The 60948-nt window shown below is 36.1% G+C and overlaps 1 protein-coding gene across 3 annotated transcripts; it reads left to right on the top strand.

Annotated features, from left to right (window-relative positions):
• Positions 1-28901: 28901 nt before the first annotated feature.
• eif4ba (eukaryotic translation initiation factor 4Ba) lies at positions 28902-57860 on the top strand. 3 transcript variants are annotated; one of them, XM_051880057.1, is made up of 15 exons: positions 28902-29066; positions 31044-31184; positions 34796-35001; positions 36499-36615; positions 36888-36942; positions 37034-37177; positions 37482-37607; positions 39897-40061; positions 40164-40404; positions 42823-42911; positions 43086-43329; positions 46959-46993; positions 47339-47468; positions 49835-49907; positions 56928-57860. In XM_051880057.1, exons 1-15 carry the CDS (start codon positions 29054-29056, stop codon positions 57003-57005), a joined length of 1857 nt encoding a protein of 618 aa, XP_051736017.1. In that variant the 5' UTR covers positions 28902-29053; the 3' UTR covers positions 57006-57860. The 3 variants fall into 3 exon arrangements, with proteins under 3 accessions (XP_051736017.1, XP_051736018.1, XP_051736019.1); XM_051880058.1 differs by lacking the exon at positions 49835-49907; XM_051880059.1 differs by lacking the exons at positions 47339-47468; positions 49835-49907.
• The last annotated feature ends 3088 nt before the right edge of the window (positions 57861-60948 follow it).

Raw genomic sequence — 60948 nt, forward strand, 5'->3', positions numbered from 1 at the left:
AGGTTTGGAACAACTTGAGAGTGAGTAAATGATGACAAAAGTTATTTTTGGGTGAACTGCCCCTTTAAGTGTGTAATAATCATCTGTGTCTTGACACTTGGTACTAACTCTGTACAGTCACAAGACTTAGTTTAAACTGGTGCGTTTTTCCTTTTGCATTAGTCAAACATTTTAATTGAATATCCTCTGTTTACCCATAATTCTGGGAAGGTCCCGCATTCCTACTGAACAGTGACTCACTACTGAACATCAATATTTGTTTTTTTTATGCTTCCCAGGGCGCTCAGAATGCACGTAAGTACCCTTGTATGGGTATTTTCTATTTCCTTTACGCCCCCTTAATTTCTCAGTGTGGTCAGTGCATAAATTAGCTTTTGTAGACTTGTAAATGCTACACATTAACTTTACCTGGATATTTTACATTTTATGAAGAATTTGAATGGTGCTTGGTCATGCAAAGCTTACTGCCACAGTGCCAAGTCGCTGTGGTATGTCCTTTGTGGTTGCTTCATGGTAATTGTGTTCAAAGTGATTTTAGCGTGTTACTAAAACATTTAGTTGCAGGATAGGGAAAGAGTTTATAGCAGAAACAATAGAGAGAGAGAGAGAGAGAGAGAGAGAGAGAGAGAGATGTGATCCTTTGAATCCCACATAACTCCCATTCCTCATGTCTGTTCTTCCTGGACAGGAGATTACCTCCAGATATCCCTCACAGGTGCGGCTTTCATAAAACCTGCGCCAAACTCCCCCTTCCTTCTCTTGCTCTGCACATACACTTGTTTTTGTATAATCAGGCTGGGCATTACCCCGTTCTACTTTTAAACCAGACTTTGATGATATAGCAATGTTTAAGCTATTCTTAGTTTAAGTACAGATATGCAATGATACACAACGGGATACTTTCTGTTTGTCTAAATTGTCTAAAACTCACAATAGTGTTGAATTAACAGTATAAAGGGCAGTTATTTAGAAATTTTGGTCTGAAAAAAAATTTTGGTCTGAAAGCACCAGTGATCAACTGCATCCCAAACACATAGTATTCACAGTAGTATTTTTGGTGTCAATGACAACTGAGCAAAACCTACAATCTTCCAGAAACTTCTCTTGGCCTGAGTCGTACGGTGAGCAACAGGACTGGGCAACTCGAAATCTCTAAAAGGTATTTGAGAAAAAACATAGTAGGGTAAGAAAAAATAGCTGTTGAAAGACCGCAAGGAGGCCGTTAGATTTTCCCATGCGTGTTTAGAGTGTAATGTGGCACACAGCATACAGCCAACCATTTTGGCTACCTCCGTTTTTAATTTAGGGGGGAAACCCAACGGAATTTTAACCAGTATAACTATGGCAACCAATAACAAATCAAAACCAGACTGTGGTGACACCATGGAAACTAAACTCTGGCCAACGTATATAGAGGAATAAGAGTCAGCATAAAGCATGTTGGCTTAGAAAGACTGAGCTTATTCACTGAGCTATATATAAAATAGTAGTGGGAGGAGCCCTTCAGCCAAAATTACACATCATTCAAATTACACTTCATTTACTTGAGATTATTATACAGCATTATAGTAACCACACTCTTGAGGGAGTTTACAACTTCTAACGATAAATTCAAATTTTCTTGTTGCCAGTTGCTAAACAAAATCATTGGGATAAACAGATGTTGGCTCGTGATTTGTATTTTAAGCTAAAGTATCACCAAAACACAAACTATACTTTTCTCATTTGGCTTACAAAGAAAATAAATGGAAAGAGAAAGACATACACTAATACACTGAATAAAAAAAAACTGGTGTAAGATGTACATTAAAAAAACAGTAAATTTTACAAATAAGAAACACACTGAATTAAATGTAAGATTTTAAAAAGCATGAAAGATTGAAATAGTATTCTCTTATATTCAAAGCATCTGTGGTTGAATGCACTGTTACCTATGGAAGCCCGTTTCTGCCACTAAATAAAAAAATAAAAACAGTAATTGCGACTTTTTATCTCAGAATTCTAACTTTTTATCTCGCAATTGCGAGTTTATATCTCACAATTCTGACTTTTTTCCCCCTCACAATTCTGACTTTTTTCTAACAATTGCGAGTTATAAAGTCAGAATTCTAAGATATAAACTTGCAATTGCGAGAAAAAAAAAGTCAGAATATCTTGCAGTTTTGACTTACTCGCGGGCACCATAGAAACGCAAGCAAAGAAAGAACTGCGAGAAATAAAGTTTCACACAATTGTGAGTTTATATCTCACAATTCTGACTTTATAACTTGCAATTGTGAGAAAAAAAGTCGCAATTACCATCTTTATTTTTTTATTTAGTGGCAGAAACGGGCTTCTATAGTTACCTCTGATAAATCAGTGTTGTAACTTTATAGTTTGTTTGACCATTGCTTCTAACAATGGGGGAAAGTGCTGAGATGGGTCTTTTTACTTTAAAAGACCACAGAAGACTTGCTTTGAATGGGTGTGGGGGAGATCCAGGTGCATCAATGAAAGGGCTTCAGAAAAACAGGGTTAATGAGAGGTCACTGTGAAATCACGGTCTCAAGTGACAAGTTTGCAGTTTAAATAGCAGCTTCCTGTCAACATTTATAGCTTCATAATTTTAAACTCACTTAGAAGAGTGCTGAACAAATAATGCTTAGCTGAGCAGAACTGAATAGACCATTCACATGCACACACCCTAAACAAAAATTAAGCTCTTTCTTAACGTTTTGTACAGCCCTTGAAATAACACTGTGATTGCTAAGGGACTTGAACAAACATAACTTGTCTTGCACTATCTGTATCATTATTTGATATATTAGATATGTATGCTCAAATCATATTTAGGGGCCAGAATATCATAGAAACTTTGGATGGACTCTTTTTTAGCACTAAAGCACTCACATTTACTTTAGATAGTATGTCAATACTGCTAATTTGTCAAAAATAGTTTTGTTCATCTTTAAACAAATTATTTATATATATTTATAGTTTTAAAACAAAGCAAAATTACGAAGCTTTACGAATCTTTTGTTTCGAATCAGTGGTTCGAAGCACTAAAATCACACGATTTCAGTAAACGAGGCTTCGTTACGTCATAAGTGTTTCGAAATTTTAATGGTTCACCACTGGGGGGCGTGACTTTGGCAGTTTGATACACGCTCCGATCCACTGATTCGAAACAAAAGATTCGTAAAGCTTCAAAGCTTCATGAAGCAGTGTTTTGAAATCGCCCATCACTAGATATTGTTGAATAAAGTCGTTATTTTGTTTTTTTGGTGCACAAAAAGTATTCTTGTCACTTCATAACATTAAGGTTGAACCACTGTAGTCACATAAACTGTTTTAAAGGAACACTCCACTTTTTTGAAAATAGGCTAATTTTCCAACTCCCCTAGAGTTAAACAGTTGAGTTTTACCGTTTTCGAATCCATTCAGCCGATCTCCGGGTCTGGTGGTACCACTTTTAGCATAGCTCAGCATAGTTCATTGAATCTGATTAGACCGTTAGCATCTCGCTCAAAAATGACCAAAGAGTTTCGATATTTTTCCTATTTAAAACTTGACTCTTCTGTAGTTACATCGTGTACTAAGACTGACAGAAAATGAAAAGTTGCGATTTTCTAGACCGATATGGCTAGGAACTATACTCTCATTCCGGCGTAATAATCAAGGAACTTTGCTGCCATACCATGGGTGCAGCAGGCGCAATGATATTACACAGCGCCTGCTTGCACAGGGAGCGTGCCTTGCAACCATGGAGACATTTGTGAGAGACGCTGCGTAATATCATTGCGCCTGCTGCACCCATGGTACGGCAGCAAAGTTCCTTGATTATTACGCCGGAATGAGAGTATAGTTCCTAGCCATATCGGCCTAGAAAATCACAACTTTTCATTTTCCGTCGGTCTTAGTACACGATGTAACTACAGAAGAGTCAAGTTTTAAATAGGAAAAATATCGAAACTCTTCGGTCATTTTTGAGCGAGATGCTAACGGTCTAATCAGATTCAATGAACTATGCTAAGCTATGCTAAAAGTGGTACCACCAGACCCGGAGATCGGCTGAATGGATTCGAAAACAGTAAAACTCAACTGTTTTACTCTAGGGGAGTTGGAAAACTAGCCTATTTTCAAAAAAAAGTGGAGTGTTCCTTTAAATATGTCTTTAGTAGCTTTCTGGGTATTGAAAAAGGAAATGATCTTGCTGGCAATGGAGGCCTCACTAAGCCATCAGATTTGATCAAAAGTATCTTAATTTGTGTTCTGAAGATGAACGAAGGTCTTATGGGTGTGAAACGACATGAGGGTGAGTAATTAATGACAGAATTTTCGTTTTTGGGTGAACTAACCCTTTAATATGACCCTCAAATTCTTATTATGAACATCTGAGAGTAAGAAAGGAGGAGGATATTTTTCCAGTTTGGCCACAGAGTCAACAATGAGGGAGGGTTAAGAAATTTTAGTAAAATTAACACATAGTCATATTTCCGTAATATTCAGTCACATTTCTGATCATGCCTTCTTCCTAATCTTGTGATGTGTCTTCTTGTGACATAATACACCATCATGTAATATTACTTATGTCTTTCAATTTAAAGTGTTAAAAAACTTAAGATTATACAATCACATTATGCTATTTACACTAAATATGGTGCTGAATAAAAATGACAATACTAATTTAGCTGCCCATATTTTTGTCAAGGCAACGATTGTTTAGAGTGAACTACTGACTCTGTTTACCTTACATCAGTCACTCATCACTCATCTTTAAAAGCCTCTTGCTTTGAATGGCTATGGAAATTACCTTGTGAGCTTATAGTCACCTATAGAAACCTATGACATAACTAGCATTCAGATTAGTGGTTGATCATGTTTCAATGGTTGATTCATGACTGATTTTTTTTTTATGCTAATTTTAAGGTTTTTTGCGGACACACACACACACAAAACTTATATCTGCTAAAAAGTGATTATTTTCAACCCTCATTCTGACCCTCTGGCTGAATGATCTGTTTTTAATGGTGGCTCCTTTAAGGTTTGTCATCCTGTTAATGTCATTACACTGGAAAAATGCCCATTTGCTATTGCACATTTGCTATTGCACATATTGCACATTATCCATATATAACCATCATTTACAGACAAAGCATTATGAAATTGTTTATTTACAGTTTTCGATGTAGCTGCTGTCAGATCCAATACAGTTGGCTGCTTCAACAAAAGCCCATTAGTGATGGGCGCTTTTGAAACGCTTTGTGAAGCTTTGAAACATTTCCGAAACATTTGTTCGAACCAGTGATTTGGAGTGCGTATCAAACTGCCAATGTCACGTGATTTCAATAAACAAGGCTTCGTTACGTCATTACTGTTTAGAAAATCTCGAAATTTCAATGGTTCACTGCTATAGATGGTGATGATCTCTGTGAACACACGGACCAGTGTCTTTAAAAAATTTTTTAAATTTTTAATGACACATTTGTATAATAAAATGAAGCATTTTTGTTAGTCTCTTACTGAACTGATTAACAAAACTCTCTATAAAACAAACCCTACAATTTAAATAACATAATATACAGACCCTTCATATTTAATAGTATTAGATAATTTGTTAATTGCAATTAATGAATTGCACTTTCAATAAAACATTTGCATTTGGTTTATAAAAGGTATTTTTATGCATGTTTGAGATGAGTTTTCGCCAGTTAAGGCCAGATATACTTAAAGCAAAATCGAAGAACTAACTGGTGTGATGTCATTTCGAACAAAATCAGGCTTTGTTTTGTGTTCGTTTCGGGAGTTTGAAACAGCTTGCTGGAAAAGTTTGCTCTAGCTGGTAAACACCTTTAAACTACTATTGGTCCGTGGCGAATACATCATAAGATGTGGCTACCATACATTGTAGGTGTGGCTCTGAGGCTCCGCCTTCTTTGATGTAAATGGAAATCTTCTCCGGTTCATTTCTTCTGTTCAGTCTGTTGAGGTCAGACGTCCATGAGTAAAAACATGAATATAATGGGTGAATGAATACACTGCTTTATAGTAGAAAATGTAATTGTAATTCTAATTGAAAGAGACATTGACATTGTTTTTCATGTTTAATAAAGTAAAGCTGCTTGCTTTTAAACAATCTATTATATAAAGTGGTATATAAGTAAATGTGAAGTAATCTGACTGCTCACAAAAGCAGACAGGTGAACGCCAGTGGGTGGGGCTTATCTGCAATGACGTAGAACTATAGACCCCTTTTCAGTTAGTGAACATTGTGACTTATGTGGAGGCAAAACAATTCCCCTGACCACTTCACTAACACTGGCTAGCCAATTTTGTTAGCTTGTTTTTTTTTAACAATGACTGGAGAAAATCTGATTTTATCTGAATATGTAAGAGATGTAAGTTAACTTTAACGGACGGAACCAGATGGATGGATGATCTGACAGGATTACCTCCACTGCACTTATGGCAACTGTAGAAAGGGATACAACACAAGCAGTTTCCTTTATGTTTAGTCTCTGGTCATTAGCTAGCAGTTTCTAGTTGTACAACTAACAAAGATAGCTAACTTATGCGAAAAAAGTTTGCTATCGTGAGAAATCACTTAACTTGTTCCCCAATTTCTGATTAGATGGGCATGCATGAGAAATCTTTAGACACGTAAGTGTGCGCTGCAAACGCAAGCATTTTTGATGATTGTTTCTGTCCAATCCGCTTGTTTTATTGCGTTTAACCACAGCTTTTTTTGTCTGGCAAAATGTGATAAAATTTCAAATTGGAGCCTGTACATCATCGATTCTGGCACCCAACAACACAAGATGATGTTTTAAGCTCCTTATGTAGCAAACTATAAATATTAATCGCTGACAAACTAGCTGGTTTGTATTGGCTGTCTCCAGTTTTCTCTTTGTTTTGCCTCCAGCTAACACTGTGATGTAATTGTGACGTCGGCACTAAAAGGGTCTATTCGTTGATGGCTTGCACTTGAAGCAGTCATATGCAAATGAATTTGCTTGTGTGACATCACAGATCCAACAATATCCAAGCAAGCCATTTTTGGAACTTGCTTGGATATTGCTTTGTTTATAATGCTAAAGCTATGACATTTGAAGGATGTTTTAATGGTACAAAGACCTCTTATATGTCAAAAGATCAAAGAACAAACTGATTCTTCAGAATTTCTTCATTTGTATTCCACAAACTGAAATTATAGCCTGAGATGACATGAGGATGAGTAAATAATGACAGAAATATCATTACTGGGTGAACTATTTCAATAACATTCCAAATACGTTTGGTCCCCTTTCATTCTTGTTAATAAGTAGCTATCGTTTGAAGTTTCTCACATTTCTCCAAGTGTGTTTATGTCTCACAAGTGTCCATTACCCCACAGTGACCTCCATTATAAATACTTGACCCACAACAGTGGTGTTGAAACAGCCCTGATAAGCTGTCAGCACATCTTCACTTCCATGCATTTCAAGCTATTACCAGTTCCTATTGTAAATATATATATATATATCTGAGTTTTTTTCTCTTTCTCATTGGCTGCCTGTGATACCCTTTGGAAAATTTCTACGTACATCATCAGTTTTTGACAAGTAAAAAAGATATTGTGTTATCTTTACAGAGCTGATCAGTGTCATCAAGATAAGCTAGAGTTACATTATGGAAGCAAAAATGCCAATTCTGCCTTTTTTTGTGCTGCGTTGTAGTTTTAGTAAAGGTTTAATTAAAATCAGCTCTTTCCGAGGGGTTATAAAAAACGTTCTGTAATAAGACTACACTTTAATTTGAAAACAACCTCTGGAAACCCTTACAGCAGCCTCATGACACAAAAAATAAACGGATGTAACAAGCAGAAGCTTTGTAGGAGGCTTGTTTCAGTAGTCTGCTTGGCACAGATCTAAAATTCCAGCCATACGGCGGCACTAGCCAAATTACACTGCACAAGGTCAGAGTTCAAACTGTTATAATGATTCGATGTGGACAGCTTCAAATTCTTCACTGGCCTCTGATCTCGACTAGCACAGATATGACCAAAAAAGGGATTTTGGCGCTACTGCAAATCCCTCTGCTCCTCCCACAGTACTCTGAGGCAAAATGAAATAACTTACTCCTTATGGGGTACAGGGGAAGAATGCTGCAAATCAGATTGGTATTATTACAAATACTGAAGAGAGCACAAATTCTTGGAGAAAGACCATCTAAGTCCTGAAGAAGAGAGAGGAGAGTTGCTCCCTGTTCGGCCTGGCATGAACACAGACAGACTCCCTCGCTCTTATCTGCATATCCCAGAATGCCTATGACTGAGAGGATCATTATTAAAGCAGAGATATCAGCAAGTCTCCCAGGTTTCATTACCAACATTTAAACAGTGGGTGAAATACTGAGTGATTGCAGCACATTCGACTATTATATGTGAATATATGGCCATTTCAAATCAGTGGTTCGGAGCGTGAAAGTCATGAGATTTCAGTAAATGAGACTTCGTTACATCATAAGTGTTTCGAAATTTCAATGGTTCACGTGACTTTGGCAGTTTGATACATGCTCCGAACCACTGATTCGAAACAAAAGATTCGTAAAGCTTCGAAGCTTCATGAAGCAGTGTTTTGAAATCGCTCATCACTAGATATTGTTGAATAAAGTCATTATTTTGTTTTTTTGGCGCACAAAGAGTATTCTTGTCGCTTCATAACATTAAGGTTGAACAACTGTAGTCACATGAACTGTTTGAAAGTGTAAATTATCTTGCTGTCAATGGAGGCCTCTCTGAGCCATCAACTTTCATCAAAAATATCTTAATTTGTGTTCTGAAGATGAACGAAGGTCTTATGGGTGTGGAACAACATGAGGGTGAGTAATTAATGACAGAATTTTCATTTTTGGGTGAACCCTTTAATATATTATTTAATGGAATTTAAGGGACAAAAATGTTTGTCCCTTTAAGAAGTAAACTATCCGAGATTACCATTGTGCAAGACATCCAACCTAGGTTGCTTAAGGAAGACTGCCCCTATAATATGTGTACTGCATATTGTTTTGAGCAATGTGTCTGCTAAATATTTACTTACTACTTACTGAATATTATAACCATGATGACACTCTTCTGTAAGTACAGTGTGCCTGTTTACGAAACGTCTAGCCAAATGACATAGCTGTGCTGGTATGTCTCAGACGAAATACTATCAACCCTAAGAGATACTCATTACATTCATTCACACTGAGCTATACTTTCAGCCGGCAGTGTTTTTTGTTGGCGGGTGGAGGCTCGGATGTGTCTGTTAACATTAAGGACTTCTATTCAAATCTCAGTGTGATTGCGTATATGTGTTTGCGCCAAACTCAGATTTCAAAATCAGATGCAGAGGCAAGAAACTCACGGTCAGTGGGCTCTGGATTCCTATTGAAAGTATGTGTCGAGGTTAATGTGTGTCTCATTTGTGGGACACACATTAACCTCAACTTTTCAGGAGAAAGAGGCGTCTGTGCTGATGTTTACAGTTGTGTAAAAATCCATCAAACCATCAGCAGTAATTTGGTAAACATATGAGCACTGGAGTTGGCAAATACATGTCTCATTAACCAAATAATGCTTGACATTTCTCTTTCATGTGGTGATGTGTTGCATAACAGGACTAAGAGAGTGTTTCCCATGAAGTAATAATGTGGGCTGAAGAAGCAGAATTCATGTGAAAAATAAATCTGAACACAAAAATGTGACAGAGATAACTGATAAAGAATAGAAAATATATCTTTCAGTCATTAAAAAGTTTAGTTTACGGTAACCTAAAAGCATTTTTCTTTTTCGTGCTTTATCTCAGTTTTTGTCAGTCTGTTGGCCGGTTGTCAGTGTTAGGGTGAAGGTTGGGAAAGAAAAAATGGTGTGCCAATTTCACTGCACTGCAAAGTAGCGGATCGCATGAAAGAATTTGTAAACAGGTCGTGACATTTTATCTTAAACATCTGTTAATGATAAACAAACCATTTCAGGTCACAGTCCTGGTTAATATATCATTTGAAGTTTAGTGCTAAACTACGCCTTCTTATCAGGGTGCCACAGTTTCAGCAGAAATAGCTCTAAATGCAAGGACCATTGAAAAAATTACAATAAAACATTTGCTGATCGTAAAGTTCAATGAAACATTCAAGATCGTAAAATGACTACATATTCTTCACACAATGGCACTCAATCATTCATAATTTACTGATTTTCTCAACATTACATATTTAATCAAAAAAATAACGACTAAATAACGACTTTATTCAACAATATCTAGTGATGGGCGATTTCAAAACACCGCTTCTTGAAGCTTCGAAGCTTTACGAATCTTTTGTTTCGATTCAGTGGTTCAGAGCGTATATCAAACTGCCAAAGTCACACCCCCCAGTGGTGAACCACTGAAATTTCGAAACACTTATCACTTAACGAAGCCTCGTTTACTGAAATCACATGACTTTGGCAGTTTGATACTCGCTCCGAACCAATGATTCGAAACAAAACATTAGTAAAGCTTCGAAGCTTCATGAAGCAGTGTTTTGAAATCGCCCATCAGATATTGTTGAATAAAGTTGTTATTTTGGTTTTTTTGGCGCACAAAAAGTATTCTCGTCGCTTTGTAATATTAAGGTTGAACCACTGTAGTCTCATGAACTGTTTTAAATACGTCTTTAGTAGCTTTCTGGGCATTTGAAAGTGTTAATTGTCTTGCTGGTAATGCAGGCCTCACTGAGCCATCAGATTAAATGAAAAATATCTTAATTTGTGTTTCGAAGATGAACAAAGGTCTTACGGGTGTGGAACGGCATGAGGGTGAGTAATTAATGACAGAATTTTCATTTTTGGGTGAACCAACCCTTTAATTATTAATTTTTCATTAAACTCATGAACCCCCTGCAGATCCTTCATGAACCCCAGTTTAGGAAATCCTGATATAATATTTAATGCACTTCATGTTGTTGATAACAAAGAATGGAATATATTTTCTTTCTCTTTGTATTTTTATATCAAAATGGTACAAGATTATCCTATTCAAATCAATGTGATAAACAAGTTGGGTCAAAAGTAATCAAAAAGTAGTCTGATTATATTACCTTATTATTATATTATAATTTGGAATACAATTTTGTAAGTATAATTATATATAATTTTGTCATTATGAATGTCAAATTTCACAAAAAGCTTTTAAATGAATTCTTCAGTTAAAACGTATGTTTTATTTGAGCTGCAAAGTCTTTTTCATCATTTGTACAGCTGATTTATGGTTTTAACAAAGTTGTAAAATTGGATACAATTTTACTCCGAAAATGTTAGCATAAGTGTTTTTTTCCCTTTAAAATCATATCCATGAGTGAGTATGTTATGGTTTATAGACCGGCCCCATTGTGAGTGCCTCACTGTAACCCAAATTTCATCTTTCAAAGTAGTCAAAATTTTTGTGGTATTTAATATGCCGCAAATGCTATTGATTGAGTTTACTTGTTCTGAACCCAGAATATTCCTTTAAGCAGATGTTCGTTGCTGCATTTAAACTCATTCACTGTGTGGTTTTCAGCTGTCAGACGAGATGCCAACTCAATACATATAACTGTTTCCGTTTGTATTCAGTAAACACCCATTAACCAAACATAAATCATTCAAATTGATATCCTGTGCTGGATTAAAAAGTAAGACTCTTGAGTTTGACATCTTTCTTGCAAACAAAAGATTTTTCATGTTTTTCAATGAGATCATGCAAGTAGTATTTTGAAGCATGCTATGTCAACATCCGATATCATGACATCATTGGTTTGCTCAAATCTATTGGGCGGTAGACATGATTCATTCACTATTGAGACACAATTACGTAATGTGTTGCTATAGGAAGATCCTTAGTTTAACGGTTTTTTAGAGAGCTACAGTTGTCCTACTGTCATGAATAAGGGTGTGAAGTGTGATCTCACTGAATCCATCCATGCCTGTGTCATGACATGGTGTCGGTGGCAAGTCGAAATTTGTCCTGCAGTGCTGGGAAAGAAGCTTACATTTTATTGCAAGAATTATGATGAGGAGTGAATGCTGTCATGGTGTGGCACGCAATAAAGAGAAGATGAGGATCTAATTGCAGCTGTAGAACTGTAATAAAAGAAACAAAATATTCAGGATTGCAGGAAAACCGCTGGAGAACCCGCAACCACACATTGATGCAACTACAACATACAAAACACAACTCAAACTGAAGCAAAGAAACTACAGGCCAGTGGTTCCCAAACCTGTCCTGGAGGACCCCCAGCACTGCACATTTTGTATGTCGCCCTTATCTGACACACCTATTTCAGGTCTTGCAGTCTCTACTAATGAGCTGATGAGCTGAGTCAGGTGTGTTAGATCCAAAATGTGCAGTGCTGGGGGTCCTCCTGGACAGGTTTGGGAACCACTGCTATAGGCTATACAAAGGATCAAACTGAGGGGCTGTTTACACAACACCGTTTTTTAACATTTTGGGGGCCTGAAAGCGTAAACTTTTGAAAATGGGTTTCAAAGTGCAAGCTTTTGAAAATTATAGCGTTAAAGGATTAGTTCACCCAAAACTGAAAATTCTGTCATTAATTACTCACCCTCATGTCGTTACAAACCAGTAAGATTTTCGTTCATCTTCGGAACACAATTTAAGATATTTTTGATGAAATCTGAGAGATTTCTGTTCCTGAATTGAGCGGTTTAGTCCAAATTTTCTGAAGAGATACAATTGCTTTATATGATGAACAGATTTAATTTAGGCTTTTATTCACATATAAACATTCATCAACGCAAACATCAGTTATGGTAAACAGAAGCTCAAGCATGTTCGTTTGACATGCGAGAACCAATGAGGTTCACTCTCGCGTGTTACGCAGCACGTTTGAGCTTCTGCAAGAACCAATGAGGTTCATTCTCGTGTTACGCAGCACGTTTGAGCTTCCGCAAGAACCAATGAGGTTCATTCTCGTGTTACGCAGCAGGTTTGAGCTTCAGCAAGAACCAATAAGGTTCATTCTCGTGTGTTACGCAGCACATTTGAGCTTCTGCAAGAACCAATGAGGTTCATTCTCGTGTTACGCAGCAGGTTTGAGCTTCAGCAAGAACAAATAAGGTTCATTCTCGTGTGTTACGCAGCACGTTTGAGCTTCAGCAAGAACCAATGAGGTTCATTCTCGTATTACGCAGCAGGTTTGAGCTTCAGCAAGAACCAATGAGGTTCATTCTCGTGTGTTACGCAGCACGTTTGAGTTTCAGCAAGAACCAATGAGGTTCATTCTCATATTACGCTGCAGGTTTGAGCTTCAGCAAGAACCAATAAGGTTCATTCTCGTGTGTTACGCAGCACGTTTGAGCTTCAGCAAGAACCAATGAGGTTCATTCTCGTGTTACGCAGCACGTTTGAGCTTCAGCAAGAACCAATGAGGTTCATTCTCGTGTTACGCAGCAGGTTTGAGCTTCCGCAAGAACCAATGAGGTTCATTCTCGTGTTACACAGCAGGTTTGAGCTTCAGCAAGAACCAATAAGGTTCATTCTCGTGTGTTACGCAGCACATTTGAGCTTCTGCAAGAACCAATGAGGTTCATTCTCGTGTTACGCAGCAGGTTTGAGCTTCAGCAAGAACAAATAAGGTTCATTCTCGTGTGTTACGCAGCACGTTTGAGCTTCAGCAAGAACCAATGAGGTTCATTCTCGTATTACGCAGCAGGTTTGAGCTTCAGCAAGAACCAATAAGGTTCATTCTCGTGTGTTACGCAGCACGTTTGAGCTTCAGCAAGAACCAGTGAGGTTCATTCTTGTGTTACGCAGCAGGTTTGAGCTTCTGCAAGAACCAGTGAGGTTCATTCTCGTGTTACGCAGCAGGTTTGAGCTTCAGCAAGAACCAATAAGGTTCATTCTCGTGTGTTACGCAGCACGTTTGAGCTTCAGCAAGAACCAATGAGGTTCATTCTCCTGTTACGCAGCATGTTTGAGCTTCCGCAAGAACCAGTGAGGTTCATTCTCGTGTTACTCAGCAGGTTTGAGCTTCAGCAAGAACCAATAAATTTCATTCTTGTGTGTTACGCAGCACATTTGAGCTTCAGCAAGAACTAATGAGGTTCATTCTCGTGTTACGCAGCACGTTGGAGCTTCTGCAAGGACCAAGCACATATGCTTGAGCTTCTGTTTATGTTCCCTGATCAATGTTTATATGAAGAAGAAATTAACCAGAAAAGATTTCCATATCAGAGAAGGTGGAGCCTCAGAGCCACACCTACCTATTATGTAATCACCACAGAACAATGGTAGTTTAAAGGTGGTAAATAACTTTTCCGGGAAGTTCACTTTGGCATGCTGTTTTGAACTCCCAAAATGAACACAAAACAAACTTCGTTTTGGCTGGATTTTGTTTGAAATATCATCACACTAGTTCGTTCTTCGATTTTGCTTGAAGTATATTGGGGCCATTATCGTCAAAATTCGTGTTCAGTCTATAGGTGCGTAGTGTTTCTTTACAAAGTGGGTTACATCGACAACTACTGGCCTGGCAGCCTAATACAGTGTTTTTAGTTGTTTTTGCTGATCTGTGTGAATGGGGATCATTTTGACAACGTTGTCGTCTGTATGCAAAAAAAAAAAAAAAAAAAGGCAAAGTAAAAACTTCAGTTTTTAGTACATTGTTCTCGTGTAAACGTACTACCAAGTGTTGCTCACTGTAGAGCTAAATGACATCCAGCTCCACCTCTCTAGACGTAATAGGTGGAGCCTGACCTAATTATGTTCAGTGATAGGGTTATGGATAGGGTTAAGCCCGGAACACACCAAGCCGACGCCGATGAACTAGTGGCGACGAAAGCAGACTGCGGGGTTGGCTCACGTCGGCAGTGTCTGGGTCCAAAGTTGCCCTGACACACCAAACCGACGCTCGACACCCAACAGGCAAGTAGCATGTTCGTTCTGCGCCTGCGTAAGAAGAAATGCCTTTCCATACCAGCAGGTGGCAGTAGCTGAACAGCCAATCAGAATGATGAGATGGCCCGACTGACCGACGAGCTCCGACGCCGATTCAACATGTCGAATCGGCTGAAAAAAAGCCGACGAGGACCAACTTCAGCCGACGGTGCGGAACACACTGAGAAAACTTAGTCGGCTGATGAACAAAAACTGCCCGACGGCTGACCGTTGGCTTGGTGTGTTCCAGGCTTTAGGGTGTAGTTGGACCTTTAAGCTCCACCCATTACATCTAGAGGGGGAGCTGGACGTCTAGCTCCACCCACTGGTTGAGTGAGTAGTTTCTCAACTAAACAGAACATAAACATGACATAGCTGATATATAATGATATGTCTATGAGCATTTCTTTAAAATCATCAAGTTAAAATTTATTTTAATGTATAAACAAAAGTCTATATTGTAGGTCCTGGTCACCGTGTCTTTTGAGTTTTTCACCATTTTAAGTACCTCTTTGCCTTCAGTAGTCAATTTTAAATGGTACTGTAGTATGATGTTTTAAAGTACAAATATTCCACACTCTCTCCAACTTAACCTAACTTGTATAATAAATATATATATATATATATATATATATATATAAAATAAATATAGAAAATATAAAAAATAAATAAGGAAATAAAATGTCAATTTTCCTGTCACATCAACCTCAATATATTTTCACAAAGCATTTCTGAAAAGAAAAATAAGAAGAAAAAAAAACTAAACACCACATGTAGCCTTGAAAGCAGTTCCTATCATTTATCTCTACCAAAACTTCAATTGAGTGATGCTTATCTTTGTTCCAGGAAGAATCCAAGTATGACTCAAAGATCGGAAATACACTCCTCCTGAGAGCGAAAGCAGAACGAGGAGGACCGTCTTTAAACCTTACTACTAACAGTCAGCAATCATACTGTATTCACAGTGAGGCCGTACACTGTGCCTTATGTTTGCAGAGTTAGATAGGAGATGTTTGGTGAGAGAAATGTCTGTCTAATTGAGTTGACTTTTATCTTTTACAATGTTAACACAATATTACGAGCAAAAGCAAATAGCAAAGCATGGGAAAAGGCCTTGACAGAACATAAAGCATTATCTGGAGGTGAAAGATTAAGACGTTTTTAAAAACCTAAAAGCTTAGATTATTTTACATCTACATCAGAAACTCAGAATAAAGCAAATATAAAACAGTTATTCACAATTTCAAATGATTGATGTGCACTACCATTGGGGTTGATACTTTTTTTGTAATGATTTTGAAAGAAGTCTCACCAAGGCTGCATTTATTTGATGCAGTAAAAATACAGTAAAAAAATACAGTAAAAACAGTAATATTGTGAACTATTATTACAATGCAAAATAGCTGTTTTCTATTTGAGTATATTTTAAAATGTAATTTATTCTGTTTGAAAGCAACATTGATGTGAAGAGCGTCATTGATGTCTATTTACAACATGTTTTTGAAGCGTTGATCATTGTAGCCAATCACAGATGTATCTGTTGAGCTCGTGAACACAATGGCCAATCAGAGGTGTTTAAGAATGCGCTCAAAAAGTGATTTATAAGAGGGCTTAGGTGGTCACAAAAGCTAAACTGTCATGTTGACAGATGAGTTCATCGCATATTTTCAGGGGGTCTAAGAGACAGGGGACTGAATTATTGCCTTGTCTTATCTTTGTCTTTCAATCTAAATCCTCAACGATCGAAGATACTGCTCTATTCGTTGCTTCATAAACGGGAAATCTGGCCAAGAAAGCACATATATGTCTATATGTGTAGTTGAGATGTAAACTGTTATGCAACTGGCAGCTATGGAGATCCCATTTCACTTTCAAGGTTTAGACTTCATCAGATAAAAGATAAGGCCATGGTAATGTCACTTCCGCATGGGAACTATCAGTAAACACAACACACACTCATACCAGGGTTGCTATAGCTAACTAAAGTTAAAACTAAAACCATTTCAAGTAACAAGTAACACTTTCGTTACTTGAAATAAAATAAACGTTAAATATGAAATAAAGTAAAAACTTAAAGGGTTAGTTCACCCAAAAATGAAAATTCTGTCATTAATTACTCACCCCCATGTCGTTACATACCCGTAAGACCTTCGTTCATCTTCAGAACACAAATTAAGATATTTTTTTTAAAAATCCAATGGCTCAGTGAGGCCTGCATTGCCAGCAAGATAATTAACACTTTCACTGCCCAGAAAGCTGCTAAAGACATATTTTAAACAGTTCATGAGACTACAGTGGTTTAACCTTAATGTTATGAAACGAAGAGAATACTTTTTGTGCCAAAAAAACAAATTACAACTATATTCAACAATATCTAGTGATGGGCGATTTCAAAACACTGCTTCATTAAGCTTTGAAGCTTTACGAATCCTTTTTTTCGATTCAGTGGTTCAGAGCGTGTATCAAACTGCCAAAGTCACGTGATTTCAGTAACAAAAGAAACAAAAGATTTGTAAAGCTTCGCCGCATAATAACATTAAGGGTGAACCACTGTAGTCACATGACCTGTTTTAAATATGTCTTTAGTACCTTTCTGGGCATTGAAAGTGTTAATTGTCTTGCTGGCTATGCAGGCCTCACTGAACCATCAGATTTTATCAAAAATATCTTAATTTGTGTTCCGAAGATGAACGAAGGTCTTACGGGTGTGAAACGACATGAGGGTTAGTAATTAATGACAGAATTTTCATTTCTGGGTGAACTAACCCTTTAAACTTACTGTATTTCAGCCACATTTCTTTTCTAGTTTAACATGATTTACTAAAATGACTAAAAATAAAAATAAAATAAAAAACTATAGACAAAAAATTAAATAAAAATGTTTTTAAAAATAATATTAATAACAAAAACACAACAAAATTACTAAAATTAAAAAAACAAAATATAAAAATAAAAACAATATAACTCAATAGTAACTCAATGATACTAACATAACATTGACTTGCAGTTTCAGCAACCACAAATCACGTACCAACTATCACTTTCACTGAAAGAATCATGACGTTTCTCCAAAACCACAGTTTGGGGTTGTGTTGGAGTCATTAATGTTTGTGTCATTCTGCTACTGTAAAAAAAAAAAAAAAGAAAAAAAAAAAGATGCAAGTAAAAAAGGATCCGTTGATATAACTTGCTTTTCCTCACAGAAGCCAAACAGTCAGACTCACAGCTGTTTATACACAACGAGGTCACAAACCAGGTGAGACACACCTCTCTCTTGTCCTCTCAAAAGCTTCCGTTTATTCATCCTCCACAGCAAAACGTGTGTGTTTATGACGAGGCTGTGATAGACAAGACTTTTATTCTCTGTTCTGAAGAAAGCTTGTCAACTGTTCTAAAAGATCCGGTCTATAGATCCCATCATCAGTGCTGATAAAGCACTCAGGTGGGCAAACAAACCCTAGAGAGTAAACAGTCGGACTGACTCACCAGAACACAACCTGGCAACCAAACATCCAACACAGCAGGTTGTGTTTTAATAAGAACAAGTTTGCACTTTCTTTTCAAACTTTCCATGGCTCAGCAACTCTACACTCACTAGGCTTGTTCTTTCTAATTAGGCCTGTATTATGCCTTATGCACAACACTAATTAATTTTTTTTTTTTTTTTTGCTGAAATAGATGTGCTTCTCCAATGATGCTGTTTGACTATTGTATAGTGTCAGTAATCTATTTAGTGCACACAATGTGGAAAAGCTACTACAAGTAAACATGTCAGGATGTACCATGATCAAAAATGATGTAGCAATATGTAAAATGTGTTCGGCTGAAATATCGAGATGCGGCTACGACTGGTTTAATGCATCACCTAAGAACACAACACACACAAAACAGCATAAATGGTTCAAATTTAAATACCAAAACTTATTTTCGGGTTTAGCCTGAAAATGTTAATGTCAATTTTGGTGTTTTGGTAAAAAAATTTTTTTATTTCAGTTCATTTTCTTTCTAAATGTTAAAGAATAGAGTCCCCACAACTACTATAAAGATAACGGCACAGAAAAACAATATCATTGGAATCACTCTGAGTATGATTTTTTTCCAGCTGATGAATGATAAAAACATTGACAGCCAATCAGAATCCATCCTGTTTTAAAGAGCTTGAGCATTTAAAGTGGCAGATGACAAAACTGCAGCATGTACTTATAATAAACAGAACTATATCCTGTTAGTATGGACACTAATATAGTTATTGTTATAGTTATGGCTCTTTGTTTGAATATTAGAGCAGTATTTGCATAGCCGCAGCTCTAAATAATGCACATAATCCAGCAGAGGGCACATATATAGTAGTGTTATTTTAGTATTATTCATATATATATATATATATATATATATATATATTAAATTAGATTTTATTTTAAATATATTTAATAATAAATATATTTTATTTTTATGTTTTCAGTTTTCATTTTAAATTATATTTAATTTATATTTAAGTTTTAATAATTTTAGTAACAATTTTTTTTAATCTTATTTTATTTTAGCTTTATTTCAATAACCAGAAATGTTTTAGATTTAGTTAACAATAACAACACTGATAGATGGGGGGAAAAAAACCTGTTCCTGGAAACTCGGTAACATCAAAACCAACAGACACCAAAAAACCAAACCAAAACAAAAACCTAGATCTCTTATCGCCATAACTAAAACAAAGTTGTAAAAATGGAACTGAAACCCATGAGCAGCCAATCGTAGCACACTATCACTTCCGAAATCAATGATTTCATGAGTACATGTGACGGCTATACCGGTGAGGAGTGTGAGGGGAGAATCCCTGTTGCCAAAACAAACACTGAGCTGTTTGGTCACTATCTAAGACGCAGCCTCTGAGGTTATGCAGTAAAAAAAGATGAATGCATAGGATGTGGGCGTCACCTTTGCCTCCCACCGCCTCATCGCTGTTGAACTGTGGGATGTGCTCTGAAGCTTGGCATCCTCCCAATCCTCCCACGTGCTCCGGCCTTGCCCTTCAGAGACTTGTCGGACACGCAGAAGCCATTGCTATGGTTACTGCTCTAAAGTTTGGGTAAAAACAAACTGATAAAAAAGGGGAAAAGTAGTCATGCCTGAAGGCCTCTCGCTTATTCCTACACTCAAATGAGGCATGGTGTCATGTGGCATCAGCTTCCTGCTGCAATTATTATTCCTTTTTCCATCATCTGAACAACTTTAGGTAGGTGAAAGGATAAAAGAATGACTTTTGGTGTCATGATATAAAGTCCCATGGCATGCATTGAAAACCCTTCACAGGCACTTATTGACTTTTTTCACTCACTTGAGCATCTGGTTTAGACATCAACCATGAAACTTCGTGCGTCACATGCACTTTATAGTATCAGCTTTCCGGAAAAAACAATTGAGCTTCAATGTGGGTTTACCTTTTCTTTTCTGGCAAGGACAACACTGCCACCCTGTGTTTTACACTGACATAAAACGCTGTTTGTTCACTTCATCTAAAACCATTTTGAATAATAAACAGCAGCAGCCTTTGCCTTATGAACAAATATATTCACAACACTTGTCATTAATAAAAGTATAGTTTAATATAGTGATTCCCAAACTTTTATACTAAAAAGTACCCCCTGAGAAGTTAATATTTCAATAATTTAATAAAACATTCACGTTCACGGTTCTCTGATGTTAGTTGATTGTCACATGACATGCAGATAAACAAATAAAATATTTTATCTTTTTTTAGTATTTGGCATTTTTTATTTTAAAAATATTTATTTTAATTTTACATTTTTAATTTTACATTTATTTATAAGATTTTTTTTAAAATCAACTCACAAACCTTAGTTTGGGAAACCCTGTTTAACAGATCAGGTTGGTTTAAAGGGTTAGTTCACCTAAAAATTAAAATTCTGTCATTAATTACTCACCCATGTCATTTCAAACCCACAAGACCTTCATTCATCTTCAGAACACAAATTAAGATGAAATCCATTTTTTTATCCACCATAGAAAGCAATGTAATTACTGTCATTCAAGGTCCAGAAAGGTATTAAAGACATTGTTAAAAGAGTCAACATGACTATTGACTACAGTTCTGACGTAGAACCTGGAAGAGCTGCAACGAAAATAGTGTAGGAGAATGACAGGGGAGAGATGAATTTGTTATTTTTGGGTTATTTTAAGTTTGAACCACTGTAGTCACGTTGACCATTTTAGCGATGTCTTTACTACTTTTTTAGACCTTGAATGATGGTAATTTCATTGCTTTTCTATGGGAGATAAAAAAAAATAAAAAAAACTCTTGGATTTCATCAAAAATAGGACATCCTCGAACGCCGGAAACAACTCTTTCCAATCTGAAAACAAAAAATAAATGAAGGAAAAAAGGCAATCATTACAGTGGACAAATTATACATAGATGGACAACTATATCGCGATAAGGACATTACTCCCTGGCTTTTCTGAACACTTCACTTCTATTCCTGAGTCAATAACTGCCATAATCATAAACTGAACTAAACACACTCACTCCTTTCTTTCTTTCGTTAATCTATTAGATTTGCTCCTACTTTTGCACCTAGGTCTCGTGTCCCCCTTCCCATGTTCCACCATATGTTTGTATTTAATGGTTTCTGTTTTGTTGTCGCTGTTCTGCTGTGTATATTCTGTCAGTTGTGTTTCTGTATTTTTGTTAGTCTGCCAACAACATTGCATTGTTATGCACACACACATATACACTACTACACCCACTCGAGTACATACACTCACATGTATACATATACAGTACTAACAGGCCCACACATTAATGTACATTTATGTCTATTTTTCACTAAAACATATCATCTATCACCTTTGTAACCTGGAACGTTCGTGGATTTGGTTCTCAGACAAAGAAGGTCAAAGTTTTTAATCATTTAAATAAACTACAAGCCGACATATGTCTCCTGCAAGAAATGCATCTATCAGAATCAGATTATAACAAAATTAAATCATCAAATTACAGTCATTTATTCTTGGCTCACTACAACACAAAACAAAGAGGAGTATGCATTCTAATAAATAAAAAAATCTCTTTTGTTCATAATACCACCATTACAGACCCTGAAGGACGTTTCATTATCATAAACATCTCCATTAATAATAGCCCAGTCACAATTGGCAACTTATATGGCCCAAACACAGATGACCCATCCTTTTTCCAGACCTTTTTCTCCTCAATTTCAAATTTTTCTAATTGTCCAGTCATAATTGCAGGTGATTTCAATACAGTTCTAGATCCAACAATAGATAGATGTAATAGTTTAGGCAATAAACGCATTTGGAAATCTGCAGAAACCATAAAACAGTTCATGAGTGATTTTGGTCTTGGCGATAGTTGGCGTCTACAGCATCCTAACAGTAAAGAATACTCATTTTTCTCACCAGTACACCACTCATATTCCCGCATTGACTTTTTTCTCACCAGTAATTCTATCATATCAAATATTTCTGAATCAAAGATCCATCCAATAGTCATTAGTGATCATGCCCCGGTAACATTAAAATGGAACACAACTAGTCAACATAAACCCACTACCAGATGGCGATTTAACACATCTCTTCTGAACAGGGAAAGCCGTACTAAGAGGAAAAATAATTTCATTCTCCATTTACAAAAAAAAGGAAAGAAAAGGATCAACAAGTAGAATTGGAACAAAAAATTAAACAACTAGAAGACATTAACATAAATAACCCAACAGAAGAAACACAGGATTCGTTAAGAAAATATAAACTCAAATTGAACGAATTAATCAATAAACATACACAATTCCTAATTCATAGGCTAAGACAAGAAAACTTCCATCATAGTAACAAATCTGGTAAATATTTGGCAAATCAAATCAAACAAAATAAGGAAAAAGCTACAATACCACTGATTACAGACACAGCAGGGAAATCCACCAACTCACCAGAAGAAATAAATCAAATCTTTCAAAATTTTTACAGTAAATTATATTCCTCCAATAAAGACCCAGATCAGAAAGACATTGACTCATTTCTCAACAATATCAACTTACCTCAACTTAGTAAACATCAAATAAATACTCTGGAATCTCCCTTATCAGAACATGAACTTTTTAATGCCCTCAAACTCATGCCAAACAATAAAGCACCAGGCCCCGACGGATTCCCTGCTGAGTTCTACAAACACTTTTGGTCCATTTTATCACCACTCTTCATCCGTATGATTACTGAATCAAAACAAAAATCAAAACTCCTAGATAATATGAACACAGCCACAATTTCACTCCTTCTTAAACCAAATAAAGACCCAACATTACCGTCAAGTTATCGTCCGATTTCCCTAATCAATGTAGACATTAAAATCATCGCCAAAGCACTAGCACATAGAATAGAAAAAGTCACACCATTTATAATCCATCCAGACCAAACCGGTTTCATCAAAGGTAGACTTTCATCCTACAACACACGCAGACTTTTTAACTTAATGCATTATTCATCAACTAAAAAAACCAAAACCATCATAGTTACTCTAGATGCAGAAAAAGCTTTTGATAGGGTCAATTGGAAATTCCTGTTTTCCCCATTAGAGAGGTTTGGTTTTGGGGAGTCATTCATTAATTGGATCAAAATTCTGTATACATCACCTTCAGCCACTGTCATCACCAATGGACTAACATCACATATCTTCACACTGCAACGGGGGACTAGACAAGGATGCCCACTCTCCCCTTCATTATTCACCATTTTCATTGAGCCATTAGCAGCAGCTATCCGTCAAAACAGCTACATTAAAGGAATTCAAACACTAAACATGCACCACAAAATTAGTCTTTACGCTGATGATATATTACTATATTTACAAGACCCCCCCATCATCATTACAAGAAACGATTAAACGATTATTGCTATTACTATTATCTTTATTTTTCCTCTTCCTGATCCTTTAACCTCCCCCTCATTCCGGATGAAATGAGTATATTTGTTAATGTTTATCTTTACTACTACTGCTAATACTATTATTACTATTTGTCATTTCTTATTAATTGGATTTATCATTATTATTATTATTATTGTTGTTGTTGTTGTTGTTGTTGTTATTATTATTATTATTATTATTAATACTGCTATTACTGTTGCTATTGTCACCTTCCTCATTTTTTGCGTGTGATACTATTATTATCTTCATCATTATTATTGTCAATTTTTTTTTTTTTTAATTATTATTTATTTTTTTATTTTTTTATTTTTTTCCTCTTTGATATATATTTTTTTCTTAACTCTGGTTATGTCTGTTGTACTTTCCTATATGCTCCTTTATTCATATATTTCCACTCCCACACCCAGTTACACTTAGTTATACACACACACACACACACACACACACACACACACACACACACACACACACACACACACACACCCAAATCATACTGGCTGTTATGTATGTTTTGTTGGTCTTTGTATTTGTATTTTGCATTTAATTTCTTTTCTGTAAATATTGTAATTGTCTGTTTGCATAATAAAAAAAAAAAATCTTAATTTGTGTTCTGAAGATGAACGAAGGTCTTACGGGTTTGGAACGACATGAGGGTGAGTAATAAATGACAGAAATTTTCATTTTTGGGTGAACTAACCCTTTAAGTGAGTAAGGGGAGTGGGAGCAGTTCTAAATCAACAAAAATTGAAATTATCGATGAGAAAAAAGGTCTAAGCCATCATCAGGAGCCTAAATTAGGAAAATGAAGAGGGGAAATGAGCAAAAAAAAAAAAATGTATGTAGCCTATGCAGCTATCACTCATCTCGTTATGAGTATAACATTATGCATATAATAAAATAGGCTGATATCACTTACGTTATGCTTTGTTGGTTGCTATGCTAATACACATAGGGCAACAAAATTCCTTTTTCTGTCCAACTAGCTTATGTAACCAGACAGAAAAATGTGTTAACATAATGTTTTTTGTACAAATGTAGTATCACTCACTTTAATGTTGTTTGGGGAATTTACTGTATTTTTTTATTTGCCTTAATTTATAATAATTTATACATTTACATAAAATAGCAACATTTTTTGAAAAATTCACTTTAAAGATCATCTACATTTCTCAATTTTATTCACTGTGATAATGTGAAAAGTGTGCCATGGTTTAGTGGAAGATTGCTGCAATCTATTGGAAAACAAACACTTTTAAAATTAAAATAACATGAATCTATTTCTACTACATTTCTACTACAGCCACCAGATAGCAGCAGGGGATTACTCAATGGCTCATGTTCCCAAGTTTTTCATTTAGATTTGTTTATACATTATGAAATCATTATTATAACAACAAAGTAACATTTTAGCTTTTTGTGTGTGTGTACTGAAGTATCTTTTTTACAATTATATCAACATTACAGTCAAACCTAAACATGGTATGCATATGTGTGTGTGTGTGTGTGTGTGTGTGTGTGTGTGTGTGTGTGTGTTTGTATATGGTTTAATAACATGGGTATTACAACATAAACATGGTTTATGAGGTAGGGCTGGGCGATATGGCCAAAAAGTCATATCTCAGTATTTTTTGGCTAAATGGCGATATACGGTATATATCTCGGTATTTTCTACATTTTTCTATTTGGATTTAGAAAAAAAAAAAAATCTGTATTTACTTTTTAAAAATCTTAATTTAACATCCTGCCTAATGTTGTTCTATAAACAGTGTTTATATTGAAAGCTATTAATACAAATATAGTGAATGTAACCATGTAGTCTGGCACACTAATAGGCCTACAGATGTGCAAAAAAAGAAAGTTACTTTACATTCTAACATTGTAACTTTACAATCTAAAAATAAAAATAATGCTTTTTAAAGCAGAAGTTAAATTCACTAGACTAAAAATGAAAATAAAAAACAAAAGCACAGACTAATTAGCTATACATTTATATATATATATATATATATATATATATATATATATAGTTACTGCTATCATAAAAATAAACTTACTTGTAGGTTTAAAATTCTACATATGGCACATTTATTCTTCAACAGCAAACATTTTATCAAAATGTATATTTTAGTCAGAATTTTGGCGATCCTCCGTCTGTTTGGCTCAAATGCGCGCGGCGGCGCTCGTTCACGGAAGTCTATGAAGTTTAGAACAGAACGAGATTCGCTAGCAGAAGGCTCGTCCACTCCTGACAGCAAAATGGACATATTGTATGACTTTCTAACATTTACAGATGGAGAATATACCTGTGAAATGTAAGTTATGCGCTTAGGAAAATACCACATCACAAAAGCATTAAACAGCGCAAATATCTGTCAGCACATGAATCTGTCAGAGCATCTGACGGGGCAAGCCGCTTTAAACGATAGGCCTACGTGTTAACTATATCTTAATCTTCCGAGTTATTTTTAAAGTCCTTAATATTAAGCATGTCTCATGTTTAGGCCACATTGTATTATGAATTTCCCCCGCAGCAGCACTCTGCGACATCCACCGCTGTTTTTTCAGATGCGCTCGTATAAAACTACTGTATATCGACATAAACGGTATCGCCTCATTCCGTATCGTAAAAATATATCGGTATATCGTACAAACTCGATATACAGCCCGGCCCTATTAGGAGGACACTTCCTGTGTCCTCAAAAACCAAATGACTTAAAAAAACAACATACTAAACAGTGTTTTTTTGAAATTCCAAAAATGCGGACAGTTTTCTGTGATGGGTAGGTTTAGGGGTAGGGGTAGTGTAGGGGGATAGAATATACAGTTTGTACAGTATAAAAACCATTACGTCTATGAGCACGTGTGTGTGTGTGTGTGTGTGTGTTTTCATTTGTTGTTATCCATCGTTTTTTTGTGTGAGATCTGCTTTTTGTTGTTGTTGTTTGACAAGAAAGGTTGCCATGAGGAATTGATTGGATGGTTGTGGTTTGCTATAGGGGTTATGCGCAATCTAACTTCCGTATTCTGTAAAACAGATCAGATCGCTTCCGGTTTAGGTCTTTTGTATGTGCTTCATGAAAAAAATTGCTGTTTTATTCAAGATAACTCAAAAGGAGCGAGCAAAGATGAGCATAACTGATGTCCCCCGCATATGCAGATTGATATTTAAAAGCTTTTTTTATTTTTCTTCTTCACACTAACGTTTAGATATTTAATAGAATAAAACACCTATAACATTGTGAACTAGGTAGTTTCGCTGATTACCTTAAAAGTCCATAGATATGCCGTCAGTTTCATACTGCTGTTAACACTTTCTCTGACAAGCGGATGCAATGAGACCAGTTTTCCGGTTTGGTCATGTGACGTTCGACATATACCCTATTGGTGGTTGTGGCAGGTTGTCCCGCCCTCGCGCCAGTAAACGTCATCAGAGAAGAGATGTCGCTGCAAGGAGAGGAAGTTATTTTGATCAAACATTATGAGGGCACATGAATTGATGATTAATAAGGATGTGCACGAATAAATAATTTAAAATGAATAATGCAAAATCCATTTAAAAAAATAAGAATTATCAATTTTGATTTCATGGTCAATTTAACATTTATGACGATACCAGTAAGGTTAGCTCCATGACTTAAAAACTAGGTTACGTAAAAATCGTAAGAATAGGTCGAGGCTCAAAAGCAGTCAGCTGAAGCTCAATGGAAAAGAACACATAACGCATTTTTAAGTAAGCAATAAGGTGAATAAGTCACGGCTGAAGGGCAATGCAACTTTAATGAAGTAAAATCACTAAAAGCCTTCCTTCCGCCGGAAAAAATAGTCCCTGACCGTGAACAGCGACAGAAGTTACTGTCTTTATGAGTGTCTCAGTCAGTAGTGAAGACATTTACATTGAAAAGACTGAATTGTTGTGAACATGGAACTGACAAATGCTTTGACTAGCGCTGTCAGTCACGGGAAAACCCCTTAACTGTTAAAAGGACATGATAATACATCGGACATTTAAACAGATGTTTTATTATGAACATAGGACTGACCTGAAGGAAAATGCTAAATCTGAATGCAGGTAATAAACTCACTCACTCGATCTCTTTCTTACAATACTCTTCTAGTTCCACATAATAGACCCTTTTCACAGACTGTGATGACGTGTTTTAACGGTCATCAATATAGTAAATCCTGCAAAGTTTTTTATATTTTCATTTTTAAAAAACGTATGTACATTTATAACACTACTTAGTATTATATTACCTTTGCATCAAATTACAAGAAAACTATTTAACGCTGCTGTGAGGGTGTTTGTAATACAGCGGCTATGGAAGTGACGGTAAAAATGACATATTTCTCTCTTCTGACTGCCGTTATCAATCGCTCTCTATTTTTTCCTCTTTTCGAAAGTTCTGAAAACACTATTGTGGAGTTTTTCTTTCGCTATTTGAGCAAATGGAAAGGGTGTTGTGTAGTGATACACAGAACTGATGCTCTTGCAGTTCGTTCTGGTCCAATTTTCAAGTAATATTTAGACTACTACAGGAAGACTGATAATAATAAAGCCGGAATCGCGAGCAGTGCCCTCTGTTGGTCAGTACATCACAAGATGTGTACTGCAATTATAGATTTTTTGGGGAGTTCTTAGTCGGTATTGTATAACAAATAAAACTAAAGAAGTATCATTTAAAATTGCTCACAGAATATATCCTGTGAAAGACAGATTAAAGTATTTTAATCTGGGTGTAGATTACATGTGCTCTTTTTGTAACCATGTGAAAGAGAGTCTATATTGTGAATGTAGCCTATTTTTTCTTTAAATCTTTCTCATTGAGATGTCACAAAAGTGTTAAAATGAATTGCAACCCAAAATGAATTGCATGAATTGTAACTCAAAACACAATAAATAAATTATTAAATAGAAATGCATTCAAATAAATAATAAATATGTATTAAAATAAAGTTGACTGAATAAAATATAAAATACTGAAAACCCCTGATCTAATGCAATGGTATTTGTGCATTTTAAATAGGGTCTACGTGTCCAAATACTTTTGGGAGACATTGTTTACGTGCATTGACAACCACCTAACCCAACCCATAAAGCCTACATTACCCAGCGCTGAGTGTACCGTGACGTCATGCAACAAGCCACGCCCCCATCCGGGGATATGACACGCACTCCTTCTCCAGCATGGCGGCTTCAGGTGAGGATTTTATAGATTTGTGCCTGGGCCGGTTAGGAATTTTCGGGTGCGACGTGTCATTTGTGTCAGGGAAATTTCTTTCAGTGGCAGATAAAGTGTGTCCGAGATGATCTTCACCGTGATGCAGGCGAATTAGCGACGAGGGCTGATTGTAAAAGCTTGATCTTGAGTTGTGAAGGGACGCTGCGTCGAAACTGCACCAGCAGCTGTATGTGCATATGCGAAAACATATTGATCAGCTTACTTACTTTCTCTTCAGACAACACGGAAGCGCTGTTTACATTGCTTACGGCACATTTTTCTCTTCGTTTCTCAGGCAGAAAATGAAGCACATGCAGCCAAGCCCGTGTCTATATGCTCGCTGCTTTGTGTTGTTTTCGTTACATTGCAACTATTTCGTTTTCCGAATGTGAATGCAGTATTTCTTTGCTTTGTTTACAAGACACGAACGAAATAAACAATTGGCTCGAGCGCATGTATATAAGCGCAGGCGCAGAGTTGAGGGAGGGGCTGCTGTAACTTCATACATTCACTGAACACCTTCCCGCGTTTATCTGACAGATTTCATCGCCTTGTACGAGCATAACTTGCTTATGGTGCAAAAGCACGTTCCTCAGTTTTCATTATGTTTTTGCTGCTCTCATCACTGTCCTAGGACAGTATAACTCATTTGGGGAGATCTGCTGTCCCAGGACAAGCAAGCTGTTTTTGGTTGAACGCTCTGTGTTGATTTATTAGAAGGGCCATTTAACAAAATAACTGGCGTTTCCCTTCCTAATGCCTCTTTTAACTGTTGTGTTAACAGAAATGCACCATTTTTTCAATATATGAATTTTTTACTTATTATATTTTGTATTTTTTACTACATATTGTTTTTTTTACTTATTATTGTTTTACTTATTTTTTCTGCTTTTTTATTTTTACTCAATTGTATTTTTATTTTTGTTATTTTTATTATTTGATTAACTTTTTCTCTCCTTTTTTTTATTTATTTATTTTTTTAGTTAAATCATCTTTTTAATCGCTATTTTCTTATTTTTGTTTGTGCATAAGATATCGTAAAATTTCCGTCTGGTTTCAATGGTTTTGAACAAAGACTCGATACACATAAACATTATTTTTCTAATAGAATTGAAAAATCGTACAGTGTACTTTAAAAATCTCCTTGTCAAACTGGAAAAGGCACACATTTCGCGGAATGAATCAAATAAAAACAAATAAAAAATATACATTCATACATGAATCTAAGGCACTTTTTTGGAAGTTCTTCTGGTCCTGAAAAGATGTAACTTTAATTGAGATCTCACACCCCAAATTCCCATGCAGCAGTCCTAAGAGAAAACGGAACAAAACACTTTTTTAAGATTCAAATGTGATTCAGTATTGAAATGATACTATGTTTTGACTTTGTAGGTATCACGGGACAGTATAATCATAATTCATAGAGTTGTCAGAGACTCTTTCTTCCTTCTACTTTCACAGGTCACTGCCACTCTAAAACCCAGGATGATGTTGTCAGGACTTTAGCACTTTGTTTTGGTTTTGCAGCGGGGTGTCGTAGCCCTACAGTAAACACTGATTCAGTTCCGACAGAGCTGGAATGTCCTGACAGTGCAGTTTGTCACAAAAGAGCTCAGAAGCATGTAGTAACTCACGACAATGCCTCTCTCCAGGTGTTAACTGCAGCAGTCCGCAACAGATGAGAGTCAGTCGTGCCTGAAAATAGATATTCTTGATTTCCAAATGCTGTAGTTTGTCTATGCAAATTATGTAGGGCTGGTTACTTCACATTTCCCCTTGACACTGACTTAAATTTAATGCAAAGGAAGTACTCTAACTTTGCATTGTTCAATTGCATATTTGTGGATCTTTTGCTTTGTCATCTAATTGCAGGCATAATGATGTTATATTATAAATGTGTATGTATATACTTTTAATGCTGTTTTCAGCACATACTATTTGTTTGTTTCTTGACAGCTAAAAAGAATAAGAAAAAGGGTAAGACCCTTACCCTGACCGACTTTTTAGCGGAGGACAGCGGGGGAAATGCTCCACCGAGTTACGCGCCCACAAAGCCCACAAGCTGGGCCGACGAGACCGATGACCTGGAGGGAGATGGTGAGATTCAAATATGGAATATTTGAATATGGAATATGCCAACAAATATGAATGGTTGGCATTCTGCTTTCAAAATATGCTTTTACAGTCTTTTTTTATATATATATATATATTTCGATAAACTATAATCTGGGTCATTCTGTGTCAACTCAACCAGAGGTCTCCCATTTTATTTCTGGTGAAAGAAATATATAAATGTAGAAGAAAGGCAAAATATTAAATGTCATGGATGTATATTTACTGAGTAATCCACTACTATGTAGAGGGTTAATTTTCATGTTGATCATTTTCACCTGATATTTGCCAAATTACAGGGGGGTAAAAATGACTTTAGAAAGATGGCAGCATCGTTATTTTATTTTTACACAGAGATAGGTAGGTTTATTAGTAAAATCTGTTGACTTTAACAATCTTTGTTGGATTATGAATCAAGAAATGTATCTCCTTTTTTTTCTGTCAACACAATTGCATAGAACATACAGTACCTGTCTGAGTGCTATAAATAGTCTTTTTCCAAAGTTTGAATGCCTGTAACTCTAAAAGTATTAAATATATCCCAGTTTTCTTCTATATTCTCATTCTTAATAAACTTTTCTTTTGGATTCTTCATTTATAAGGCCCTATATGGTTCATTCCCATAGATAAGGGGATCTCAATGCGACTTCATGTCCAAATTGTTGAATTTTACTCATTTTCAATGGTTGAAAACCAAATGCGCGTAACTTTTTAACAGCTGATACTTACTGTGTTTAAAGGAGAATGTCTGAAGAACAAAAAATGAAACTAGTAATGTATTTCATTTCCTTCTATCAAAAAAATAGCTTACAACTGACCTCTGAAAGCTCATGATGTTACAAACTCAAATGACCTTTTCTTCCGTGAAACAAAAAATGAGATGTTTTGCATAATGTTCATGCTTCTCTTTTCCATTCAATAAATGCATATAGTGACTACAGGCTGTGAAGCCAAAAAAGGTCAAATAAAGCATAAAAGTATACTTTATGACTTATTCCAATTGTTACTTTTATTACACAGTAGCTAAGACCCATTGCTTAGGTCTACTCTTCACACAGTGAGCACAACAGCAGTCTATGTGGGCTGAACTGGATCATTTATCATTCAGTGACCACATCTTTCACAACCACCACCAAAACTCTGACCTACAGGCCAATTTTCACATGTTTACAAGATCTTTTCAAAACTTAAACAAGTTCAAAACCTAACATAATACAAAACTGAATAAGACAGCAATTTGCTAGTTTTCTACCATTGAAATATATTCCAAATACTATCAAAACAGATGCAGCTGAACACCTACACAGGTCTTTGTTTCATTCCTATCTATACAAACGGGGACGACTTAGTACAAATACACACTACAGTAGAAATAACTTTGTACTGAAATGTAAACATGTTTCATATACAGTGAATTCTATGCAGTAGAGCAGTGGTCGGCAATAGGCGGCCCGCGGGCCAAAACTGGCCCTCCAGCAATAATATCTGGCCCGCGCCCACAGCCAGATTATTTTAATAGCGGCTGGTTCTAAAATAGACCTTCGTCTCGCGGTGCCGTCTGTTATCACCTTATCTACACTGAACGCGACAAACCGACTGTTGCAAAGCACTTGGACCACGTCAGAAATAGAACGGGGAATCCGTTTACTGTCGGGAATGTGTTGTCTCACGTCGCGCCGCGCTGCATCCAGTGTAGACAATATCATTATAATGGGCTCTATTATCTTTTGTAGCATCGCGCCGCTCGCATCCGGTGTCTTTAAAAACAGCGACAACTTTGTTTCAGATAAGACACACCGGCTTTGCATTCACAAAACTAGGTAGGATGAGCGCATAGTTGTCTTTCCATTCTTCTTTGTATGCCCTTTTTTCGGTCAACTTTCCTCTTTAGACTTTTTGATAGTGCCATTTTCTCTCACCAGCTATCTTAAATGTTAACATCACTCTGCACACGACGTAATAGTGTACCTCCAGCACGCAAATATTAAAAAAAGAAAATGCAGTTTAGTACGTGAGGATGCCAAGGAATAATTCTGAGTGTAAAAGTAGGCTACTTCAAATAGTTATTACAATAAGTTAGGGTCCATTGTGTAACAAGCAAATTAAAATGTTACACATTTATTATTCACAATATGGAAAGAGAAAATAAAACATAGTTCGTTAAGAGCATGACTCAAACATTCCATTAATGGGCTTGTTCAAGTTATATTTATCCATTCCTCATCTTCCACACGTGTGTTTTAGCAAGGCGGTCTGTGTTGAAAGTTGGTGAATGAAGATACTTGCCAGGTTACGTGTCACTGCTCTGCTTTATTAATTTATCCAGTGTAAAACCCGGACACTGCCTCACAAATGTGGCTTTTTGTTAATAACTGTCCTACTACAGGATTTAACACAGAGTAACAGCTCACTACCAGTTAAAAGACACTATTGCAGTTTTTCACAGGCAATTCTAGTTGCATTTTTCAGTTAATTTCTTAAATTATACTTTGACTATGTTCTGGCCCGCCATCTAGTGGCAAATTTTTTTTTTTGGGCCCGATGCCAAACTTAATTGCCAACCCCTGCAGTAGAGAGAGACTCTTGTTTTGTGAAGAAATTTTAAAAAAAAAAAAAAAGAAAAGAAAACATTGTATAATGCTACCAGGTAGTGTTTTTTTTTTTTTTTATGTCATTGATTTATGAGTGACAAAGTGTGTTTGTTGAGTAAAAGCCTTTGCTAGTGCTAGTAGTTGATCTGAGACATGTATGAAGAGTTTTGGTAGTTTTAGTGCATTTTGAATGTGATATTTACTGCTGTGCCAAACTGAAAGTTACTGGAGAACTGTGTGAAGAGTTTTTTAAAAAGGGTTAGTTCACCCAAAAATGAAAAATCTGTCATTAATTACTCACCCTCATGTCGTTCCAAACCCGTAAAACATTTTTTTTCATCTTCAGAACACAAATGAAGATCTTTTCGTTGAAATCTGAGAGCTTTCCCTCCATTGGCAGCCATGCAACTACCACTTTGCCGCTTCAAAAAGTTCATAAAGAGATTGAAAGCTAATCCATGTAAATTAAGTGGTTTAGTTGAAATATTCTGAAGAGACACGATTTATATGATGAACAGATTGAATTTAGGCTTTTATTCACATATAAACATTGATCATCGAACATAAACAGAAGCTCAACCAAGAAAGATTGACGCACAAGAACAAACCTTTCATAAAAGTTCAGATGTGAGGGTGACGACATGAGGGTAATTAATGACAAAATTGTCATTTTTGGGTGAACTAAGCCTTTAAGTATTGAGAAACATGCCCTTGAGATTGTAAAAAGCTGTAAGGATGATGATCACATTTGATACCTGGCACAATGCCTCTTTCTTTCTCACAGAAAGTTGTCTTTTGGGTTCAGAATATAATGGGTTCATAATAAAATGTCTTGTGGATTATTATTATGTGGTGCCTTTTTGGAGCTTGACAGCTCCTGGTCACTGTTACTTGTATGGGAAAGAGCAGCTTACAGAGGATAAGGAAAGTCATTTGGGTTTGAATCAACATGCGGGTGAGTAAATGAAGATAGAACTATCCCTAATCGACTTCACTTATTTACAGTTACTACTTCCTGGCACACAGAAGATGACGTGTACCGAGCGCCACCCATCGATCGGTCTATTCTGCCGACGGCTCCACGTGCTGCCCGTGAGCCCAACATCGACCGCTCCCGTCTGCCCCGCAGCCCCCCCTACACTGCCTTCCTGGGCAACCTCCCCTATGACGTCACCGAAGACTCCATTAAAAACTTCTTCCGTGGACTCAGTGTGAGTTTCATGTCTTCCTGTGAGTCTGCAGAAGGAACATTCATGCGAATTCTCACATACGTTTTACTTTAACCCTTTCACACGTACGTTTTAAAATTCTAGCTGAGCCCCTGGCGGGGTTTTTGAGAGGAGCGTTATTTTAGAATGTATCACCTTATTATTTCCATGGTGACGCGTCAAGTTTGTCATATCAAAACATGGGTTCTGCCAAACAGCATCTGCTACAGTTTTTAGACTTGTGCTATTTTGCATGTCTCAGAACACCTTGTTGTAAATAGTGCATGAAGAAGATGATTTTCGAAGTTGTTTTTAGAACACAGCTGAGTTTCATCAACACGAGTTTCTAGAGTAGTTGTAAGGATTTTTTTTTTAATAACTGGAAGTCTAAATTTGGTGGTGATGACTTTCAGATGCCATTACAACTTCAACAATGCAAGATACTAAATAGTACAAGTTTATTTTGTATATCTATTTAATATGAAAACACTCTAAACTTTGATCTGTCAAATGTTCTTTTACTACATTAACACAGTGTCAGCTCTAGTTTAGCAGTTAGAAAAGTGATTATTTTTCCACAAAATAGTGCATTGCATTATGTATCTTTATTTTTATGTACTTACACTACCGTTCAAGTGTTTAGGTCTTTTATTAAAGATCTTTTATTCAGAAAGGATGCATTAAATTGATCAAAAGTGACTGTAAAGTCATTTAACATTTTTACAAGATTTTTATTTCAAATAAATGTCCTTTTCATCAAAGAATCCTGAAAAAATTGCATCACAGTTTCCAAAAAAAAAAAAAAAATTAAGCAGCACAACTGTTTCCAACATTGACAATAATAAATCTTTCGTGAGCAGCAAATCAGCATATTAGAATGATTTCTGAAGGATCAAGTGACTGAAGACTGGTGTAATGATGCTGAAAATTCAGCTTTGACATCACAGGAATAAATTACAGTTTAAAATATATTGAAATAGAAAACAGTGATTTTAAATTGTGATAATATTTCACTATATTACTGTTTTTACTCTATTGTTGATCAAATAAATGAACAATAAGTGAACATATGAGACTGCTTTCAAACACAGAAAAATGTTCTTTTCAACAGTAATATATTTGTTCATATAATCCTTCGATTTGTATGAATCAGTTCAATATGCAGATTGTCTAAATCAGAATAAACCCTGAAACCAGCATTTCGGCAACGTTTCCTTTTGTCCAAAAGCTGCTAGATGGTACAGAACTGATTTAATAAAATGGATCAGGATGCAGGGGTCTTGAGATACAACTTCAATTTGATTCAATTATCATTTTTAATTTAGTTTTAACTTCACACTCCATTCTAAAAATGCAAAACATGCCTTAAGATGCTAGAAAAACAGACAAACACCATGCCACATTAAATAAAGTAGCGGACAGAACATGAAGAATTGTTGCAGTTTTCTAGCCCATAGAGTAAAGCATGACAAATATTACCAACGTATTTTATTCATACAGATCAGTGCAGTTCGCCTCCCGAGGGAGCCCAGTAACCCAGAACGGCTGAAAGGCTTTGGTTATGCAGAGTTTGATGACGTGGATTCTCTGCTGCGCGCACTCAGTCTCAATGAAGAGGTGAGATCCGATTGTCAGTCATGTTACTTTGTTATTATATGTCTAATGACTAACTATCTAACTTATTCTTTACCTGAAAACCTGAGCAAGTACGTAAATGGTTCTGTATTATAGCACTCACTATTGGTGTTAGGGTTATTTCAATGGTGGCCACATGGTGGTGCATGTTATCTGTTACATTTGTACAAAATAAAGGTGCATGCTCACAGCTTGTTTAATGAGCAGCAGTGTAGTATTCTTATATTAACCTTATCTTCCTACTCTCTTTCTAGAACCTTGGGAATCGTAGGATCCGTGTAGACATCGCTGACCAGTCCAATGAGAAAGGTCTGAAGCTGAGAAACCGATCTGTGAACTTTGTATTATTGGAAAAAATGTATTTCCATATTTACAATCATTTTTGTATTCTCCTGCTCAGAAAGAGACGATCGCTCCATGTCCGGGCGGGACCGTAACCGCAGTGAGCGAGACATGGGCCCAGACAAGACTGATTCTGACTGGCGGGCACGGCCTAAATCTGACTCCGACGATGGACCACGAAGGGACGAGGGTTTTGGAGAGCGTAAGCGATTATTTAATCTGACAAGTATTTGTTAGAGCAATAGTATGAGAGGACACTACTTTGAATCTCTAGTTTGACAAACAACTTCTCATTGTTAGCCACATGACAAGCTACTAGCAAAATGTATTATAAGTTTATATGCAACAGTCTTCACACACGGCACATGTATTTGACATGCTGTTGAGTAATTGGTTATTTGGCCAGCGTTGAATAGGGAGTACAATAAAATATATCCAGACATTGTGCAGTTTAAAGTTTTTAACATTTGTTTCAAATAGATGGATTTTTACCATCTTCTTCTTAGGATCCAGAGATCGATATGATTCAGACCGTGGCCAGCGGTGGGACAATGATCGTTACGATCGTGATGGCGGGAGAGACAGATACCGGGAACGTTATGACGACAAAGAGCGCAGAGACTACGACAGAGGTATATAACACCTTCATAGATTTCAGTTCTGCACTAGAGGTCTGCGCAGGACTGTTTTTTTCATCTTGCTCCCGCTAGGTTTTATTCTGCACCCGCCCTCTCCTGCTTAAAATTCACTCTTGTGTTCACCTGCTATCTGCTTAGAATGATTTTCTTTACGACTCCACTAAATTTAGGATCTCATTTCAAGAATCTCACATTTAAATTTCCCTTAAAGAAAGAGTGATTGGGGATAACAAATATGAAATGTTGGCTATACAAGAATTTTATGTTATTTTTGTCTTATCGTGATACTGTCAACACAGTAAAAAAATGGGCTAAATTAAATACGATATCTGTCACTCAAAATGATAAGCCAAAAATATAAATAAACAAAAACTGTTGGCTTACTAGTTATACTGCAAAGTGAAATCTTTTATTTTTAACATTCATGCAAGAGCTGACTGCATCTCTCCTCCAAAATCCGACCACAAAGGCTGAATGTTCTCTCTGATGGTGCACTCATGGCCGGGATGCGAATAACATATCTTGCCAGGTTGCTCAGGGCAGGGAACTGGGAATTGTGTGAATGCCACGACTGAAAGTTTTGTTCACTTCAAGTTCAAGTGTGGATATGCTGTTATCAAAGAATGTCAGGAGTGGCCGGGCCATTGTCAGAACGCTCGCTCTCGTCCAGAGAACACCAGAGTTACTGACCGCTACTGTCTTTCATTGGGAAATTTAATCCTGCGCGCAAGAAATCGGATTGGGAATGCAGACCTCTATTCTGCACTGACAAATCACTTGAGGTTGAGCTTTGGGCATTTTTTAAATGTTAATTTCCCCCTTGTGACAATTCCAATTTCAGCCAGCAATCTTAAGAATGGATAATTAACTTTCGTTTTCATACAGTACTGTATATACACTAGCGTTCAAAAGTTTGTGGTCTGTATGACATTTTGAAAGAATCTTGTGCAGGCTGCATTTATTTGCTCAAAAATACAGAAAAAACAGTAATATTGTGAAATAGTATTAAATTCAAAATAACTGTTTTCTATTTGAAAATATTTAAAAATGTAATTTATTTCTTTGAGGTCAGAGCTGAATTTTCAGCATCATTGCTCCAGTCTTCAGTGTCACACGATCCTTCAGAAATCATTATAATATGCTGATTTGAGACTCAAGAAACATTTCTTATTATTATCAATGTTGAAAACAGTTGTGCTGCTTAATATTTTTGTAGAAGCTGTCAAAAAAAAAATTGTATTCTTTAATGAACAGAAAGTTTTAGCAAAAAAACAGCATTTATTTGAAATAAATCTTTTGTAACATTATAAATGTCTTTAATGTCATTTCTGATCAATTACGTTTCCTTTTTGATAAATAAAAAAAAAAAACTTACTGACCCCAAACGTGCATTTGAATAAATCTAAACAGACTGTACTAAATTTAGTAAATTTTGTATAAAATGAGCATTCATTTGTTTCATTTTATTTAGTTTTCATTTGTCATCACTAATTTTGGTGCTGTCAAGGAAAGATCATATTTACGAGTTGAACACACATGAATGCCACCACAGCGTCGTAAATGCAAGTGGGAAGCTCGAGATTTTCTTGAAGCCCCGAGTTTACGAGTTGGGGGCGTGTCATTGAGAAACGTGGCGAAATACCACAATACTTATAGGTATTTAGCAGTGACATTGTTAGGTTTTTTATTCACAGCATAATTTTCAGCATAAAATATAATAGCATTGTAATACAACAATATATAATATGTAACAAAGTTTACAATGGATTCATAAATTGAAAACATAAATCAAAAACACACCTGATGGGCATTCTTTGATCTTAATTTTCTAGAAGTAGAGTTTAAAAACCTTGCTGTATTTTTGTGTAGTTAATTAATTAAGAGAAGGTACATTGTGCTCCAAAGAAACTGGCTTGAAGGCACCAGACGTTGTAAACACGACTTTCCAACTCATAAATACAAACTTCACAGGAGGACTTGAACACACCATTTGTTTCCTATCTGTCTGTTATTGTTATTATTAAAACTAAAGTATTATTGTGCCTGGTTCAAAAAGAGGCTCTCAAAATAATGGAGCGCTGGCTTGGACTAATCCTGTTTACGCAAAAAAAACAAAATCCTACACCTGGTTTGAGGTTATAAATTTGTTACAATGAAAACTCTTAAATGAGCTTAAAAGAACAGAACAATCATTTCAAAACAACAAATATAAAATCCAACAAACTCTGTAATCTACATAAAACAGAACAAGCTTCCTAATTCTGTGTTTGTCATTATTTTCAGGTTTTGATTCACGCAGTGGCGGACGTCGACCATTTGGAAGCGGTTTTCGGCGTGACTATGACGACCGGAGGGACGATTTTCGGGGCAGCGGGGAGCGCTATGGAGACCGCTATGGTGACCGTGAAGAGAGATACGAGAGACGGGATGAGAAGCGCGAGGACAGAGGTGAGCTGATGCATTCGCATTTGTCTGGGTGACTCCAGGAACTGAACCTAAGAAAGTCTTTAATTAGATCATCCAAACAGACTATACTGCATCTGTGTTTAGGTCCCCCTCAGAGACCCAAGCTAAACCTGAAGCCTCGCAGTGTTCCCAAAGAGGAAGACCAGAGCAGCAGCTCTTCATCCTCTTCTGGACGAGCTGCGTCCATCTTCGGAGGAGCCAAACCAGTGGACACGGCCGCTAAAGAGAGGGAGGTGGAGGAGAGGCTTAAGAAAGAGCAAGAGAGACTGCAGAGACAGCTGGAGGAGGACAAGAACAGAGGACCTGAACGCAAGCCCAGAGAAAGGTACATTCCCACACTCCTCCACAGCGTTATTGAAAAAACTGCACATATATTTTCTCAATGTTGTTATATTGTACCTCTGAACCCAAATATTTATATAAAATTTATATATGAAAGTTTTTATATATATATATATATATATATAAAAAATTTTTCTCACATTTGTCTAATTTTTTCATAGCTGTTAAGAGCACTGTCTTTATTGACAGAATTTTCAGAAGGGGCTCTCTGCAATGCAGTAAGCACCAGAGAAAGATCCCAAGAGGGCACAGGGTTAGAGCAAGGAGGATTTAGTCTCCTCACACACCCATCAGGAACCTGATTATCAGGTCGTGCTTTCCCAGAGATTTGGCATCTACAGGATCGTGATGTGCAGCTATCGCGGCAGCATACACATTTAGGGTGGAGGGAGACAACCTTCGCTCCAGCTCTTCCTGCAGGAAGGAAAGCTCGGCTCTGATTGGGCATCTCCGGGGGTCTTCCTGGTGAGAAGAACACCACTCAACGAACAGGTTCCACTTCAAGGAATAGGCATGGCTCATAGAGGGTGCTCTCGCAGAAGTGATGGTGTCTACCACCGCCTGGGGTAGATCATCTAGGACCTCTGCGTCCCGTCCACACATGGAGGTTCCAGATATCTGGACGCAGGTGCCAGAGGGTTCCCCGTCTCTGAGAAAGTAGGTCCTTCCTCAGAGGAAATGCGCCAGGGAGGGGCTATCGTGAGTAGCATCAGTTCTGGGAACCAGATCCGGTTGGGCCAGTAAGGCACAGCTAGTAAGACCTGCTTCTCATCCTCCCTGACATTGCACAGTGTCTGTGCAAGTAGGCTCACTGGGGGAAACTGTGGGTCCCGGGGTCAGCTGTGTGCCAGTGCATCCGTGCCGAAGGTCCCCTCGGTCAGGGAGTTAAACAACTGTCAACTGACTTGTCTGGAGAGGCAAACAGATCTACCTGTGCGCCTCCAAAGTGTCTCCTGCCGGAGTAATTGTCACTTGGTGCGTGCCGTGTTGCCGCGCACCATTTTGGGACTCAGCTGTGAAGCTTGTGCTGCTGAAACGGCTTCATATGAAGCAATCCTAGTGGCGTAACTGCGGCTGTGGATGCCTTATGCCCCAGGAGCCTCTGAAATAGTTTCAGCAGAGCCGCTGTTCTGCCCTTGAGAGAATTCAAGCAGTTCAGCACCGACCAAACCCTGTCCTCAGTGAGGCATGCTGTAAGGTTGACCGAGTCCAACTCCATACTGAGAAAAGAAATCCTCTGCGTGGGGGAGAGTTTGCTCTAAAGATAAAAAAAAAAACTGCTTTTATGACATACCGAGCTTACAGCGAACATCCAAAACAGTGTGTAAGGCTAAACATGCTCATTATATATGTGTACATTAGAGCTGCATGATTCTGGATAAAATGAGAATAACGATTTTTTTGTTTCAAATAGAGATCACGATTCTCCCACGATTCTGAATATACAACCAAACAAAATAACATGTAATTTACTAGAGGTTCTGACAAAATATCAATTGCTGACTCTAATTGCTGGAAAATGTTTGAATGAATTATTTTAAAAAAGGTTTTGAATGAATTCAGTGACTCTGGTGATGCTGGATGAATCAATGTTTTTGAACAAATCTTTTGAATGAACGATTCAATGACCAGTAATTAGATGTAATTGATACAACCGTTATTTGACATGCCAAGTTCGTTTCAAAAGGTAGTTTGCTCTATTTTGATCACTATCGTAGACATCGGTGTTTAAATACTAACTTAAAACTTATATCTCAGTACTTCTGTGATAATGTGAATATTTGTAACACAGAAATAACTAATGTGTGATTCAAAACGGCTCTCTCTGGCAGCACGAACACAGATTTGAACGTTCCGGTATGATTTTGTCAAATGTTTAATAGACGCGGGAGAATCGTTGTCATTAATAAAGTAGGATCACGTGGGTGCTTGAATCGAGATCGCAATCTTTTTATGATTAATCGAGCAGCTCTAGTGTACATATGATGGTATTTTTACCAGCTGAGAACTCAATAAGAGCTTATAAAATGGTAAAAAAAAAAAAAGCAGGAATTCCTCTGTTACACACAAACTAAGAATGGCTGAAAGGAGATGGTGGTTCAAACACCTGTACCGATCTGTAATGGGCAACGTAGCTCTTAAGATGGGAAGAACCAGGTGTGCTAATGGATTTTGTCCTTTTTAGGCTTGCATCTTTTGTGACATAACATCCTGTTTTTGGTTCGTTTAGATGTCTTTGGTCCATGTTGAATTCATATTTCAGTCAAACTGCACCAGAGTTTGAAAACACCCTTGCTGGCAAAGCACTTTTGATCGACTGAAAAACAAAAGAGACTTAATTTTTCACATGTCTTTCCTTTTTCTTTACAGTATTTTCACTCTCATTTTCTAATGCTCTCAGGCATCCCAGCTGGCGTAGTGAGGACCAAACAACTGAGCGCTCACGAACAGGAAGTGAGTCATCGCAAACAGGAAACACATCAAGCCGGGGTAAGTGATCACCTTATGCATAGGTCTGATAAAAGCAAGAAAAATCAACTAGCTTTATGAGTCCTGAACATTTGACACATGTAAATATAATCTACCATCATACTAACTGTCACTATGTACAGTGATTTATTAAAAAGAAACCCTCAGAATCCAATCCTTCTCCCCCTCCGACAGCGCCGAGGCGTCGAGAGAGTGAGCGCTCTGTAGAAAACGAGGTTTTCAGCAGCCGTGACGAGGAGTCATCCTCGCATGGAAGCCAGACTACTACTCCCAAGCAGGAGGGGCTGCCACTGAAAGTTGTTCCAGCACCGCCACCTAAAGAGAACGCCTGGGCGAAGAGGAGCACCGTGAGTGCAGGATCCAGTGAGAGTGACAGTAAACCTGTCATCTCTCCCAGCAGCAGCGCTCCACCCAAAAGGTTTCTATCTGGATTGCTATGTTATATCTAGATATATATTACTCAAAGACTTATGTTAGTATCATATATAATATATTATTTTGTATAGCATATAATTATATATACAATGTTTGGGATCAGTAAGTTTTTTGAAAGAAGTCTTTTTACCAAGGCTGCATTTATTTGTTCAAAAATAAGTAAAAACAATAATATTGTGAAATATTATTACAATTTAAAATAGCAATTCTATTTGAATATATTTTACAATGTAATTTTTGAAAAGATTTGCAAATTTTTTACTATTACCAATAAACACCAAAACAGTGGTGTTGCTTAATATTTTTGTGGAAACTGTGATACATTTTTTCAGGATTATTTGATTAATAGAAAGTTCAATAAAACAGCATTTATTTGAAATAGAAATATTTTGTAACATTATAAATGTTTTTACTGTCGCTTTTGATCCATATAATGCTTCCTTGCTAAATAAAAGTATTTCTTTTTTTAAAAAAGAAAAAAATCTTACTGACCCCAAACTTTTAAATGTTGGTGTATGCGTATGTGTTAGGGATGTTCATTTCGAGGGGTTTTCCCTGACCAACAACCGACGCTCGTTAACCAATCATTAATCTTTAAATGACAAGATTAGAATGTTAAATTAGAATTAAATTAAATTTTTTATATTTGTGACATTTTTTAGTGTCTGTGACATGAGGATTCACACATTGTCACGTCACGCACCTGCAGTGCTTCTGTGAACGGAGAAAAACAGAATAGATAAAATATATATAAAAGGAATAAAATAAATAGGCCTACATGAAATATATTTGACTTAATTAATAGATTAACAAAACGAAAGAAAAAAAATGCAACATGTAGGCTAGTATATGCTGAGTTTCGGTTCATTTTTGTGACCTGCTCCACAAACAAGTTAACAGAAAGGAAACATGAAACATTTAGATTTGTGCCAAATGAGAGAGGTACAATGCTGGTTTTAGTTTCGCTTTAAATAAAATCATTTTTGGCTCGACGTTTATAATGAATGCTTCTATAATTTGTTTTATTTTATAATTTTATATGTAATTTTACACTATAATTTTATAGCTACTTACATTTTCATTCATGTTCTGTTCTGAATATCGTTAAATTTAAAGGATTTGTTGTGGAGTGAGGGAAACTAAAATAGCATACATGTTTATAGTGTTCATAATGTTTGTAAACATTTCACTTGATTTACCGCTATTTTACATAATTTCTGAATGTAACAATAAAATGCCACTTATACGTGACTTATTTGTTTTTTCCTCTCAAAAAACGCCTTTAAAATTACTTAAATGACTTATTTAACCATTTACCTGGTCAAAATTCATACTGTCAGTTAGCTGGTTAATTATTATCATTATATATATATATATATATATATATATATACACACACATATATATGTATGTATATGTGTGTGTATGTATGTATATATATATATATATATACATTAGAGATGCACCGATACTAAATTTCTCTGCCGATACAGATAGCCGATTATTCACAATGATATCGGCCGATACTGATAGTTTGGTTTTTCTTAAGAAAAAAAAAAATCTCTCCCAAATAATGTTGCAAACCATACAGGGAACTCTCTCATTTGGTACACTACAATATTAGAGGTTACAATTAACAACAGAGGTATTATATTCAGCTGCTGTTTGTTTTCAGATATAATAATTACACTCAAATAAAAACTGAAATGTATAAAACTTAGTATCACATAAGGTAGTTTTCATAAGCACTTGTCTTCATGGCAAATTTACACAAACATATAATTAACAGTAAATAAGCTCCTCTCTAGTGTTTTTTATATATAGATATCTAAGGAACTGTGAACATTGGAAAACATTCCTGAGGTAACGTAAACGTAACATGATGTGACATATTGTTCATAAGCTGTTTTATTGACGTCTTTCCGCGGTTGAAACACAAATAAAGTGATAACATGAGATGTGATACATTCCGGTCAATTGTACAATATCTTTTAACATACCTTTGAACATACCTTTGATGTTCATTCATGTTTTTCGAAATATTACTTGTATTTAAGAGGAAGAAAAGACTCGCAATCCACGCTGCCGCCTGAACTGAGGCGTTACAGCGATCTGACACATCACATTTAAGAGCGTCAAACGCCATTTATTGTTTGAATTTCATGATAAAATGGACAGAATTTGAAAACTGAAATTCTTCTCAGAAGTAATAAAGCACAAAGCTTTTGCGATTATTGGATGAGAGGCGCTACAAATAATATTTGATGTAGGAAAAAAAATGCAGACCTGGCAACCCTGGCTTGAACTACGGGTGATTCATAGGGTCAAAAAGAGCCTGCTTTAACGTCACTATTTTTAAACTGTTAATGCATTAAAATTCAACACGAGTGATTTTCTTCACACACAGTATGTATGAGTTGCAGTCTGAACACGTCTTTTTGCACCTTTTTGATTGACAGGATATAATCGGCCCTGATCATCGACAGTTTTTAAACAATTGGCCGATGGCCGACAGTGATAATAATAGATTTTTTCGTCCGATACTGATTGTTGGCCGATACATCGGTGCATCTCTAATATATATATATATATATATATATATATATATATATACACACACACACACACACTACCAGTCAAAAGTTTGGAAACATTACTATTTTTAATGTTTTTGAACGAAGTCTCTTATGCTCATCAAGGCTGCATTTATTTAAATACAGAAAAAACAATAATATTGTGAAATAGTATTACAATTTAAAATTGTTTTTTTTCTATTTTAATATACTTTAAAATATAATTTATTTCTGTGATGCAAGGCTGAATTGTCAGCATCATTATTCCAGTCTTCAGTGTCACATGATCCTTCAGAAATCATTGTAATATGCTGATTTATTATCAATGTTGGAAACAGTTGTGCTGCTTAATATTATTTTATAGCCTGTGATACTTTTTCAGGTTTCTTTGATGAATAAAAAGTTAAAAAATATCAGCATTTATTTAAAATAGAAATCGTTTGTAACAATATACACTACCGTTCAAAAGTTTGGGGTCAGTAATTTTTTTTCTTTCTTTTTTTTTGAAAGAAATTAATACTTTTATTCAGCACGGGTGTGCTAAATTGATAAAAAGAGATAGTAAAGATTTATATTGTTAGAAAAGATTTATATTTTGAATAAATGCTGTTCTTTTTAACCTTTTTATTCATCAATGAATCCTGAAAAAAGTATAACAGGTTCCAAAAAAATATTAAGCAACACAACTGTTTTCAACATTGATAATAACTGAGTATCAAATCAGCATATTAGAATGATTTCTGAAGGATCATGTGACACTGAAGACTGGAGTAATGATGCTGAAAATTCAGCTTTGCATCACAGAAATAGATTATATTTTAAAGTATATTAAAATAGAAAACCATAATTTTAAATTGTAATAATATTTCACAGTATTACTGTTTTTTCTGTATTTATTATGAAATGAATGCAGCCTTAATGAGCTCAAAAACATTTAAAATAGTAATGTTTCCAAACTTCTGGCTGGTAGTGTATATATAAATGTAGAGCTTTTTAGAATTGTTCTGACTTCAGTTTTTTGATGTACTTTATTTTTCAGTGTGACAAGCTCAGCTGATGCTCAGAGAACTAAAGGTAAGATTTATAGGTTTGCAGATCCATTGAGACATGAAAAATAATGCTGGTGGAAGATCAGCTCATTCCATATTTGAATTTTCACACTCAAATCACTTCTGGAAACCCCTCTTAACATCACAATGGATTGACATCAGGGAGTTTTGGTGCTTTGCAGTTTTCGTGAGAGCTTGAACAGTGCAAAAGAAAATGTCCAGTAGGCTCCCTTCCTAAAAACGGCCTCTTAGAAATGTTCGGTTTGAAAGCAGTAAACTGCTCAAAGCTTTTTAGAAGCCTTCAGCCTAATGGAGGCTACTCCTTTTTTAGTAGAGTTGTCCTCTGCTGAACACTGGGCTCTCCTTACAGATGAAAACAAAACAGATGGGGTGCGCCGGGATCGAGGCCCCTCTCGGGGTCGCGGTGGGGCCTTGGGCTCTGGAGCAGGCAGGGGGCGTGGAGACGCAGCCAGCCGAGACCGAAGGAAGGAGACAGACAGGTTAGCTGCTCTCTGGCACCCCTTCTGCCCAAAAGTGTAGAGCTTTTTATTCATTTTTAGAAGGATATATTTAGTAATTTGCTATGGTGAGATTTTTCTCTTTAGATTTTATAAGAGGTTTGATTATATAAGTGTGGTGGTTGGACAAATCTGTCTCTGTGCTAGTTTGGCCCGTAGAGCACTGTGTCCATTCGCATCTTTCCAGTGTCAACAACAAAAAAGTGCAGTTTTTTGCTGATTTTTTTTTTTTAATCAATTGAATGATATTTCAGTGATTCACTCATAAAGTCAGTTACTTGTGATGATGAAACCTGAAGAAAGAGTCACTGAAAAATGCCCACCACTAAAACACAGACTGACAGTCTGGAACAAGATATGCGGAGTGATACAAACAGTGAAGTCAGTGGGCTATTTGACCAAACAACAGTTTAAACTTAAACAGTTTTTTACTTGCACTGTAAACCCTGAATAATTTGGCAAAACTCAAAAAATTTGAGGCAATTTTTAAGTTAAGAAATTCAAAGTTTAAGTATGCAGAACTGGCAGATTTTTATTTTGTACTCATACATTTTAATTGTTCTTAACTTGAAATATTTGAGTACACTCATACGTTTAACTTAAAATTATCATGTAACCCCAATGTAAACATTTTTATTAGTATAAAATTAGTTACACTAATTAACAAGCTAATTCAGAAAATGCTTGCTAATTTGCTAACATGTAAACAATAGCATGGTGTTGCACTTGCTGAATGAGTACAGCAATATAAAGCATTTAACATACTTGCTCTCAAACCAAGCCGTATGCATCACTTGTCACCATGATGGTAACTCTCCAAAAACCCACTTTAACAGAAACTCTTCAAAATTAGCATAACAAAACATTAATCACTACTAAATATCACACTTAACATTAATCTTGCACAAAAAAAAAAAAAAAAAAAATTATATAACACTTACTGTTAGTTCACCCAAAAATGAAATTGCTGTCATTAATTACTCATGTCGTTCCACATCTATAAGACCGTCATTCACCTTCAGAACACAAATTAAGATATTTTTGATAAAATCCAGTGGCTCAGTGAGGCCTGCATCACCAGCAATAACACTCCCTGTTTCAGTGCCCATAAAGCTACTAAAAACATATTTAAAACAGTTCATATGACTGCAGTGGTTCAACCTTAATATTATAAAGCAACGAGAATAACCAAATAGCGACTTTATTCCACAATATCTAGTGATGGGTGATTTCAAAACACTGCTTCATGAAGCTTCGAAGCTTTACGAATCTTTTGTTTCGAATCAGTGTTTCAGAGTGCCAAAATCCCATGATTTCAGTAAACGAGGCTTCGTTAAGTCATAAGTGTATTGAAACTTCAATAGTTCACGTGACTCTGGCAGTTTGATATACCACTTATTTGAAACAAAAGATTCGTAAAGCTTCGAAGCTTCATTAAGCAGTGTTTTGAAATCACCCATCACTAGATATTGTTGGATAAAGTCGTTTTTTTTTTTTTTTGGCACACAAAAAGTATTCTCTTCATTCCATAACATTAAGGTTGAACCACTGTAGTCACAAGAACTGTTTTAAATATGTTTTTAGTATCTTTCTGGGCATTGAAAAAGGAAATGATCTTGCTGGCAATGGAGGCCTCACTGAGCCATCGGATTTCATCAAAAATATCTTAATTTGTGTTCCAAAGATGAACGAAAGTCTTACGGGTGTGGAACGACATGAGGGTGAGTAATTAATGACAGAATTTTCATTTTTGGGTGAACTAACCCTTTAATTTTAGCATTTACTCTACCTTTCGAGTGAAATAGGCAAAGCATGCTGGGAAATCCCAGCCCAGTTTGTCTAAATTAAAAATGTAGACAAACTGGGCTGGGATTTCCCAGCATGCTTTGCCAGAAATAAGTTCATAAAACTCAACACAATTAAACAGTTGAGTTTACTTAAAATATATCAGTTCTGTGAACTTAAAAGAAGAAGAAAGTGCTAAATACTCATTAGAGTTAATTTGACTGAACTAATTTGTTTAATTTAAGTTTGTCCTGCTCAAACCAATTAATTATTTTGAGCGTTAGAGTTTACAGTGTGTGCAAGTATTTGCAAATATCTCTGGGCAAGATGCATTTGGCCTCAGGATCAAGAGAAATAGTGTATGGCTCCAGAGCAGGGGCCTCAATCTCAATTCAACAACAAACAAGAATTTTTACAACTTGGATTTTACAATATTGATTGTAATATTGGCAATTGGATATTGTATTCCTCTGGGATGTACGTCCCTGCTCTGGAGTATTTTTCTGAATGAGTGTAGAAGTTCTTGTGAGACTCTGTCTCAGTGTGTTGTACGTTGCTTGTAGAAAGGATGCAAGAAGAGAGCGAGATCTCAGACCAGCACCAGAGCCAAAGAAATTTGAGGAGCCTCCAAGCCCTGTGAGTGACAGAGCTAACACTCTCTCTGGGTGTGATCCCATGATCCCCACTCCCTGTGCTTTTACTTCTGGCTTTCATTGTTCAACAATCCTTTAATGAATATTTTCTCTAGTGCCTTTTTTAGAAGCTCCAGTCTCTGTAATGGAAATTACAATGTTGGTTTCAGACTGTAATTGTGAGCTTCTTTTGGAAGATATGTGACTTGACAAATGTAAATATTTATTTGAGTCTAGACACATAATTCTGATGCACGCATTGAATTACAGTCGTAGAATTGAGAATACTGATGCAAACCTTAATACATGCTTGTATGTGAAAACATTACATTTGACACCCTATTCCAAGCTATTTGTGCTCTGGCACATGAACCAGCCTGACCTCCAGCCTCCTCCATCTCATACAGATGTATATCAGTCTTAAAGATGCAAATGTTTTTCCATGCTTAATAAGGCTGCATGATATATAGAAATAAATTGTGTGTGATTTAATGAATCTGGCATCACATACATCCATTTGCCGGCAACCCATGAAAATAAAAGCTTGATGGTTTAACATTTAACAATTAAGAAATTAAGACGGAAATACTAGTATTTGTATTAAATACCTGATTTCTTGATTTTACAGTTACAATATTACAACATATTTCTTATTTTAGTTAATAATAATCACAATATAAATCACAATTATTATTATTATTGTATACTATATCGGTCAAGAATTCCTACTCAAGTAGAGAGATTTTTTTAAACTTTGTTCACACTAGCTTCACACTAGGTTTCCATTATAGATTTGCACAAAACTTTTGCAATATTTTCTGAATGTTGATAAAATCATACTAAATGTTGCCGTTTCCATTAAAGGGTTAGTTCACCCAAAAATGAAAATTCTGTCATGGTGAGTAATTAATGACAATTTCATTTTTGGGTGAACTTACCTTTTAACTGATGTTACGCGACTAAAACATAATTTTTTCCTCTTGCGATAAGTCATTCCAAAAATCATGGCAACTAGAGATCGACCGATATGGGTTTTTCTATAACCGATGCCGATGTTTAGAGGTCAGGGTCAGCCGATGGCCGATATGTGCTGCCGATTTTTAGGGCCGATATCTTGAAGTTTTCCCCTTCATTTGCATGCAAAAATGTCACACTAATAATAAGTGGATGCACAACATTTCTAAACTTACCATCATTTATTGAACACTGACTTGATTTACATAAAAGTTTTAGAGCATTTATCAAGCTGAATTTTTCAAGTTTGTTGGAACATAAATGTAAACTTAAATATACATTTAAATAAAATAAATACAACTTTATAAATAAAAATCAATTAAAAACTTTGTCATGTTGCACAGCCTAGTATGCAAGGACAGTGCTAAACTCTTAGTGATTTCTGACATTCTTGACGGTTAACGTTAGACAGGTTTAATGAGGATAACTGTGCGACATATATATATATATATATATATATATATATATATATATATATATATATATATATATAGTCATTGGTCGGAACACATCACTTTATTAGGCTGATGTCCATTTTTATTCGCATTACACAGTTGATGGAAACACACGCAGATGCGCATATTCTTGAGCTGAATTTTCATTAATGCAAAGTTGGATGGAAACCCGGCTATTATCTGCATCAAACCATGCTTCCGAACAAATGTCATACACTTCTGCGCAGTGGCGTAGCGCAAATCCGCGGGGCCCCCCCGCGAGCCGAAAGTCCGAGGTCCCCCCGAAGGAAAGTTCAACCAAGAAGGGGAGCCAATGGATATCACACAAGAAGCAACGTGCAAACTTTGCGGAAAAGTTATGCCGGTAAAAGCTTAACCTCGGTCAGTATTCAAAGTGAAAGTAAAAGTGACGGAGCTGCCTGACGCTGCATTAACGGAACATTTTCTCTCAGAGACGAATTTCAACATAATATGCTGATAACGGTATATAACTGTCTTATTTATTCCATAATTTCCTTTGTGGCCCGTACATATAGTGAAAAAAAAAAAATTAGAAGAATAGTATTTCGTGTTAAACAGCTTGTTTTTTTTTTTTTTTTTTTTTTTTTTTTTGTTGAAGTAGCCTAAAGCTGCTCTTAATTTTCATTTATGACTGCAGTGTTAGGAAATATTATAGACTGTTAATAATTTTAATTATAGGTCTAATTCATTGTATAATAGACCTAAAAAATGTTTAAAACATTTTCAAAGAGGAGCTGATAGCCTAATCTTTTATTATCCTTACAGCACGTCAGTTATGCGGTGATGCGCTGTGAAATTATTGCGGGGCAAATTTATTATAATATTAATTTAATAATAAAAGTAGCTTACCTAATAGTAATAATAATAGACTAGAAGAATGTAACAGGCTTACATTAATTGGAAATGCCAAATCCTCTTAATATTGACAATATTTGTCGGAGTGTTTGTGAGAGCTGCCGCCTTCTCCACCCCAAGCACAGAGTGAAATTCTCCGACTCCGATACAGGAAAAATAAAACAGAACTCATAACATTGGGGCTAATATGTTAGCAAGCAAGCTGCTGGTAGTTTTGGACTACAGTCCTTAAAGTTAACTACAAGTAAGCGACCCTTCAACCAGCTGTAGCATTATGCCAGTTCCCGACGCATTTTATGCTATCCGTTGTTTCTTTCACTAAGTGAAGCAACACTTCATAGTTTACTAGTAATATATAGTAAATATATGGCCATAGGACTTTGAAATATCAGAATTTAAGCCTTAGGCTACCTTTATCTCCCAGGACTGTTGTTGAATCTTCCAAAAGTTTCAATTCACATGCGGTGGCAGCAGCACATTCCACCGCACCAATAACACAGGGCTGCCCGCGGACGTGCCTGGCTTTAAATCGGCGCTACTAAACACGGATATCGGCCGATGCCGATATATTAAAAAAAGACAAATATCGGCCCGATATATCGGCCGACTGATATATCGGTCGACCTCTAATGGCAACGTATGTTAGTAGATTTAAGTATATCGCAGCCACTGCACTAGTCATTATTTTTAATCGAAGGAGACGCAAGTGTGTTATCCAAGCATTAATGTCAAGGAAAGCCCCTTATACTTGGGAGTGGCCACATATGAGGTGTTTCTGGGTGTTTCTTCCTCTTATCTGCTTCAAGGTCTTGATAAATTGTGGCATTTCTTTGTTGTTTAGAATTCAGTTTAATAATTAAGAATTCTGTCTTGTATTTGTGTCCAAACATACTGCGTTCTTTAAAGAATGATCGACATTTACATAGGCCAGGTGACCTGTAAATGTGAAAAAACTGTTTCCATTGCAGTTTTGCGAAATATTCCTTTTTCGATTTGCCTGAAAAACCACCTCATGCGAGCTTAATTTTTTTTTTTGTGAAATTGACGTGTTTTCATTGGACGTATTTTCAATTCGCATCTACAATTTGTGCAATTTGAAAGATAATGGAAACTCAGCTACTGTGGTTACTGAAAGAAGCTTGTGTTAGTTTTTGTAAACGTATAGTGCTGCTGACTTCAGTAACCCGGATGAGCTTGTGTTATCTGTTTTCTGCTGCAATTGACCAATCAGAATCAAGTATTCCACAGAGCCGTGTAATAACTAAGATTAATAAATGCTGTGGAAGTATTGTTCATTCTTAGTTCAGGTTAACTAAAGTAAACTAATGTTAACTAATGAAACCTTATTGTAAAGTGTTACCAAAATGTCTTCAGGAATAAAAATATTTTAGCTTTTTAATTACTTCCAAACAAAATAATTATAATAATTTGCTCCCCAACGAAATCACCCCACTCATTCCAGAATGACTAACTTTTACCAAATATAGCTGTTCAAGTCATCTGGTGAACATTTCTGTATTTCTATTCTGTGTATTGCAATATATGTAGCAGAAAAAGTTATTAACACAATGTCCGTTTTTTTTTTCCAACATCATGCAGCCCTAACGCTTAATTTGAAACTTTTGTTTGTGTGTGGCATCTTTTAACTGAATGAAGCCTGCAATCCTCTCAGTTATTGTTTGGAACTTCCTGTGGTCTGTTGCATAACTTGCAGCAGCTTCTGAATAAAGAAAAATACTTGTGTAATTGAGATCCAAACAGGTCTGTTTTCACATTGGGGTCCATCTGGATTTTCATCATGACAGACCTTTTCAAATAAACACATGCAGTTTGAACTCCATTTAGAAGGGGCTTTCACGGCAAGTGAAATGAACCAACTTAATGGACCAGATGGAGCAGACCTTAAAAATAAACCAGGTGTTAAAGAGCCATTATTTCAGTAGTCCTGGGTTTATCCTGTATAACCTGGAAAAGATTTAACTGGCTCCATATAACTTAGAGATGTTCAGCTATCCACAGAGCAGACCTAATATTTTTATAAATCTCAGTTTCTACTTAAAGGATTAGTACACTTTAAAATTAAAATTACTCCAAGATTTACTCACTCTCAAGCCATCCTAGGTATATATGACTTTCTTCTTTCTGATGCACATAATTGCAGAAATATTAATAAATATCCTGACGCATCTGATGGAGACACTTTCTTCAGCTCATACTCATTGATCCTGTTCACTGCCATTATAAAGCTCAGATGCGTCAGGATATTTATTAATATTTCTGCAATTATGTTCATCAGAAAGAAGAAAGTCATATACACCTAGGATGGCTTGAGGGTGAGTGAAGCTTGAGGTAATTTTCATTTCAAAGTGAACTAATTCTTTAAGACCACATTTAAAAAAGGTGTGTTTTAGTGTCTTCTTGAGTCTGTGTCCTCCAAAAAAAAAGTTTTCTCTATATTTTTTTTTCACCTCTTTTTATCCATAAAAAATCTTTGAGACAACACATGACAAAACCTCATTGTAATTGTGAAAATGACAATAAATCAACAGACATTCATGTTGTAAACGTTAGATTTCATGCTTGCTTATCCACCTCTTCTTCCTTAAAGAAAAAAAGGATTCTTACAGAACAAAAAAAAAACAAAAAAGAATTTTGATTTAAAAATGGATTTTAAAAATAGACTCTACCGGTGTGTTCACACTTGTAGTTCAATTATCTTCATTTTTTTTTTGGTCCGGATCAAAAAAGAAAATGATTCGCTCTGGTTCGCTTGGCGTTCACACTGTCATAAGACTGAACCTAAAGATACAAAAAAAAAAAAAAACTGCTTTATAACATATTTCACAACAGAACACTCCAAACATCCAAAACCGATGTATGTGCATACAGTTGAGAACTCAAGAAGAGCTTATAAAATGTATAAAGGAGACAAAACAGTGGCAGGAATTCCTCCATTACACACTCAAATTAAGATTCCGATGCCTGTACCAAGCTGTAATCAAGTCAAGTCAAGTCATCTTCATTTATATAGCGCTTTTTTTACAATACATATTGTTTCAAAGCAGCTTCACAGTGACAATAGGAAAATTCTTATCGAGCTAAAGTTTTTTTTTTTTTTTTTTTTTGATTGAATCACTTCCCTTCACTTCACTTAATTGTTAATTATTACTTTAGGGGCCGCTTAAATGACACCTTTCCTACTGAAAACCGAATACCTTTAAAGGTGCCGTAGAACGTGTTTTCAAAAGATGTAATATAAGTCTCAGGTGTCCCCTGAATGTGTCTGTGAAGTTTCAGCTCAAAATACCCCATAGATTTTTTTTTTATTCATTTTTTTAACTGCCTATTTTGGGGCATCATTAAATATGCGCCGATTCAGGCTGCGGCCCCTTTAAATTCTCATGCTCCCCGCCCCCGGAGGTCGCGCTTGCCTTAAACAGCATAAACAAAGTTCACACAGTTAATATAACCCTTAAAATGGATCTTTACAAAGTGTTCGTCATGCAGCATGTCTAATCGCGTAAGTACAGTGTTTATTTGGATGTTTACATTTGATTCTGAATGATTTTGATGGTGCTCCGTGGCTGAAGCTAACTTTACACACTGTTGGAGAGATTTATAAAGAATGAAGTTGTGTTTATGAATTATACAGACTGCAAGTGTTTAAAAAATGAAAATAACGACAGTCTTGTCTCCGTGAATACAGTAAGAAATGATGGTAACTTTAACCACATTTAACAGTACATTAGCAACATGCTGACGAAACATTTAGAAAGACAATTTACAAATATCACTAAAAATATCATGGATCATGTCAGTTATTATCGCTCCATCTGCCATTTTTCGCTATTGTCCTTGCTTGCTTACCTAGTCTGATGATTCAGCTGTGCACAGATCCAGACGTTAATACTGGCTGCCCTTGTCTAATGCCTTGAACATGGGCTGGCATATGCAAATATTGGGGGCGTACATATTAATGATCCCGACTGTTACGTAACAGTCGGTGTTATGTTGAGATTCGCCTGTTCTTCTCTTGTTATTCAACTATGCCGAGGTAAATTCAATTTTTGATTCTAGGGCACCTTTAATGCATTCTTGCCGTTCATTTACATGTTTCGTCTAAGTTTGCTGTAATGGACAACGTAGCTCTTAGAATCAGGTATTCTTCAGCATTTTGTCCTTATTAGGGTCGCATCACATCCTTTTTTTTGGTTCATTTAGCTGTCTTTGGTCCATGTTGCGTTCGTGTTTCAGTGAAACTGCTTCAGAGTTCATTTAAAAGTGGACCGAGACCCACCTTTTCAGGGGTTGCTTGTTTGGTGCGCACCATGGTTCAGATAGCAGCGTTCACACTTATTCAAATGAAACACACTAGCAGAGCAATCGCACCAGAGTTCATTTTAATCGAATCCGAACCTGCCAAGTGTGAACACACCTTAAAAGACACTACAACACACTTTAAGAAAATTCACTTTGTAAAAAAAAATGGGTATATTGGCATGTTTTGGTATGTTTTTATTTCTAAAAGCTCAGTATCTTACACCACTAACCTGTGTCAGAGAAGTCAAAACAACAATTTCTATGAAAACCACCTGATTTAGAGACCATGAAGAACATATGAACCTCAAATAACAGCCATGTTTTGGTTACGTCTCACTATACCCTTTCTGTTTTAACAGAAGTTCAGCTCAGCCAGTAAATACGCAGCCTTGCTGATGGACGGGGAGCAGGGAGACGAGGAGGGCGGCGGAGATTAAGAGGTGGAAGGACTACACGGACGACAGTCCAAATTGAATTACAGATTAAACCTACAGCTTTTGTTTCATGCAGCACTGATGGACCCAGATGAGCCCTTTGAGAGCAAAAACCCATTTTAGAGCAGCCCCTCCTCTTCAGGACTGAACCGAAAACCTAAATTACAGGACTCATTTTAAAGTAAAAGAGGAAGGATGAATGCTTACAACTAATAATTTTTTTTTTTTTGGGGGGGGGGTTAAAATACAAAATAAAATGGATCCTGCTCTTGCATACATCATAAGTCGAGTGCATTTCTCGTTAGCTTGATTGCACGTTAAGTGACGGGAAAGTGTAGAATCAGGGAAAAGTGCCACAAGATGAATGTTTCCCTGACTTTTAGGGCTTCCTGAGCTTTCCAAAAGAAAGTTTACAGCAGCTGCTTTACCGAGATCTCTGCTCAAGTAAAGGGGTCGGTGACCTGCGTTGTTCACCCATTGGTTATAAATCCCACAGTCTTGGTTTTATTTTTTAAACTCGTGTTGGCCGACAGTTATGGTGATTTGTATTCAGGGATAATAGCCTCTGAATAATGGCCAGCAACAGATCAGAACCTGTTTGTTTCGGTTTGATATTTCTCTGCGCTGCTTTAGGCAGGAGTCTCCCATTTTTCTCACTTAATCTTTGAGGACTTTTTTAAGCCACTCCTTTGGACTGATGTGCAATAGGAATTAAAGTATTCCTCCTAATCTCAATGTTTCAACAACAGAGACTGCTGCAGCTTTGGGTTGAGCATATATCTAAAGGTAGTGACATGAATTGCTTATTGATTTAAACTGTGTACCATCTTAAAAACAATAAAAGACTACATTGTGTCAGCTTGGAGGATATTGTGAATTATGTTGCATCCAGATGAAGAAATGCCACAGAAATCACATATGCCATGTGCGTTCTGAGCTGATGTCATTTTTATAGGTTCAATGAATGTCACTAGGGTCAAAATTAACTTTTTGCCAAACCTGCTGATATTGTGGGGAAAAAAAAAATTATGGTAACACTTTCTATGAAGACCATGCTTATAATGAATTATAGTCCCATTTATACTTATTTATAAGTAAGTATTACTATTCTAAAAATGTTTATAAAGACTCATTAAGACCTATACTGCATTATAAGAACAGTTATAAATGCATTTATATTATTTTTATAATTATAATAAGCCATGCATTTGCTTTTTCAATGTGCATGTTCATAATCCATTATACACTGATTTATAAATGATCAAATATAAAATAGTTCCAGAGACACTTGTTTTCTGTTATTAATAATTATGTCTTTAACAGCTAATGTTTGCATTAGAGGTCATGAATGGTAATTTTGATTTGTTAAAATCTATATCTCCTCAGCCATATGGTATTGCTTATAGCAGTTTGGAATTATACTTTAAAAATATAATTGATGAAAAAAAAAATATTGTTGCAGTGTTTTGCTAGTATGTAACATTAAAAAAAAAAAGATTTTGTTTGTATTGTATTCTGTTTGTATTGATTTATTGTTCATTAGTTACACTTACAAGTAAACAACTTAAAATGTATAATGAGCACATCTTCATGATTTCTTAACATTTGCTTTAATGAAAATTTCATCCTGTGTTTTCACTGTATTATTACTCATAATAAGTATTTATAAGAACACAACATGGCTATTAATAACAATATATTTAATTATTTGACAGAAATAAATCTGAATTACTAAAAAGTCATTGTAACTGTAACATAAAAACAGCAATGCAGGTTGCATCTTTATAAATACATTCATGGAACCATACGACTGACTTATTAATACTTATGAATCACTATATAATGGATTATGAACATTATTGCGCATTAAAAAAGAAAATGCATGACTTATAAGTAATTATAATGAGTGTTTATAAAATAGTAATACTAGCTTATAAATAAGTATAAATGGAGCTATAATTCATTATAAGCATGGTCTTTATAGAAAGTGTTACCAAAATTATTTTGTATATGTATAATACAAAATACAGCTTATAATTTCATTATGGCCGATAATAGATAACAATGAAGGATAGTTTTAATAAATATTACATTTCATAGTTAATAAATTTGTGTTTTTAAAAATTTTCTATAAGTACATTATATTGCCAAAAGTTTTGGGACGTCTGCCTTTACGTGCGCATGAAATTTAATGACATCCCATTCTTAATCCGTAGGGTTTCATATGGAGTTGGCCCCCCCTTTGCAGCTATAACAGCTTCAACTTATTTGGGAAGACTTTCCACAAGGTTTAGGAGTGTGTTTATGGGAATTTTTGACCATTCTTCTAGAAGTGTATTTGTGAGGTCAGGCAGTGATGTTGGACGAGAAGGCCTGGCTCACAGTCTCCGCTCTAATTCACCCCAGAGGTGTTCTATCGGGTTGAGGTGATTTGGAGGGGTGTCCCAATACTTTTGGCAATATAGTGTATACATATCATACTTGAGATTAACATTGTGAAATATTATTACAATTTAAAATAACTTTTTTTATTTTAATATGTTGTAAAATTGAATATAGTTCTGTGATTGTAAAGCTGAATTTTCAGCTTCATTACTCCAGTCTTCAGTGTCACATGATCCTTCTGAAATCATTCTAATATGATGATTTGATGCTCAAGAAACATTTCTGATTATCAATGTTGAAAACAATTGTGCTGCTTGGAAACTGATAAATTTTTTCGATCTTTGGTTATAGATAGATAGATAGATAGATAGATAGATATCAAAGTTGAGTGTATTTGTACTCATTTGGGCACTTCGGGAATATTCATTTTGGTCCTTAATGCAAGCTCCTCCCTAACTACAAAGCTCTCTGTCTCCTAGACCATTGGCATACTTTGAGGTCAAAGGTCACCAGTCATTCAGTCTGACTTTAGCCTTGATGCTGCAAAGAATGACGTCTGCCACACTACCAGCACTTAGTGTTGGTGTGTATATCCTGTATCAAAGCTTGGGGCCTGGAGGTTTCTGACGATTATCATTTCCCATGAAAATTCCAGTGGAACGAAGTTTCATTAATCCCAGGATGTTATTAAAGATGGAATGCTTTATCCAACGGGATGAAAAAAAAAAATTAATAATTCTCCCTGAAGCGTAACTAAGTACTCAATTCAAAATATGTTGAGAGGCTGGTGCGGGTTTATTCTGGCTAATTAAAGTTAAGTTAGTAACTGAAGGGAATTTTACAGGAAGTACGTTTTACTGAAAGAATGTTCTTGCACAGATTGCTTCTCTGAACCATTTGACTCATGTATCAAACTATGATAAATGCTACTCTGCTCATGCTGTGCATCCCTTTTACACCCCCTTCATCCTGTGACCTTCTGCTGGATGGAGGCCAAAGAATGTGACCTTCACCCCGGCCTTTCAGGCCTCATTAAGTGAGCCCAGGCCCCAAAGGGTCGTCTCTGTTCTTAGTACAGCAAGCCTGACAGGAAGCAGACAGGGTCGTGGGATGGAGACGAGAGAACAGGAACTCGATGTTCTCAGAACATCTGTATGTGGCGTGTCTCTTTGACATTTTCTCAGCATCTTTCGGTTTCTGCTTTTCGTATCATTCTATTCTGATCTGTAGAGTTCACCTGTGGACAACTTTTCTTTCTGATGACATCACCAAGGACACTTCCAACCACCTGTGTTTAAACTGACTTGTCAAACTCTAGGATGGATTATCTGGTTTTCACAATCCACATGCATAAAATAGACAAAATGCTTTTTCTCACTCTTTCTCTGACTTTATTCCTAAAAACAAGGGATTGACATTTACATTTGCAGTTTTTATGCTTCTTTAATGTTGGACTCTTCATAAATATGATTCTGGACATGTGCAGATATCCACTCTCACACCGGATGTTTGTAATAGCATCCCAACATCCGCCGCATTTCTTGTAAGCCACTATTAATAG

Source organism: Ctenopharyngodon idella, chromosome 22 (assembly GCF_019924925.1).
Source record: "Ctenopharyngodon idella isolate HZGC_01 chromosome 22, HZGC01, whole genome shotgun sequence".
Classification (NCBI taxonomy): domain Eukaryota; kingdom Metazoa; phylum Chordata; class Actinopteri; order Cypriniformes; family Xenocyprididae; genus Ctenopharyngodon; species Ctenopharyngodon idella.

What these genes read in the sequence shown, in the direction of transcription:
- eif4ba (XM_051880057.1), top strand. An exon ending in ACTTCTTCCGTGGACTCAGT is followed by an intron (nt 35,002 to 36,498) that starts GTGAGTTTCATG and finishes TTATTCATACAG; the next exon opens with ATCAGTGCAGTTCGCCTCCC. An exon ending in TTGAGGAGCCTCCAAGCCCT is followed by an intron (nt 49,908 to 56,927) that starts GTGAGTGACAGA and finishes CTGTTTTAACAG; the next exon opens with AAGTTCAGCTCAGCCAGTAA.